The sequence below is a fragment of the Gossypium arboreum genome, chromosome 10 (assembly GCF_025698485.1).
Source record: "Gossypium arboreum isolate Shixiya-1 chromosome 10, ASM2569848v2, whole genome shotgun sequence".
Lineage (NCBI taxonomy): Eukaryota > Viridiplantae > Streptophyta > Magnoliopsida > Malvales > Malvaceae > Gossypium > Gossypium arboreum.
This window is the reverse complement of record NC_069079.1, coordinates 128,662,223-128,733,009: the sequence shown is the minus strand read 5'-3', so window position 1 is coordinate 128,733,009 and position 70,787 is coordinate 128,662,223. Positions and strand designations below refer to the sequence as shown.

The window sequence follows — 70,787 nt, the reverse complement described above, 5'->3', positions numbered from 1 at the left end:
TTTTGCTAAAGATTACATATTGTTAGCTTTGTTGGAGTTGAATGCTTGTTGTAGGCTTGATATTGTGATCTTGTAGTTGAACATTTGGTGACAGTGGAGTTTTTTATCAGACTCTAAAGTCTCGTGATTTTTACCCTTGATTCAGAGGGGTTTTCCACGTAAAAATATCGGTGTCTCTGTTTATTTATTTTTTTTGTGGTTGTATTGGTTGATTTGTGGTTGATTAAGGTTGTTAGAGAACATATTTTGTGCTATTGTGCTTGCCATAATTTTTTACAGGAGTTATAGGGAGAGAAAGAACACCGGTTGTACTTTGCTTTGTTTCGATTGTTCAATTTCTACCCAACAAACTAGTATCAGAGCTCGGTTATTGTGTCAGATAATTATGGAAATCAATACAAGCAAGATGATTATGTTGAATGGCACAAATTATTAATTTTGGCGGAATAAAATGAAGGACTTGTTGTTTGTGAAGGCTTTGCATCTTCCAGTCTTTGCTACTCAAAAACCCGATTCGAAAAGTGATAAAGAATGGGAATTTGAGCATCAACAAGTGTGTGGCTTTATTCAGCAATTTGTTGAAGAAAATGTTTACAACCACATTGATTAGGAGACACATGCTCAAACATTGTGGGAGAAGCTTGAAAGCTTGTATGCTTCGAGGTCGGGCAATAACAAGTTGTTTTTGCTGAAGAAAATGATGGCGTTGAAATAAAAAGAAGAAACGTCTATAGCTGACAATGTTAGTGAATTTCAGAGTGTGATGAATCAGTTGCTTGGTATGGATGTCAAATTTGATGACGAGATTTTAGGACTTTGGTTACTTGCTACTCTACCAGACTCTTGGGAGACCTTTCGGGTCTCGCTCATTAATTCTACCCCATAGGGTATTATTACTTTGGATTTGGCTAAGAGTGGTGTGTTGAATGAAGAGGTTAGAAGAAGATCTCAAGTCCTACATCACAGTCCGAGGTGTTGGTTATCGAAAACAGGGAGAGGAACAGAGACAAAGATAAAAAGGGTAGAGATAAAAGCTGAAGCAAGTCAAGATCAAGATACAAGAATTTTGAGTGTCATCGTTGTGGTAAGAAAGGCCATATCAAAAAATATTACTTCAAGTGGAAGAAAGAGAACAAAGGTGGTGGTGATAAACACGATCGGAATGATGATGAAAAATTCGAGCGTGTTGCTACTGTTACTCGTGAAGATCTGTTGGTTATTTGTGATGAGAATTTGGTCAACCTAGCATGCGACAAGACTAGTTGGGTGATTGATACTGGTGCATCACTTCATGTCACGTCGAGAAAGGATTTCTTCACATCTTATACTCATGGTGATTTTGGGGTATTGAAGATGGGTAATGACAGTTTGGTTTCGGTTATTGGTATGGGAGATGTTAGCTTGGTGAGTAACAATGGAACAAAGTTAACTCTCAGGGATGTCAGACATGCACCGGATATCTATTTGAATTTGATTTCTGCAGGAAAGCTTGATAATGAGGGATTCTGTAACACCTTCAGTGAGGGACAGTGGAAGCTGACTAAAGGCTCCTTGGTTGTGACTCGAGGAAAGAATAGCTCAAATTTATACTTGATGCAAGCTTTGACTTCTCGAGGGACGGTGAATGTGATAGTGAATGACAGCTCAGCTGAATTGTGGCATAAACAACTCAGTCACATGAAAGAGAAGGGGCTTAACTGTTTAGCAAGGAAGAATCAACTTTCGGGGTTTGAAGAATGCTACACTGAAGAATTGTGCTTATTTTCTAGTAGGAAAGCAAAGAAGAGTTTCATTTAGAAGCCGTCCTCCTCATAGAAGATCAGAGTTGCTAGAGTTGGTCCATTCAGATGTTTGTGGTCCGATAAAAGTAAGGTCACACGGTGGTGCACTTTATTTTGTGATTTTCATTGATGACTGTTCAAGAAAGCTGTGAGTTTACACTTTGAAGTCTAAAAATCAAGTCTTTGAGGTGTTTAAACAGTTTCAAGCATCATTTGAAAGAGTAAAAGGGAAGAAGTTAAAGTGCATTCGTACTGATAATGGTGACGAATAACAGGGTCGTTTAATGAGTATTGTCTACGACGGGGAATCAGATATCAGAGAACACCACCAAAGACTCCATAATTAAATGGGTTAGTTGAAAGAATGAACCGAACATTGATTGAGAGAGTCAGATGTTTGTTGTCAGATGCAAAGTTGCCAAGATCATTTTGAGCTGGAGCTTTGAATACAGTGACACATGTGATAAATCTGTCTCCTAGTGTTCCTTTGTGAGGTGACGTGCCAGATAGAGTTTGGTTTAGTAAAGACGTGTCATATGATCATCTACGTGTGTTCGGTTGTAAAGCATTTTTTCATGTTCCAAAGGATGAAAGATCCAAGTTGGATGCCAAGACTCGACAATGCATTTTTATTAGTTATAGTCTAAATGGTGAGTTTGGTTATAGACTCTATGATCCAGTTCAGAAGAAACTCGTGAGAAGTAGAGATGTTGTCTTCATTGAGGATCAGACCATTGATGACATTGATAAAACGGAGAAAGTGGATTCACAAGATAGTGGTGACTTGATTGAAGTGAATCCGGTTCCTCTAGACGCTTCATCAGATCCTATCCAGGATAATGTGCATGGTGATATTAGTGATAACCATCAGGATATAGGTGACATTGATACTCCCATGGATGATGTTGTGAATGATCAACAACAAGCACCTATAGCTCCACCAGCAGCTCCACTTTGAAGGTCTTCCAAAGATCGACGATCTTCTGTCAAGTATTCTTATGATGAATATGTTCTTTTGACTGACGGGGGAGAAGCTGAATGTTTTGAAGAGGCTATGGAGAGTGAATACAAAGATCAGTGGGTTGAAGCGATGAAAGATGTTCATCCTTGCATGAGAACCATACCTTTGAGTTGGTGAAAATGCCTAAGGACAAAAGAGCTTTGAAGAATCTGTGGGTTTACAGGTTAAAGAAAGAAGAGAAGTCTTCATCTCCACGATACAAGGCTAGATTGGTCGTCAATGGTTATACTCAGAAAAAAGGGGGTTGATTTTGAAGAAATATTTTCTCCAGTTGTGAGGATGTCCTCTATCAGAACTATATTCAATTTGGTAGCTTGTTATGACTTAGAGGTTGAACAAATGGATGTGAAAACTACTTTTCTTCATGGTGACTTAGAAGAAGAGCTTTACATGGAGTAGCCAGATGGGTTTGTTGCACAAGGGAAAGAGGACTATGTGTGCAGATTGAAGAAAAGCTTGTATGGTTTGAAGCAAGCTCCAAGGCAATAGTACAAGAAGTTTGAGTCTGTTATGGGGAAGCAAGGCTACAAGAAGACTACATCTGATCATTGTGTGTTTGTTAAGAGATTCTCTGGTGATAATTTTATAATTATTTTGCTCCATGTTGATGATATGCTTATTGTTGGTCAAAATGCTTCTAGAATTGAGAAGTTGAAGCAAGAGTTGAGTAAATCTTTTGCAATGAAGGATTTGGGGCTAGCAAAGCAAGTTCTTAGCATAAGATTGACACGTGATAGAAAGGCCAAGAAATTATGGATATTACAAGAGAGGTACATTGAGAAAGTACTTCAAAGGTTTAGCATGGACAAAGCTAAAGCGGTGAATACTTGTAATACTTGTAACAGCCCGATTTTGGGCCTAGTCAGAACAGTAGTTTTGGGACCACTATTTTGAGGCTAGAGAAAATTATTTTAGTATTATTTTGTATTATAATATAATTTTATAAGTGCGTGTAAATTTTGGTAGGTTAATTTTAGCGATTTCTAGTCCAATTTTGAAAAAGGACTAAATCGCATAAAAGGTAAAAGTTGTGTGTTAATGCCTAAATGTGTTAATAGACTAGAGAACTAAAATTGGAGGCATTTAAAGGGCAATTAGACCCTTTTTAAGTGTGTGGCCGGCCAAGGGGAGACCAATTGGTCAAAAGGCCAAAATTTGTGGCTTTTATGTGTTTTAATTGATTAATTAGTAATAAAATAAAGAAAAGAAAATATCATCTTTTCTTCATCTTCTCTCCACAGAAAAATGGCAGCAAAGAAAGGGTTTAGAAGCTGGAAACTTTCAGCAAAGAAACTCCCTTTATAGTAAGTGATTTTAATGTCTTTGCTTGATGATTTTTACATTTTTAGAACCCCTAAAGCATGAGCTTTCATAAGAGGGGATTATTTTGCAAAATGATGAAGAGTCTAGGGTTTTACCATGAGAGTAAATTTGTTGTTTTCTGTGTTTTTATGGAAGATTATGAGTCCTAGTTGTCTAATAAACAACTTTTGTGAAAGAAATTGCATGAAAATACCTTAAAAAGGGCTAAATTGCTAAGTTGTAAAATGAGTTGTAAATGTGTAAAATAGTTGAAATTATGAGTTGCTGTAGTTATGAAAATGGTTCATCTAGACTCAAGGAGTAAAAAAATGTGATAAAAATTAATTTACGAGCATTGGGGAAAAAGTGCAAATATGCAAAAGCTTAATAAGTCTATTTTCACATGAAAGAAATAGAGGAAGAAAAAGAATTCTATATTGTGTGATATTTAAATTCTCGTGAAACAGGGTCTGAATGAATTCGAGATCCCCTGTTCTGATTTTATAAATTCACCGTAAATTGTACAAAAATTATTAAGAGTCATACGTTACATGCATGGATTCCTTATTGAGTCTATCTTTAAGGGAAACAAACGGCATGATCATTGGAATTATGTACAGGGAGAAATTCTGTTCAGTAGTGCATAGGGGTCGAGTAGTCATACCTCAAACAGGGAAACTTTAACTAATAAACTGTACTAAATGGCTTGATCAAAATTCTAGAAAAAATTAGTAATTAGACATATGAGTCTAGTTTCAAGAGAAATAGACGAGAACATTATTCGAGTCCTGTACTATGAGATAATTGAACTTTAGTGCAGAAGGTTTGAAACTGTCAGACAGTGAATCAGGAGCAAACTTGAGGAATAAACTGTACTAATTGTCTAAGTCAAAAATTCTGGAAATTTTATGGAATAAAGATAAATGAGTCTAGTTTCAGGGAAAATTAATGGAACTTAATTTGGAGTTTCGTAGCTCCAGATATAAATAATTTAGTGACTGCTGCTCAGGAAGACAGCTTGTAGTGAACTTGAGAATATGTTGTAAACATTGATAAAACAAGTTAATGAGTTGCTTATTGTTTTCATATGAACTTACTAAGCGAAAGCTTACCCTCTTCTTTCCCATGTTTTCTAGAGTTTCCAGGTTAGCTCGGGTTGGAGGCCGTCAGAAATATTATCACACTGTCGGGTTAACGTTATCGGCGTAAGTAAACTCAAGTGATTCTAGTCTATGGCATGTATAGGGTTTTAATGTGAGTATGTAATATTATGATTTAGCCAAAGGCATTGTCTTGTTATTAAGGTAGTATTGTAATATTATGATTTAGCCAAAGGCATTGGCTTGTTATTAAGGTAGTATTAGTCATGTAAATTGGCCTATGTCGGCTAATATCGTTATGGGCCCATATGATTATTCTTATGCATGTATGTTATTATCTCTTGTGATGTGGCTTACAACATGTATGCCTAGAGATTGAATTGAGATTCATTGATGAGCTAATAACTAATGTAGGATTAAGTGATTGGTAAATAGTTAATAATGCTTCATGAATGGTTTGTGGATATGATTATGCATGCTTTGTGATGGACATAAGGTTTGATGACATGTTGATAGCTATAGCATTAATATGGTAAAGATGAAAGAAAAACTTATTGTAATGGTTGCATGTGAAATTACCGTGGTCATGTCATGTTAGGAAGGTTTAAGTGCCTAATTTTGTCATGTTGTATGCTATTGTATAAGTATGCGTGCATGTGTTGTGAGTGTGACAAAATGGCTTGGAAAATAGCCTTGTATTTGTCCAGGTTTTTGGACATGGGTTCGGGACACGGGCGTGTCCTTAGCACCTGGGCGTGTGCTCTATACCTATACGGGCGTGTGGAGCCTTGATGCAAGAGATTTCCTAAGTTTTTCATGAGTTCTCGGTTGAGTCCCGAACCACCCCAAATGCATGTATTGGGCCTCGTAAGCTCGCATAAGGGACAGATTACATGTGAAAAGAAAAGTTTTTAATTATTTGAGATTTCGTGGCCTTGTTTAGTATGGAAGTGTTAGTAAAAGTTAGGTAGCACCTCGAACCGCGTCCCGACGTCGGATGCGGGTGAGGGGTGTTACAATACTCCCTTTACTATGCATTTTAGATTGAGTGTTAAGTATAGTCCTTCCACAGAAAAGGAGAAGGAAGAGATGTAAAAAATTCTTTACTCTTCAACCGTGGGTAGTTTGATGTATGCAGTGGTTTGCACGAGACCAGCCTTGGCTTATGCCGTTGGCACAGTTAGTCATTTTCTTTTTAATCCAGATAGAGAGTATTAGAATGCAATGAGGTGGATTATGAAATATCTTCGTGGCACTTCCAGCATGAAACTTTGTTTCGGCAATGAGAAACCTGTTATTGTTGGGTATACAGATTCAGACATGGCTGGAGACATTGACTCGAGGAGATCTACTTCAAGTTACTTGATCACTTATGCAGGGGGAGCTATGGCATGGCAATCGAGATTGCAAAAGTGTGTTGCATTGCCCACCACCGAATCAGAGTTCACTGCAGCAACCAAAGCATGCAAAGAGATGCTTTGGATGAAGAAGTTTGTGCATGAGCTTGGTTTTACTTAGGAGAAGTATGTCCTGTATTGTGATAGCCAGAGAGCTATTCATCTTGGTAAGAGCTCAACTTTTCATGCTACATCTAAGCATATTGATGTGAGGTACCATTTGATACGAGATGTTCTTGAAGCTAAGCTGTTAGAGCTTCAGAAGATACACACTAATGATAATGGTGCTGATATGTTGACGAAGGCCTTACCAAGAGGTAAGTTTGAAGCATGTTGTTTGACCTCCGGCATGGAGGCATTCCCCACATAGTTGGAGGGGGAGATTTGTTGGGTGTGGGTCCCACTATGTGGGGAACCCTTACACCGGTCAACCCAACTTTAAAGGGGTTGTTTATTTCTTTTGTTTGGTTACAAAAAGGAAAGCTTCTACCACATATTTATTACCCTTTTTGGATTTGACAAAAAGCCATTCTTTTTAGCTTTTACGTGTGGATGTGGGCAGCCATTTATTTAGAGCCAAAAATCAAATTTTAAAAAATAGAGAGATTGAAGCTTGTCAAAAAAAAAGAAGAGGAGAAATCAGTTTTTTAAGTTTGGTGCAGCAGTGATCAACTCTTCGATCGAAGGCCCATCCGTGGTTCGATTGAGCTGATTTTTGGACAGCAGCTAGGTGATAAGGTGTTCTTGACTTTGTATGGTCGAATTTTTCATCCGAGCCTTGTAGCATTGGAAATACCCGTTTTTCAGCAGCTGCATTGTGGTGATGTTCTCCCATTCTTCTCTCTTTTGCTAAAGATTACATATTGTTAGCCTTGTTGGAGTTGAATGCTCGTTGTAGGCTTGATATTGTGATCTTGTAGTTGAACATTTGATGATAGTGGAGTTTTTGATCAGACTTTAAAGTCTCGTGATTTTTACCCTTGATTCAGAGGGGTTTTCCACGTAAAAATACCGGTGTCTCTATTTATTTATTTTTGTTGTGGTTGTATTGGTTGATTTGTGGTTGATTAAGGTTGTTAGAGAATATATTTTGTGCTATTGTGCTTGCCATAATTTTTGACAAGAGTTATAGGGAGAGAAAGAACACCGATTGTGCCTTGCTTTGTTTCGATTGTTTGATTTCTACCCAACAGAAAGAACATATATCATTGGTGAAGAATGATGACGCCGTACATTTTCTTGTAATCAACATTTCTGGCAGAAAGATATATCATTAGTGAAGAATTACAAATTGAAGAAAAATATTAACAACGTGATTAATAGTCATATGTTATTCATTTTTGAATTTGTTGTCTTGATTTTATTTTATTTTTGAGAGAATGATTTCTTTTGATAATTCATTTTTCACCAAACAAACACCGTGAAACAATGGAAATGTTTTACTGAAAATATTTAACATCCAAACAAACGTATCCTTAAATTCTTTTTATTTTCAATCTCAGTTATACGATTACAATTGCATCCTAATACAATTGATTATCATGAAACATTGAAATTGAAGCATCAAACACAACAAATAAATAAAACATTTAATACTTTTTTTTTGTTTCCAATAAAATTAATTCATTCGAGTAAGGAAGCATAAGCCACGATTGGGCTCCTCACTTGATGCACTCCGTCGTCCCAAATCAAAGAACCGGAGACCATAGAGTTCCCGAGTTGTGCTTTGATGGTCACAGTAAAAGATTGCTTTTGGCCAAGAGATTCGAAAGAAAGCACACTAGGTTGAACTTGAATTATGAGTCCTGGTGGAGCATTAACGACCCCCTTGTAAGTCGACAGTGGCGAGCCAACGTTCGTCGCTGTCCGATGAAAGACTCGTGTGACCGAATCTCCGGGAGTTGTGGATAGTGCGAAAGAAGGGTAGTTTAGATCCCACACAGCTTCATTCATTACTTCTGAACATTTGGTGTTACTTTCGGTTATGAGCTTGATTTGTTTAGGACTATATCCTTGTCCACACAAGAATTTAACAAAATCAATCTCCCCAGCATCGAATATCAATCCGGGTCGGGTTGCTAGTGCAGGGTTTATATGGCCTGCACCGTATGCAAACTCAGCTTCGATGTTGTTCTCGGAACTCATCGGAAAAGCTGTTGTCATTAAAGCAGATTTAATGGCGGCAGGGGACCATGTTGGATGAAATGATTTAACATAAGCGGCTGCACCGGTCGCATGGGGACATGACATGGATGTGCCTGAAATAATGTTGTAGGAAACAACTCTTGTATCGTCTTCGGTTTCTGTCAATGGGACAGCTTCAGACCATGCTGCTAAAATGTTGACCCCAGGTGCTGTAAGATCAGGCTGCATCCGAAAACTGAGACAGTAAGAACAGAGGTACGAGCTTTAAGTCTTTACATATTTTGATCTTTAATTTTTCTTTTACATTCACCTTGAGGATGTCTGCTGTGACAGGGTTCGGCCCTCTTGATGAAAATGAAACAACGAATGGAGCGAACTGATTATCTTCGGCATTTGTCTTGAATATTGTTGCAGTTGGGTTTCTATTTGAAACATGACAATTATAAAACAATGATTAATGTACTAAATCAAGTTGAACAAAGCATAATCATGTTTGGTAATGAAAAGTATAAATACTCTGTTGTGTTCACGTAATCGAAAACAATTCTTCCGTCATCCAAGTTCAAGTTCGAAAGAGGTAAACCGTAAGCGAAAGCATAATCTTTGTGCCTGCCACTCTGGAACACGGCACCGATGGCACCGGCTTGGACCGGACCATCGGCATTGCTCTCGTAATCGCAGAAAACTATTTTTCCTTTCACTAAGTTTTCATCCAATGTACCCGGACCGCAATACCTGGAATTTTCATTGCATTAGGATTAATTTTATAGCATAAAATTTGACATTATCGTTGAAAAGATATACCTCGAGTCCTCGGATGTATAACCTTGCGACGTGTTAGGAGCAGCTGCACCGGTGATGAAAGGGTACATTTTTCCCTTCAGATCGAATGTGTTTATAGAGGTTCCCTAAAAATTAATGTCGCACATAAGTATCAGGTATGTCTAGATCTATCCAAGGGTAGAAATACTCGTCCAAGCCGGAATAATTAACATAAACAAGCTTTCTTACCTCATAGATCAGACCATTGCCGAGCTTGACCTTAGTGACAAACTTTCTATCAATGGTACTAGCAGCCACCGATAAAGACCAAGGCGAAAAGTTTGTAATTGACGACGGACTGGGACCACTATTACCGGCAGAATTCGATGTCAAGATACCATTTTTCATCGAATGGAAAGCTCCAATAGCAATCGTATCATCAAAATAATCTGACCAGGAAATACTCCCGACCGAAAGCGAGATTATGTCGACGCCATCAGCTATTGCATCGTCAAACGCTGCAAGAATGTCTTCGTCATAGCAACCATCGTACCAACAAATCTTGTAAACCGCAATGCGTGCCGATGGCACCCCACCACGAGCCGTCCCTTTGGCTAATCCGTATAAGCTCGCCTTGCTAACTAATCCACCAGCAGCCGTCGATGAAGTATGAGTCCCGTGACCTTCGGAGTCTCTCGGCGATCTGTAATCGTACGGACTGTAATCTCCTTTACCTCGGTAATATCTAGCTCCAATTATTTTGCTGAAAAAAAGAATTGCGGCATTGTTAAAAGACTTAATATTTTAAAGGTTTAATGAATATTTCCATTTGATTATGTTTTTACTTGTTGCAAGTGAAATTGGTTGAGCTTTGACATGTTCCTCTCCATTTTCTCGGAATCGGACCGAATCCAGCATCATTAAAGCTTTGAGATTCAGGCCAAATCCCGGTGTCAAGCATTCCGACTATGATATCGCTTTCGATAACCGATCTTTTCACTTTTCTGTTGAATCCCATAAAGTCCCAAGACCTTGATGTATGAAGTTGCTTTCTTCGGCTAAGAAAAACTGATACCACCCCATCTTTTCCTGGAAAATAAGATTAAACCCAAAGTTACTAACAAAACGGAAAAGACATTGCATTTTCTTGGTTTGAAAATTTTTCTCGAGAAAACCTCTCAGTTTAGCTGCTTCATCTTTGGTCAATTTTGCAGCGAAGCCATTGAAGCTCCTGTGGTAGCTGTAGAGCAAAACATCTGATCCAACAGTATTGCTGCATTCATTCATAAGTAGAATCAGAAAATCTCGGTAAAAATGGTCAAATTATGGTCTTGATCCCTTTACTATGCTCAAATTAGGGTTATAGTTCTCATATTTTAACTCAACATAATTTAATTTTAATTGTATAATATTCTTAGTTAATCCAAATAAATAACACGATTATTTGTTCCGATTATAATTCTTACCTGGATTTATCTTTAAAACACCCCTTCTAGGGACAGAGACAAGTGGGTAAACGGTGGCCTTGGCTGGTTAGCCCTCCAAAAACAGTAAATATGCTTTTTAGCCTTTTTTTTATTTTATGAAATTATAAGTTAATATAATGGCAAAATTGTACTTTAATTCTATTAAAATTTATGATTTATCTCTGGACTCCCTGAATTAATTTTATTTCTTCGCCCTACCACTTCTATCATAAACACTCTTTCAGCATGATGAGTTGGAAGGGCTGACATTCACATCAACATTTGAACCAGAACAATTAAGAAAGTTACTTATTCGAACTAACTAGTAATATTTTAAAAGCATATGGATCCCAAATTGAGTATGATTAAAGGACTAAAACCACAACTTGACCCAATCAAATCCAAAAGAACATGCAATTAGTAAGTACCCGGGAAGAACTTCATGAAGCATACTGGTGTGAAGGCTTGTAGTTGAAACCTTGCCCTTTGGCAGGCTCCCCATGTAAACAATGTAAACCTGCCTGTTATCAGAGGAACCATGGCTGCACGACATAAACATAGAAAGAGTGAAAATGACAAGTGAAAGCCATGCCAAAGGGGAAGTTCGGGCTGCCATTGTTGAGTTTTGTGGAGCTTGGTTTTGCAGTAGATAATGCCATGGAAAGGGGAATTTATATAGGGTTTTTGAATGAAGTACTGGGAACAAGCTCCAATGGATTCGTTAATTTTTGAATTATTTAAGCATTGTTAAGCTCGCCAATGGAAGAAAATTTTGTCCATTGCCGGCTTTTACCAATTACTATGATCTTCATTCTTCAGTCAAAACGAGTATTTTCTGTTAAATATTATATATTTCATGCCTGAAACATATATTATGATGTTCAGAAACTATTCGAGGAAAGAGAAAGGGAAAATTGACAATTAATGGCTTTTGATTGCTGAAATACGGTATACGAATTTTGGTATGTTATCTGTTTGGTTCTTAGGAAAATTGAGAAAGGGAAAATTCCAAATCATGATAGTTATTTACTAAGCTTGGTGATAGCTTGTTTGACCGTCCAAAAACATTTAAATTTTTATTGAAATAATATAATTTTTGGCTATCATTTTAGTTTTAAATTTGAAAATTATTTACATCGCATCATCATTTGAAAGTTAAAAATATTATATAATTTTTTAGTGATAACGTGATACAATTTAATAATGTCAAGTTCAGTGTTTTAATAATTGAATCAGTGATTGAATTAGTCAAACCACCGATTTTCGATTTAATTGATTCAATCGATTGGACTGCTAGACCAACAATAATTAAATAAATAATTAAAAATCTAAAAAAATTTAAAAATTTAAAAATTTAAAAATTTAAAAATTTAAAAATAAACAATTTATTTAAACCAAGTCAACTTGTTCAACTATTGATTTTTGTCTCAATTTTCAGTTTTTATCAATTTCAAGTAGTTTTCAATTCAATCGGTTCAATCCCTTTGTTCGGGCCGTTAAATTGATCAAGTCTTGATCCAATTAATCCAATCTTGTTCTAGTAACACTGATCACATTATCAAATCTTGACGGAATCTAAATTTAGGTATCAAAGTGTCCAAAAAATATAAATACCATAATCAACCTAGTTATCTTTTATTTAAAATGTATTAACTTTAAAATGACAAATTGGTGCCTGAAAGACTGTATGAATATCTATAATTAGTAGTAGTAACAAAAACCATAGTCTACAATTTTTTTAAAAAGTTCTTTTTCATGTATTTGATATTTCTATGAAAGATAATATTTATATATAGATGCTTAAATTAGTCTTTATATTTTTCAAAAGTAGATTTAGTTCATTTAGTTTAATTTGATCAATTTTAGATCTTGTATTTTTAAACTGATTAATTTTAATCCTTGAACTTTCAAAATTTAAAATTTTAGTTTTAACTCGAGCAATAGTATTTAAATTTGTTTGGTTAAATGTAATTATTAGTCATGTACTACGCCTATAGTTATATATTTTGTCCATATTCTCCAATTGGATCATTTTAAAACCCTATACTTTTCAAATTTTGAAATTTTAATCTTGACGCAAATGGTAGCCATTAATCTAGTAATTGGATATTTAGTGTGTAATATGTAGGAATAATAAGTTGACATGACATTACATATATAATAATATATTTGCCGCATTAGATTTTGGAAATAACGAAGCTTGACTTAATGAATTTAATAGTTCTTATTTGGTGATAACTAAAATTTTAAAATTTGAAAAATATAGTGACTAAAATGACTAAATTAAAGTAAATAGACTAAATCTACAAATTACATAAAGTATAGGGACTAATAGTAAAATTTAACTTTTATATATATATTTTTTTAAAAAATGAAACAATATAGATTAATTTTATCAATTTTGCTTAATTAAACTTTTGTTCAATAAACAATTAAAATATTACAAGATTATGTCACACCATAACGTAGGTGAAAAAATTTTATGTAACAGATAAATTTATTCAAAAATTTGAATTGAAAATAAATAAAGCTATAGTTGGAATGGTTAAGTTAAGCTACGATGTTTTGAGTTCAAATATCATAAACTATATATTTTTTAGATTTTACATAATTTAAATTACAAAATCATTATATTTGCTATTTAATAAAATGACTGGTTTTTTATAATTACTCAATTGAGTTGAGACCTGGTCAATCGGTGACATCAACTCTGTCAATCCTTTAAATAAAATATAGATAATGATAGTGTTTGTTTTCCAAATCCAATAACAATTTTACTTTCATACAAAAATTGTATGACTCATTTTCTATTTTTTCTCGAAATTTCATTATATGTGATCTTAGAACAATAACAAATGTGTTATTGGAAATTTTGGAACGTTACATACGGTCCTTAAACTCCTCATCTTGTACTAGGCTTAGGAATACTTCAGCTTTTAGAGAATCAACATCAAAGCTCAGCTTCATTTTATTACAGGTCTCACATGAATACAATTTATCATCATGTAAGATAAAAGACAAAAACATTAAAAGACAACAAATAAAATAAAATAAAAAACATCATTAAAACTTTTTTATATTCCCTTCAAATGATTTCACTCCACTAAGGAAGCATAAGCAACAATGGGGCTCCTCACTTGATGCACTCCATCATCCCAAATCAATGAACCAGATATCATTGAATTTCCAATTTCAGCTCCCACTGTCACAATAAACGTTAGCTTTTGGCCAAGAGATTTGAAAGAAAGTACACTTGGTTGAACCTGAATTATGAGACCCGGTGGGGCATTAACGACCACCTTGTATGTTGACACTGGCGACCCAACGTTCGTCACCGTCCGATGAAAGACTCGAGTGATTGAATTTCCGGTACTTGTGGATAATGTGAAAGAAGGATAATTTAGATCCCACACCGCTCCGTTTGTTTCTTCGGAACAAGTGAAGTTGCTTTCGGTTATGAGCTTGAGTTGTTTAGGGGTATATCCTTGTCCACACAAAAATTTAACATAATCGATCTCGCCGGCATCGTATACCAATCCTGGTTGGGCTGCTTGTGCAGGGTTTATATGACCTGCACCGTATGCGAATTCGGCTTCGAGGTTGTTCTTGGAACTCATTGGAAAAGCTGTTGTCATTAGGGCAGATTTAATGGCAGCAGGGGACCATGTTGGATGAAATGATTTAACATAAGCGGCTGCACCAGTTGCATGGGGACATGACATGGATGTGCCTGAAATAATGTTGTAAGGAACAATTCTTGTATCATCCTTAGTTTCTGTCAATGGGACAGCTTCAGACCATGCTGCTAAAATGTCAACCCCAGGTGCTGTAACATCAGGCTGCATCCAATAATGTTTTTAAGTCCTAAAACAAAAAAATCTAAAAAACCGGACCAAACTAAACGAATTCACCAGAATTCATTTAATTTACCTTAAGGATGTCTGGTGTAGCAGGGTTAGGACCTCGTGATGAAAATGATACAACGAACGGAGCGAATTGATCATCTTCAACATTAGTCTTGAATATTGTTGCGGTGGGGTTTCTATTTCAAACACAGCAACCATAAAACAATGATTAAAGCACTAAATCAAGTTGAATGAAACATAATTATGTTCGGTAATGAAGTTAGTATCTATACTCTGTTGTGTTCACGTAATTTAAAACATTCCTTCCATCATCCAAGTTCAAGTTCGAAAGAGGTAAACTATAAGGAAAAACATAATCTTTGTATACGCCGCTTTGAAACACTGCACCGATGGCACCGGCTTCGGCCGGACCTGTACCGTCGCTATCATAGTCGCAGAAAACAATTTTGCCTTTCACTAAGGTTTCGTTCAATGTTCCTGGACCGCAAAACCTGGCATTTCCATGGCATTAGGATTATGATTCAGAGTTGAATTTTATAGAATAAATTTTGAGATTATTGCTGAATAAATCACCATGAAATACAAAGATATACCTTGAATCCTCGGATGTATAACCTTGAGACGTGTTCGGAGCAGCTGCACCGGCGATAAACGGGTACATTTTTCCCTTTAGATCAAATGTGTTTATGGAGGTTCCCTAGAAAAATAACACATAACCATAGGTCCAATCATTAACACATCTAAATATGCGCTAAACAAGAAAATTTTAAGGAACTTTCTTACCTCATAGATCTTCCCATTTCCAAGCTTGACCTTAGTGATAAACTTTCTATCAATGGTACTAGCAGCTACTGATAAAGACCAAGGCGAAAAGTTTGTAATTGATGACAGAATAGGACCGCTATTACCTGCAGAATTCGATGTCAAGACACCATTTTTCATCGAATGGAAAGCTCCGATAGCAATCGTATCATCAAAATACTCCGATGAGAAGAAACTCCCAACAGAAAGGGAGATTATGTCGACGCCATCGGCTATCGCATCGTCAAACGCTGCGAGAATGTCTTCATCATAACAACCATCGGACCAACAAATTTTGTAAACTGCTATGCGAGCCGATGGCACCCCACCACGAGCTGTCCCTTTGGCTATCCCGTATAAGCTTGCCTTGCTAACTAAGCCACCGGCAGCTGTTGATGAAGTATGTGTCCCGTGACCTTCGGAGTCTCTCGGGGATTTGTAATCGTATGGACTGATATCTCCATTAGCTCGATAATACTTGGCTCCAATTATTTTCCTGAAAGAGAATTGCAATTATTCAACCAGTTGGACCTACCGATTGAATCTGAATTTTTAATACTTGGTTTTGACTTTACCTATTGCAAGTGAAATTGGCTGAGCTTTGGCAGGTGCCTTTCCATTTTTTGGGAATCGGACCGAGTCCGGTGTAGTTAAAGCTTTGAGATTCTGGCCAAATCCCAGTATCAAGCATTCCGACGATAATGTCGCTTTCGATAATTGATCTTTTCACCTTTTTGTTGAATCCCATAAAGTCCCATGACCTTGTTGTGTGAAGCTGCTTCTTTTGGCTACGGAAAACTGATACCACCCCATCTTTTTCTGTAAAAAGAAATTAAACCCACAGTTACTAACATAATGGAGGAGACAATGGAGTTTTAAAATTATAATTTTGGCCAAGGAATTTTCTAGAGAAACCTCTCAGTTTAGCTGCTTCATCTTTGGTCAATTTGGCAGCAAATCCATTGAAGCTCCTGTGGTAGCTGTAGAGCAAAACTTCGGATCCAACTGTACTGCTGCATTCGTTCATAAGCAGAGTTAGAAAATCTCGATAAAAATTATTAAACAATGGTTTTTATCCCACTACTATGCTATAATTACAGTTTTAATTCTTGTACTTAAGGCATAATTTAATTTTTCTACTTTTATAATATTATTAATTAATCCAAATAAGTAACATTATTAATAGTAATTGTGATTAGAATTCTTAAGTGAATTTATATTTAAAACACTGCTGCCAGGGGCATAGACAAGTGGGCAGAAAGTGGCCTTTCCCCTCTCTAAAAAAATGAAAAATTTGCTTTTTAGCTCTTTAAATTTTATGAAATTATAAATTAGTATAATTGTAAAATTGCACTTTTGACTCTCTTAAAATTTATGATTCATCTTTTCCCCAAAGTAATTTATGAATTGGAAGGCATGCTTTTAAAAAAAACCAATTGCACATCATCATTTAAACCAGAATAATTAATGAAGCTTTCTGTATTAACTATCTAACGATATTATAAAGGTAAAAAGTAGAGAGATTAAATTACGCAAAATAAAGGTATATGGACTAAATCCCAAATTCAAGTATGATTGAAGAACAAAACCATAATTAGACCTAAAAAATCCAAAAAAAGCATGCAATTAATAAGAAGATGAAGAACCTGGGAAGAACTTCATGAAGCATACTGGTGTGAAGGCTTGTAGTTGAAACCTTGCCCTTTGGCAGGTTCCCCATGTAAACAATGTAAACCTGTCTTTTATCAGAGGAACCATGGCTGCACCATATAAACATGGAAAGTGTGAATATGATAAGCGAAAGCCTTGCCAAAGGGGAGGTTTGGGCTGCCATTGTTGAGTTTTTGGAGCTTGATTTTGCAGTAGATAATGCCATGGAAAGGGGACTTTATATAAGTTTTTTGAGCGTGGTGTTGGTATAAACTCCATTGGATTCGTTAATTTTTGAAGCATTTAAGCATTGTTAAGCTCGCAAATGGAACAAGATTATCCATTGCCGGCTTTTACTAATTACTATGATCTTCATTCTGCAATGAAAAATTTATTAAATAGTTCGTTTACTGTAATTGCAGAGATCTTTTTCCAATTTTTATATAATGTTCAGAAACTTGAGAAATTTGTTATGCTCTACGTTTGGTTCTTGGGAAAATTGAGAAAGGGAATATTCCAAATAATGATATTCAATTACTAGCTGGCTGAAAGCTTCCTTCGGCAAAAAGTCCAAAACAATTTTGTTCTTTGCTTTGGGAATTCAGCTTGGCTGATGTTTTGTATTCAGAAATTTTTTGACCTTAAAATAACTAATTGGTGCCGGAAAGAAACAATGTATGAAAATATGTTAGGGTCGTAAAACCTGAACAGTTGAAGGGTGTCGAATACAAAAAAAAAGAAGTATTTTTATATCTAAACAGTAAATAATTATTAATATAGAGATTAAGGTTCATCTCATAGAAATTGAAAGATTTAAAATTCTTGTTCGGTTCAATCAGGTTACACTTCTATGCCATTGTCATGCCCACAACGTGTGACAGTCTTTAAAAAATAAAAAGAGGTTTAAAATATGATAAAAGTAAAATTGTAACACTCCCTACTAATATTCGTTGTCGAAATAAGGATCGAGGCATTACCGGAGTTTACGAATTAAATTTTTTTTAAATTTTTTTAACTCAATATAACCCCTTTATAGATATCTAACCTTCCCTCCAATTTTAAACCGAGACCAATCCACATCAACCAATCCAATTCAACATATTTTCAAGATAGATTCATGCGTATTTATAAGATAATCTCATCACATACCAAAACCAAGATTTGTTAGCCATACCAGTGGCTAACCTTACATTCATTTCACATTTACATTTACTTTATTAATTTATACATGCCATTGATTTCCAAAATAAAGTTTCTTTATATATCGAAATCTTGAGGTTGATAGTGTAATGTGTCTCCGACCGAATCCGACTTCCGAGTTCTTAACACTACAAAACAGGGGAAAAGGAAACAGGGTAGTACTTTGTGCTTAGTAAGCTCATCTAACAAGAATTATACTTACCTAATATTTTCAATACAATGCAACAAACATTCATATATCTATCAATGCATTATTACCCTAACATGCACAAACACAACATTCAAGTTAGTCCAATAATTTCCATGTATCAATAATATATACCATGATTGATGAGCTCATCGATACCATGATTTCCATTCCCTTGTTACTTTTCTATATTTATCCCATTAAATTTCTCGGAATTTCGATGGATTTTTAGAGGTACACTTTTAGTGTACAAATCCAGGTCCGTCAATTCATATTCATGTACGCGCATTTCCATTTCAGAGAGCACACTCCCGCTAACCTCATTCTTACAGCGGGATTACCAGTCCAGGCTAAATCCCCTATAATATAAACTCATAAAGTATTGTTGCGATTACCAGTCTAGGATAAATCCCCTGCAAGGACAATTACTCTAATGAGCTTGGATCTGAATTACCAGTTCAGACTAAATTCAGACCCTAATTCGGATTACCCGTCCGAGCTAGATCCTTTTTACCGTAAATTCCTTTTCAGAGATCCATCGAATTTTCCTTTCATTCAACCGGGATTTCTTCCCCTTTTTATCAAATATATCAATGTTTCATCAATTTTCATACAATGAACATTCAAATCATATTCACATCAATAACATATATTTCAAGCATTTAAGAATATAATTCAAGTTACACGAGCTTATCTCGATACTTGTTGATATACAAAAATCTACTAATCTCAAACTTTTTTCTTTCCTCAATCTAGCTTCGTATTTGAATTTTCTCTATCTAAATAAATAAATTTAATTATCAATTTAATACATTTAATGTTCATATGCAACATTCTCTATAATTCCACTATTATTTATAGTTCATTCAAAGTTGTCTACTTAAGTTATAGTCACTAAATTATTTTTATTTTGAGCTACAGAACTCCAAAGTAGGATACGCTAATTTTCCCTGAAACTAGGCTCACATATTTTCTTACTATAAAAGTTTCATAATTTTTGGTTTAGCCACTAAGTACAGTTTATTCTTTAAGTTCACCCTTATTCTGCTGTCTGACAGTTTTGACCCTTCTTCACTGAAAAATTAATTATCTCTTCATACAGGATTCGGATGATGTTCCCATTTGTTTTTCTTGAAAATAGACTCATTCAGGATTCTAAAATATAAATTTAAGCCCCTTTATTTTTCTTTAATTTTTTATGATTTTTCAAAGTCAGAACAGGGGAACCCTAATTCATTTTGACCTTGTCTCACAAAATTTATTATATCTCATGATTTACAATTCCATTACTTACATTGTTTCTTCTATGAGAAACTAGACTCAATAAGCTTTAATTCTATAATTTGTTTATCTTCTAATTCAATTTCCACAATTTATGGTGATTTTTAAAAGTTAGTTTAATGCTGCTGTCCAAAACTGTTTTAGTGCAAACTATTTATTACCATTTTACCCCTAAGCTTTTAATAAATAATAATTTCATCCCTACTCAATTAGCCTCTCAATTGAGCTGATTTTTCTCAATTAACACTTTATTCTATGAATTTAAACTACTTTTAAACCTTTTGGAATCAGAATTTCAGCACTAGGCTTTAATTCCAAACATTTTCACAATTAGGTCCTAAAAATCAATTTCTATTGAAATTACCTAATAAAATCATCTCATAAACAAATTAAAGCTTCAATTTCATGCTATTTCATCAAAAACTTATAGAACTCAACCATGGTGACTTTCAATTTCATCCATGAAATCAAAAACTAATGAATTTAATAGTAGGACCTAATTGTAAAGGTCTTGGAAACATAAAAATTACAAGAAATAGGCAAGGATTAACTCACTTGGTGCAAAAATTATGGAATTCCAGCTTAAAGAACCCCTCATATGGCGTTTTGGCTGATGAGAATGAAGAAAAATGAAGAGAAATCTAGATATTTCCTATTTAGTCATATCTTTATTTAGTTAATTATGCAATATTCTAATTTTGCCCTTAAATCATCAATTTTCCTGCTGAGTTCATGCCCTTGCCGTCCAGCCCAAATAAATTTTGGGTCTAATTGCCTTTTGAATCCTTTCTCATTAGACACTTAAGCTATTTAATCATTCTAACAACTTTTACAACTTTTCCAATTTAGTCCTTTTCATTTAATTGACTACCTAAACAGTAAAATTTCCTAACGTTTATAAAAATATTTATAAAAAATTCATTGAATACCACATCACTAATATTTCATAAATATTAATAAAAATATTTGCAACTCAGTTTTATGAGATCGAGATCTTGATACCTTGTTTTTACCCAATTTCTTTAATAATTTCTTTTCTAACTAACCACTAAATTAGTAAAATTTTTCTATAGATATTTTCATACGATTTTCCTATGATATTAATATTCATGCAATAATTTTTTAAAATAATTTCTCTTTAAATCGAATTTTTGGTTATGAAACCACTGTTCTGATAATTTTGAATTTAGGCCATTACGACTCTCCCCCCTTTAAGGATTTTCGTTGATGCATCGTTGAGAGCACCAAAAATATCCTATTTCCTGTAAAATAACGAAAGAGAAATAGCAAAGGGGAAGTAGGGTCGAATCCTCAGGGACCGGATTATACGAATGCTTGTTTCTCGAAATCCTAGGCAGAATCGTGCCCAAGAAAACCTGCGTTCCTGGAAAAAATAAAAAAAACAGAATTTAAGAATTGATTTTGGAAGCAAAAAATAAAATAAAAACAGAATTTAAAATTTACTGAAATTATGATTACGAAAATAATAAAAATAATAAAGAGAGTTTTAAGAGAAAAGAAATTCTTATGGGAAAGTTCCAGCCTCCAGTTGTCTCATTTCGCCTTGGGCTCAATCTTTGGCTTTTGGATGATCCTTCTCGACTCGAGTAAGCCAGTTATAGCGGAAGAGGATGCCTACGACCACCAGCTCCAAAGATTAGACTTACAATTTTTAGGGAACCTGGCTCTAGCCAGTAATCTATGCTAGATCAACGCTTCTCAATGGCGAATCCCACGCCATTTTGTATCTTTGGCTCGCCAACCTCTGACGCAGTAAGTTAACGAACCGACTATGCAATCCTTCCAAAACATACAAAGTGGCCACCTTTGCATATGCTGAAAAGCTTACTTCTTAAGGGCCATGGACGGAAGCGTCAGCCCGGAGTGCGGAGAAACAATGAATACTTGGTGAGAAGGCTAAGTACGGATTCTAGGCCTCAAGAACCCTTTTTGGGGAAATATTGACAACTTTTGGCTAGAAGGGTTTCAGTGGCTCATGATAATGGTGGAAAAGAAAATAAATATAAAAATGGAAAAGGGAATTTTATTGAAAGAAAATATGAAGAAACAAAAGCCTAGACTTTCAGGGGGAGAGTGTTTACAGAAAAAGATGCTCCCACACCCCCTATTTATAGTGCTAGGGAGATAGTCTAATTGAACTTAAATTCTAAAAAGATAAATACATTTAATTAAAGATAAACAAAGATAATTAAAATAAAATCCTAAATTTGAATAATCCTAATAATTATCTGAATATTAATTATCCTAATAAAATAAAATAAAATAGAGTCTTCCAAAATAAAATCTCTTCTATTTGCTTTTAAGTCCTTGTGCCTTCCATGTTCGCACTTTTGGCACCATATTTGTCCCACGTTGCATATTGGCCCATTTTTTAAATTGACGCTTTTTCCCTTGAATTTACTTTTCGCCTCCAATTTAGTCCCTAAAAGATAAAAAGACATAAATAGCTCAAATTAGTAGGCTCAAGCTCAAATAAACACATGATTAATATATAAAAATACGTCATTTTAGAGTATTATCATTCGTCCTCAAAAATCTTACCGGTAAAGAGGTTTGAGTATTGTTTACTCATTGCCTCCTCCGGTTCCCATGTCACTTCCTCAATCCTGTGTTTTTTCCACAATACTTTTACCAAATTTATCTTTTTATTTCTAAGCTCTTTTGTTTCCCGTTTCAATATCTTGATCGATTTTTCACTGTAAGTCATATCCGGTTGAATCTCCACTTTTGTCGGAGAAGTAACATTTGAAGGATCTGATCGATATCGTTGTAGCATAGATACATGAAAAACATTATGAATTCTATCAAGTTCTGGTGGTAATGCCAATCGATAAGCGACTGGTCCAATTCTTTCTATGATTTCATATGGTCCGATAAATCTTGGACTCAATTTACCTTTTCGACTGAATCGGAGAACTTTCTTCCAAGGAGACACTTTCAAGAATACCTTGTCACCGATCTAAAATTCAATCTCTTTTCGTTTAAAATCGGTATATAATTTTTGACGATTGGAAGTTGCTTTTAAACTATCCCAAATAACCTTTACTTTTTATTCTATTTCCCAGATCAAATCAACCCGATGTATCTTCTTTTCACTGAGCTCTGTCCAATATAACGGTGTTCTACATTTTCTACCATACAAAGCTTCATACGGAGCCATTTTAGTACTAGATTGATAATTGTTATTGTAAGCAAATTCAATCAAAGGTAGATACCTTTCCCAGTTACCTTCAAACTCTAGTATACAACATCGGAGCATATCTTCCAATACTTGAATTACACGCTCAGATTGGTCATCTGTCTGAGGATGAAATGCAGTGCTGAAATACAACTGAGTACCCAAGGCTTCTTGCAATTTGTCCCAAAAACGGGAAGTAAATCTAGGATCTCTATTCGATATAATGGAGACAGGCACTCCATGTAACTTGACAATCTCAGATATGTACAATTCAGCCAGTTTATCTAAAGAATAATCCATACGTACTAGAATGAAGTGCGCTAAAATTGTCAATCGGTCAACAATCACCCAAATAGCATCTTTTTTCCTCGGAGACAACGGTAACCCCGATACAAAATCCATAGTGATTCTTTCTCATTTCTATTCCGGTATAGTGATTGGCTGAAGTAGCTCGAAGGTACCTGATGTTTAGCTTTAACCTGCTGACATACCAAAAACTTTGATACAAACTCAGAGATATCACGTTTCATACCCGACCACCAGTATATTTTTTTCAAATCATTATACATTTTATTACTCCCCGGATGTATAGACATAGTACTGCTATGAGCCTCGTGTAGAATCTTCTGTATGAGCTCTATATCCTTCAGTACACAAACTCTGCCTCTGAATAATAAACAACCATCAGAACCAATCTGAAACTCTAAATCAATACCTGATTCACACTGTGCCCGTTTAACCTGTAACTTATCATCATTTTTCTGAGCTTCACATATTTGCTGTAGAAATGTCGATTTAGCTCTCAATTCAGCTATGATTGGACCATCATCAGTCAGTGACAACTGGGTATTCATAGCTCGTAAAGCAAACAAAGATTTTTAGCTCAAAGCATCAGCTAGAACATTAGCCTTACCCGGATGGTAATCAATAATCAAATCATAGTCCTTTATCAGTTCAAGCCACCTGCGCTGTCTTAAATTCAAATCTTTCTGCGTCATCAAATATTTCAAGATTTTATAATTAGTATAAATATGACATTTCTCACCGTACAAGTAATGTCGCCATATCTTCAGCGCAAATACAATAGCAGCTAATTCAAGATCATGTACTGAGTAATTTCTTTCATGTGGTTTAAGTTGTCTTAAAGCATAGGCTATTACTTTATCTTCTTGCATCAAGACGCAACCTAAACCATTTAATGAGGCATCACTGTAAATAACAAATTCCTTACCCAGTTCAGGTTGCACTAATACATGTGCTTTCGTTAGTAGATCTTTCAATTGATTGAAACTCTGCTGACATTCATCAGTCCACTCGAACTTTACATCTTTCCTTTTTTGACATACTTCTGTGCTGCCATCACTAAAATCACATCAGATAACCCCTCTGTCTGATCAAATTTAACCTAGAGTAACTCACCATTCTGACATTTTAGTACAATATATTTCTGCCTACAATTTAGTACTGCATCATGCTGGGTTAGCCAATCCATGCCCAATATCACATCAAATTCATCAAATGGAAGTAACATCAAATCAGCCAAGAAACAATAACCTCTTACTATCAGTGGACAATTTTTACAAATTTTATCCACCAAAACAGATTGGCCCAGGGGGTTCGAGATTTTAACCACAAATTCAATAGGTTCAATAGATAAATCTTTAACACATGCAAGTTTTATTCATATATATATATATATGAATGCAGAGAACCGAGATCAATTAATGTAGTAATATCAGTGTCAAGTAAAGAAAATGTTTCAGTAATAACATTGGCTGCTGAGGCTTCTTCTCTAGCACGAATGACATATGTCCTAAAGGTGTTCGTGCCTCAAGCCTGCCTGCAGTATCTTTTGTAGCTCTTCTGCTACCACTGACATTACCTGATGGTCGAGGTGGTCTACCCTTTGAAATTGGATTAATCGGCTTCGATGTCTATTCAGCTTTTTTTTCACCTCTTTCTGGACAATCTCTGAGGAAATGATCAAATGAATCACATCGGTAACAAGCCCCATTTTTCAGCTGACATTCTCCAAAATGAGCTTTATTATAGTATTGGCATCTCGGTTTAGGGGTACCAACACTGCCAACACTGCCCACTGATGGATTGGAAGATCTTGAATTAGTGCGTTAAGAACCTCGTTCTCTACCAAATACTCAGTGGCTGAGGTAGAACGATCCTGGTACTTCTTCAATTTCTTTGGAGCAGAAAACTGAGATTTTCCCATCGGTCTTTTACTAAAAATTCGAGCTTCCCTCTCAGCCTGTTTCTTCTCTTTGCTCAATTCTTCTACTTTATAAGCTCTCTCTGCCAATGTAACAAACTCTCGAGTTTTAAGAATTTCGATCAGTAGCTTAATGTAACGCCCCAATTTTTGGGAATTCTGTGAATGTTGGAAAAATTTCATGCTTTAATTTTGTCATTTGTGAGTGAAATTATGAAATAGGACCTATGTGAAAATGTTTGAAAATGCTATAGGCTAAATTGAAGTGGCCAAATAAATAGGAGTGCAAAATAGGAGGATTTGCATGATAAACCTCCCATTTTACATGAAGTGGCCAGCCATCATGTTGTTGTAGACAAAATGTGCACTTGATATCCATAATTTATGGTACAAATTGATACAAATTGATAATGGGTTAGGTAAATGTTCCATGATAATGGGTTAGGTAAACGTTTCATGATATTGGGTTAGGTAAATGTTTCATGATAATGGGTTAGGTAAATGTTCCATGATTGGAATTTCATGTCTTCTGTATTAAAGAATTAAATGGATGAAATATGAAATTTTATTAAAAGAAAAAGGGGTGAAAAGAACAAAGTTTTGTCCATTTTTGTTCATCATAGCCTAAAGTTAGAGAAGAGAAAGGAGAGGAGAAAGCTCTTGAATGTTCGGTCACTTGGGGAAGAAAATTGAAGGTAAGTTCATGGTAGTTTGCTTCTATCTTGATGTTCATGAGTTCTTCTTGATTCTACCTTAACTCTTGAAGCATATTTTGGTTTTTGGTTATGTTGTGAGCATTTGGTCATGAATTAAAATGAAGAAATGGTTGTTGTTTCATGTTCTTTTGATGAAAAATGGAAGATATGTGAAGTTGAGCCAAACAAATGAGCATGCATGTGCTTAGATGCTAAGGGGAAAAATCGGCTAATATGTTGTGCTTTAAAATGATGAAATGGAGATTATACTTAAGTAAAATCATAGATATGTGATGATTGATTGGTGATATACATGTTTAAATAACATGCATGCAAGTTATGTGTGAAAGAGTGATTTGGTAATAAATCTGCTTGGGACAGCAGCAGTAACGTGAATTTGGAAAATCACCATAAATTGTGAGAGATGAGTTAGAAGGTGAATAAATTATGTAATTAAAGCTTAATGATTCTAGTTTCAAATGAAATAAACGAGAACATATTTCAAATTCTGTACAATGACAAATTTGATTCGTAATGAAGAGTGGTCAGATTAGTCAAACAGTGAAACGTGGGAAACTTTAAGAAAAATCTGGTATTGATTGGCCAAACCAAAAATTCTGAAAATTTTATGGATAGAAGATATATGAGTTTATTTTCAGGGAAAATTAACGGAACTTGATTTGGAGTTTCGTAGATCCAGTTATAAATGATTTAGTGACTGTTGCTTAGGAAGACAGCTTGCAGTGAAATTATGATTAGGTGGTAAACATTGACAAAAATTTGTTAATGAGTTGCTTATTGATTTCTTATAAGCTTACTATGATCTGTAGGTGTGGTTGGCCGAATATTATAAGGGGTTAATATGTAGTTCGCATTTGAATAGTTAAATTAACGTGTTAGTAATCCAATTGTAGGCAGTTCGTGTGTGGATCACGTCAGCATATCGTCGCAAACAGGTGTGTAACTAACACCCTCTTTCTTAGTCTTGATCGGCAAAAGTCGAAAAGCAGAAATGCCGAAAATCGGTATTTTGTAGATTTGCGAGTGTGCGAATGCTCGTGAGGTAAATCGATTAATGTTTTTGGTAAGCTGTAAAATTTGGACTGCAAAGTGCATGATTTCTGTGCCCTCGATATTTTTGGGCTTAATGGGCTAAAATTGGAATGATGGGCCAACGGGCCCAATTCGGTAAGAACCCTCAGTACGTGGTTCTGTTAGTACGTGAGAAGTAAGAATATGCATGAAAACCCTACAATAGATAAATTACTGAAATACCTTTAAAAGTGGAAAATTTACAGTTTTACCCCTAGTAGATAAATTACCGAAATACCCTTAGGGTTAAATTGACCTAAATGCATGTTTGACTGTTGTTATTTACTGCATGCCATGTTGTTATTATCTGATGCATGGGATTGGGATATTGACAGAGGAAGTACTGAAAGTGGCTTGTCCACGTCTTTGGAGGCTTTGCCACAATTCTATCGTTAAGCGAAGCAAAGAAGGCTACAACTATGGAGTGTTGGGCTAGGTGGGTTGAGCTATTCCCCACATGGAGTGTAAGGCTGGTACAGGTGGAGTGTAGTGGTTGGTGGGTTGAGTAGTCTCCCCAAATGGGCTTGCATATGTTATTGATGTTGCATGTATTTTGAAATGGGCCTATGGGTCATACTGTTATATGAATAAGGGGCTAAGACCTAGTTTATTGTAATATGAAAAGGGCTCTGGTCCAGTATCATTGTTACCTGAATGGGCTTAGGCCCAATAGGCTTGAGCTGACTTGGGCTTTGAATGGGTTTTCCTTACACACTGAGTTTCCCCAAACTCACCCCTTTTATTTTCATCCACGCAGGAAATCCCCAACCATAGTGGGCTTGGAGCTGTGAGGGAATTCGGAGTGGCCACCCATTTTGAAAGTTTGGTTTTTTTTTGGTGAACTGGACATCCTATTATTTACGTTTGAAGTTTTCGGTTTTTAGATGTAATAAGGCCGCTTAATTATTTTTGATGGTTTTAATATGTATTATTAAGATATGGATTACTTATTTTAACTGTTGTAATTGGATAGCTTTAGGGCACGTTTTCAAAAATAACAATTGATTTCAAAATAACACGACAACAAGCAAAGCTTCCGCAATGAAAGTATTTTCCAAAATTAATCACTTTTCCTAAAAATGACATAATCAAATCGGTTTCCTAGAAATATCCATGACGTTAAGGTGTGGCAATGGCGGTATGCATGTCTAGGATTGGATCCGAAGGGAGCTTGGTACTTAAGCAGTCCGATGGACTCACCACCTCTTTTCCAGTTTCCTACCCAGTGCACAACTTCCATTCACTTTAACCTATAATGAAATTATCTTTTAAAACACTAAGTAGGTTTTTCTGGATCAACAATATAAAATGTTTTGAACGCTTCGATGTGGCATGTCGGATCCGGCCATAACGTTGGGTCGGGTTTGAGGTGCTACACTTAATATCTTCATTCAACCCTTCTTCGAATCGTTTGCACATTTCAGCTTCTGAATGTACCCATTCTTGACCATATTTACTCAACCAAACAAATTCTCTTTCATACTCAGATACTGATCTATTGCCCTGTTTCAACTCAAGAAATTCTTTTCTTTTCTGATCAGGGAACCTCTGGATGATATATTTCTTTTTAAATTCATTTTGAAAGAACTCCTATATAATTTCTTCTTTTGGAACAACTGAAGCTTTAGTATTCCACCAATGATAAGCTGTATTTTTTAGCAGTGAGACGGCACATTTCAGACATTCTTCTGGTGTGTAAGATAATTCCTCTAAAACCCGAGTAGTATTTTCTAGCCAGAATTCAACCCGGTTTGGGGTCATCATCAACTGCAGCTTTAAATTCTTTTGCCCTATATTTTTGGATTTTATCAACTGGAGCTTTTCCTTTTCTAATAGATTCAGTACCTGTACCTTGTAGTATCTCAGGAACTAGTGGAGGAGCCGGAGGGGGAGCTTGAACTTGTTGCACTACAGGGTTAGTTATTTTGTATTGACTAAACCATTCATTCATCATTTGAAAGAAGGCTATTTTTGCCTCCTCCCCTCGACCCTCTATCTTGGGCCTTCTACTGCTAGTTTCTTCTCTTTGTACTGAAGCCGGAGCATGACTCCTAGCTTTCTCAGATTGAGCTCGGTCGGATAACATTACTATAAGACAAACACATTTTAAATGGTTAGGACATATCACACTATCAATAATAATTTAAATGGCATGTATAGCTAATCCCGTATTTACTACATCGGTCCTAGAACCGGCTAAACCATAGCTCTGATACAAACAAATGTAACACCCTCTACCCGTATTCGTTGCTGGAATAGGGTATGAGGCATTACCAGAGTTTACGAATTAATTTTATTTTAATTTTTTAAAATTTTTTTAACTCAATATAACCCCTTTATAGATATCTAACCTTCCCTACAATTGTAAACAGAGACCAATCCACATCAACCACTCCAATTCAACATATTTTCAAGATAGATTCATGCATATTTATAAGATAACCTCATCACATACCAAAACTAAGATTTGTTAGCCATACCAATTTCTAATCTTACATTCATTTCACATTAACATTTACTTTATTAACTTATACATGCCATTGATTACCAAAATAAAGTTTCTTTATATACCGAAATCTTGAGGTTGATAGTGTGATGTGTCTCCGACCAAATCCGACCTCCGAGCTTTAACACTAAAAAACAGGGGAAAAGAAAACAGGGTAAGCACTTTGTGCTTAGTAAGCCCATGTAACGAGAATTATACTTACCTAATATTTTCAATACAATGCAATAGACATTCATATATCTATTCAATGCATTATTACCCTAATATGCACAAACTCAACATTCAAGTTAGTCCAATAATTTCCATGTATCAATAATATATACCATGATTGATGAGCTCATCGATACTATCATTTCCATTCCCTTATTATTTTTCTATATTTATCCCGTTCAATTTCTCGAAATTTTGATGGATTTTCAAAGGTACACTTTTAGTGTACAAATCCGGGTCCGTCAATTCATATTCATGTGTGCACATTTCCATTTCAAAGAGCACACTCCCGCGAATCTCATTCTTACAGCGGGATTACCAGTCCAGGCTAAATCCCCTATAATATAAACTCATAGAGTATTGTCGGGATTACCAGTCCAGGCTAAATTCCCTGCAAGGATAATTACTCTAATGAGCTTAGATCTGAATTACCAGTCCAGGCTAAATTCAGACCCTAATTCGGATTACTCGTCCGGGCTAAATCCATTTTCCACATATTCTTCGGGAGGGCTATATTAAAATAGGATCACTGTCCGAGCTAGATCATTTTTACTGTCAATTCCTTTTCAGAGATCCATCGAATTTCTCTTTCATTCAACTGGGATTTCTTCCCCTTTTTATCAAATATATCAATGTTTTATCAATTTTCATACAATGAACATTCAAATCATATTCACATCAATAACATATATTTCAAGCATTTAAGAATATAATTCAAGTTACACGAACTTACCTCGATACTTGTTGATATACAAAAATCTACTAATCTTGAACTTTTTCCTTTCCTCGATCTAGCTTCATATTTGAATTTTTTGTATCTAAATAAATAAATTTAACTATCAATTTAATACATTTCATATTCATATGCAACATTCTCTATAATTCCACTAGGATTTATAGTTCATTCAAAGTTGTCTACTTGAGTTATAGTTACTAAATTATTTTTATCTTGAGCTACAGAACTCCAAATTAGGATACGCTAATTTTCCCTGAAACTAGACTCACATATCTTCTTATTATAAAAGTTTCAGAATTTTTGGTTTAGCCAATAAGTACAGTTTATTCTTTAAATTCACCCATGTTCTGCTGTCTAACAGTTCTGACCCTTCTTCACTAAAAATTAATTATCTGTTCATACAAGATTCAGATGATGTTTGTTTTTCTTGAAAATAGACTCATTTAAGATTCTAAAAATATAAATTTAAGCCCCTTTATTTTTCTTCAATTTTTATGACTTTTCAAAGTCAGAACATGGGAACCCGAATTCATTCTGACCTTGTCTCACAAAATTTATTATATCTCATGATTCACAATTCCATTGCTTACACCGTTTCTTCTATGAGAAAATAGACTCACTAAGATTTAATTTCATATTTTATTCATCTTCTAATTCAATTTCCAAAATTTATAGTGATTTTTAAAAGTTAGTCTAACGCTACTGTTCAAAACTGTTTTAGTGCAAAATGTTTATTACCATTTTTCCCCTAAGCTTTTAATAAATAATAATTTCGTCCCTACTCAATTAGCCTCTCAATTGAGCTAATTTTTCTCAATTAACACTTTATTCTATGACTTTAAACTACTTTTTAACCTTTGGGAATCAGAATTCCAGCACTAGGCTTTAATTCCAAACATTTTCACAATTAGGTCTTAAAAATCAATTTCTATTGAAATTACCTAATAAAATCATCTCATAAACAAATTAAAGCTTCAATTTCAAGCTATTTCATCATAAAATTACAGAACACAACCATGGTGACTTTCAATTTAATCTATGAAATCAAAAACTAATGAATTTAATAGTAGGACCTAGTTGTAAAAGTCTTAGAAACACAAAAATTACAAGAAATAGGCAAGGATTAACTCACTTGGTGCAAAAATTATGGAATACCAGCTTAAAGAACCCCTCATATGGCGTTTTGGCTGATGAGAATGAAGAAAAATGAAGAGAAAACTAAATATTTCCTATTTAGTCCTATCTTTATTTAGTTAATTATGCAATATTCCAATTTTTCCCTTAAATCATCAATTTTCCTGCTGATTTCATGCCCTTGCCATCCAGCCCAAATAAATTTTGGGTCTAATTGCCTTTTGAATCCTTTCTCATTAGACACTTAAGCTATTTAATCATTCTAGCAACTTTTACACCTTTTCCAATTTAGTCTTTGCATTTAATTGACTACCCAAACAGTAAAATTTCCTAACGAAATTTTAATATCACATCACTAACATTTCATAAATATTTATAAAAATATTTTCGACTCGGTTTTATGAGATCGAGATCTCGATACCTTGTTTTTACCCAATTTCTTCAATAATTTTTTTCTAACTAACCACTAAATCGGTAAAATTTTTCTATCGATATTTTCATACGATTTTCCTATTATATTAATATTCACGCAATAATTTTTAAAATAATTTCTCTTTAAATCGTATTTGTGGTTACGAAACCACTATTCCTATAATTTTGAATTTAGGCCATTACAAAAATAATAGAGATAATTGAAATTTAAATAACGGTAAAAATAAGCAGAAATGAAGTTCAATTAAATAAGTTAATGTGATGAAATCCTAACTTCAGGCTCGATTTTGTTCCTGTTTCGAACCAGACTTTAATAACAAGTCTTTTCCTTCAACCAATAAGTCAGTTATAGTGATCGAGGATGTCTCAGACCACTAACCATTCTATGTGTAAGTTAATTACAGAAACAGCCAACAATTAACTCTTACCAACAAACAACCATGAGATACATGTCTATGATTTAACTCTCTGGTAGCCTTGTGAAATAGAAGGGCCTAACTCAAACCAATGACCTCAATCGCGCTAGTCGTTTAAATCTAATTGCTATTTCCTTTAACAAAATCCAACCAACTACTTAATTGGACACACCAATGTGTTCTTCGGTAGACCAAATACGACAAACAATTGATGTGGTACCTCCAACTATGCGCCTATCATCACCAAATCAACAAGTTTTTCTTGACTTGATACCAATATGACTTTATAAGATGACAGCGTCTATCTTCTTAACCAAAGAAATAACAAATATCGGTATGAAAGGTTTTAAGTATGGGTTCGAATTTCATGGCTCTCTACCAGATTGTTTATTAGCCTAAAGCTAGATGGGAAATTCAGTAACTTGTGAAAATAAATATATTTAATGGATATGTATATATAAAATATGTATTTAAAAATAAAATATGTATTAAAGAGTTATCTAAAAATATCAATAGATAAAATACTGAAAAATTAAAATATTATCCTAATAAAAAATTAAAAGTATTATTTTTACAAATAAATCCAAAAATAAAAGTTATCAAAGTATATCTTTGTCCATCAACTTGTTCTTCAACCCAAAACTTTTACAATAGCCCAATTTCTTACTCTTTTTGACTTTCCGAGTTTGCTTTTACATCTGATCAAAAATCAAATATTTAATCCAAAACTAGTAGCATCTCATTTAAGAATTTATCAAAATTAAGCACAATAAATATGTCAATTGGGTACATTATCAACCGTCCAATGAATTTTTAACCAATATGTATTGATTGGAGTGAATTTTTTTCTTTTGAAAAATGGATGCAGGGTTGGGTGAGTTTTTCTTTGAACAATCGATTTGAAGCGATTATAGTAATTATTTGTCTCACTCCATCTCATCTCACTATATGAAATTGCTATTTTACCATTGAATATATATAGCTATTACAAGAGAAAATTGTAAGCATGTCTTATCAGAAACCCAATAAGTTTTATGTTTAAATATTTTTTTAAAGAATTATGTTTAGATATTTACTTAACTTCAAAAAGACTGAAAATATCATATATAACTAGTAAAACTTAAATTAAAGTGGGGCTAGTGTCACGGGGCTAGACCTTTAGTCTCGCAATCCGTGCGGCCTTAGGCGATTCGCTAGTCCAAACTCGCCCAAGTCAGCCTTTACTCGAATGAGGATTCTTTAAGAACTCCTCCAAGGCACTAACTCGTACAGCGGAAGACTTACTTATGCCAAAAGAAGCTTATAAGAACAACAGAAAGGGACGCACACAAAGTGTTTGAGTAAATGCTCTCTATTCTCTTATTCACAAAGAATAATGAAACAATGAATGGAGTGAGTACAAATGAGGGGGAGGCTCTCTATTTATACTTGAGCTCCCCCAAAACCGACGGTCAAGATACAATTACATCGACGGACGAGATTAAAGGTTACCTACCACCAAATCTCTAAGAATATAATATCATATCTTCTAAGATTACATATCTTAGATAAGATATGTAATCTTATAAAATAATATCTTATAAGATTCCATATCATATCTAAGATCTCTAAGACTATAATATCATATCTTTTAAGATCATGTTTCTATATTTGTAGATGGACCTTCAATCTCTTCAAGCAACGGGCCAGTCCGATCGGGCCAACCAGACTTTAATTCGGCAAGCTTCTCCAATAGTTCCTTGAATCGGGCCAGCTCACGTGGGCCAAATGATCCCCATCTAAGTAATAGACCTCCATCGGATGCATTTGGTTCGATGGTCACGGGCTTTGAACTCTGGCCCGTGACATTCTCCCCCACCCATTCTCGCAACGTCCTCGTTGCGACTCCTGAATGGCACTGACTTGATTCGCCTTGGATCCCACTCGTTGTCTTAGCTCTTCCCTTCCTTTGGGACTTTTGCCTCGGCTTCCGTCGCTTCTTAACTCGAGCCGTCTTACTCGTTTGTACATCTCGACGACAAGGAGTTATGTCACTCCCTTGCCCACATTCTAACTTCCCTCGGACAGAATCCTCATGATTCACGACACTTGGCTTTACTTTGCCCAAAGTCTCTCGGCCTCCTTGCTCAAGAACTTCGAAAGGGCCCCTACGTTCTCGCCAAGTACACAAGTTAGAATGCAAAACACTATCAGAGTGTTTCGAATGTACCTTTGCATTTACTCGGGTCAACTGTCCCACATGCATCACTTCTTTTTCCTTGAAGTCCGATGCACCACCCACCTCTCCCATAGGTGGAAGCCTTGTCAATGACTAGGCCAACTCCGACGCTTCACTCGATACGAGCCTCATTGGTCCAAGCTTCACTGTTTTCATCGCAACTTTTTCCTCTAAGTTCGATGACAAACTCACCTCTCCCTTGGGTGGAAGCCCCTCCGACGACTCACTATGCTCGGACGTTGCCTTTCCTTTGACTACGGCTTGCTTTGGACAGTTCCGCAACTCATGCGGACCACGGCACAAGAAGCACTTTACTCGCTTCTTTTTGCTCCTCTTAGCCCTCTTGGCTTCGGCTTTACCCTTGCTCGAACCAAGCTTCTTGGGCTCCTTGTCTGCTCCATCGTTTTCTTCGATGACAGACTTCCTCGGACACTTCCGCAACCTATGCGGACCATGACATAAGAAGCACTCGACTGGCTTCTTCTCGCTTTCGGCCTCCTTGGCTTCAACACCCCTTGCGCTCGAACCAAGTCCCAAGGCCTTACCCACCGGCTTCTTCCTAAGCGCGGATTTTATCGGACATTTCTTTAGTATGTGTGGACCGTCGCAGAGAAAGCATTTTAGCTTGTCCCTTCTCTTCTTGGGTTTTTTCTTCCCAACTCGTGGTTTCCCATTACCACAATTGTCACCGTTGCCATTGCCATACTCATCCGTATCTTCCTTGTGATTCTCTTCACATATGCCCCTTTCCTCGGACTTGGAAGATCCAAGCTTGTCTTTCTCTAGACCAAGCTTAACCACGGATACCACTACCTTCATGGCTTCCGACAACTTTTGGACACCTCTTTGTTCCACCTCCTGTCTGACCCACGGCTTCAATCCCTCTTGAAAAGCAAGCATTGCTTCTCTCTCGGTCATATCCGAACTTTGGAGAATGAGTTCCTTGAACTCACAAACATACTCCCCCACTGTGCCCCGTTGCGTTATTCCTTGCAACTTTGCCCGAGCTTCTTCCTCGGCAAACTCTGGGTAAAACTGTCCCTTCAACTCGCATTGGAACTTCTCCCATGTTCCAATCTCACATTGCCTTTCATCTGTGGTCCTACCTCGCCACCATAAAAGCGCAATATCAATAAGAAATAATGAAGCAGTTTGTACCTTATCCGCATCATCCACGATGCCTTTGGCACGGAAGTAGTTTTCCATCCTCCACAAGAAATTGTCCACATCACATGCAGATCTTGTCCCCGCAAACTCTTCTGGTTCCGGGACACACTCGCTACTGAGTGCTGCACTCGACACTCCTTCTTCCACCGCTGCTCGACACAAGGCCAGCTCTCCCTCGAGCTCCTCTATTCTTGTGCTTAAAGTCAGCGTCGCGGCCATTGTTTCCTCCTTCAAAGCTTTCACCATGGCTTCGAGAGCATTGTTCTTCTCTGTCAGCTTCTTCCTTTGGGAATCTAGCAACTCTTGCACGTTATCCCTTTGGGAAGTTAGACACGTGGTCACAAATTCTCTGAGCTGATCCTTCATGTCTTCAATGCTTTCCCCATGAGCATTGTTAGACTCTTTAACATCTTCCATGGACTCCTCAAGTTTACCCACGCGTACCTCTACTGCCGACAGCATCTCCCTCAAAGACTTTCTCGCCCGTATTTGTTCGAACTCTTCTTTCGACATCCCAACAGTGCCTTCGAACCAACAGCTCGAATACTTCTTGGTTCGAACTCTAGCTCTGGTACCACTTGTCACGGGGCTAGACCTTTAGTCTCGCAATCCGTGCGGCCTTAGGCGATTCGCTAGTCCAAACTCGCCCAAGTCAGCCTTTACTCGAATGAGGATTCTTTAAGAACTCCTCCAAGGCACTAACTCGTACAGCGGAAGACTTACTTATGCCAAAAGAAGCTTATAAGAACAACAGAAAGGGACGCACACAAAGTGTTTGAGTAAATGCTCTCTATTCTCTTATTCACAAAGAATAATGAAACAATGAATGGAGTGAGTACAAATGAGGGGGAGGCTCTCTATTTATACTTGAGCTCCCCCAAAACCGACGGTCAAGATACAATTACATCGACGGACGAGATTAAAGGTTACCTACCACCAAATCTCTAAGAATATAATATCATATCTTCTAAGATTACATATCTTAGATAAGATATGTAATCTTATAAAATAATATCTTATAAGATTCCATATCATATCTAAGATCTCTAAGACTATAATATCATATCTTTTAAGATCATGTTTCTATATTTGTAGATGGACCTTCAATCTCTTCAAGCAACGGGCCAGTCCGATCGGGCCAACCAGACTTTAATTCGGCAAGCTTCTCCAATAGTTCCTTGAATCGGGCCAGCTCACGTGGGCCAAATGATCCCCATCTAAGTAATAGACCTCCATCGGATGCATTTGGTTCGATGGTCACGGGCTTTGAACTCTGGCCCGTGACACTAGGTGGGGCGAGGCACAGTGGGGGAATGGATATATCTAACATCCATGATGTGATAATGATTTTCAAGATTATACATTTATATCAAAGAAAGGGGTGGTAAAGCAGAGTGTGCCAATTGTGAATGGATGGTGAATTTGGTGACATCGGCCCTCACCCCACTCCATTGCCATCCCTAATCAACTAGGGGAAAAAAAACTTATCAATCCAATTATTAAGTTACATAACAAGAAAACAATTAACAATTCAAACTTTTTTTATATAATCAAGGTACCTTCAAATCCATTTTACAATCCGTGACTAATTCTTTCGAGATTCATGACTACCTCTCCTAAATTATCATTTTCAAAATTTGAATTTGAGTTCTCTCTCTAAAAGTGCAATGTGATTTAGCATTACACCCGATACATACTTAGCTAATCAAATATTTCTACAAAATACCATACCCTTCTCAAGACTAGGAAACATTTAGTCCCTATTTTTATTATTTTAATCGAGGGATAAAATAACATTTAGGCTTTCTTGGTATAGTAGAAAGAAATTTGATAGGATAAAAAATTGAAAGAGTAGAAAATTAGAAAGAAGGAAAACATAAATTTTCTTTTCTTTGGTGTAGTTGGTAGAAATGATGGAAAAATTGAAAGCAAAGTAACATCCATTCATTACTTGATAGAGTTAAAAAAGTACCTATTAAGTCCCTCTGTTACATGGATTGCATCAAAGCAATCCATATGCTATTAAATGCATCATTCTGATTCATGTACTATGGAAAAAGAATTAAATGAGGTTAAATTGTAACGGAGTTAACATTTAATGTTAAAAAATGACATGAAAATCAGTTTTTTTTTCATTTGTATTTGCACTTCTAATTCAAACAAAAGATTTCATTTCCAACACAATAAAAAACTTTTAAAAATTAACCTTATTAATGATAAATGACATTTTTAAATAGTAAATACTAAGTCTGTTGAAATTATGATTTATTTTATTCTTTTTATTAGTAGAAGGATTAAATTGATCCAATAAAATAGATAGATTAATTTGATCCTATCCTTATTATAGAAGGGTTTACTAAGTACATTCACCATTAAAAATAATTAACTCTGTACTTTTTTTCCTATGATCAATTTTCTTCCTTACCAAACATACTTAAAATTTATTTTATCACAATAATATACATAATATTTCTCATATAATCCTATTTAAAATATCTGCAGATCAAATTTTGGATCCAAATTAAGCTTTTTGAGAATCAACATCAAAGATCAGATTCGTTTTATTATAGGTCTCATATGAATACAACTTATTATCATGTAAGTTAGAAAACTAAAAACATCAAAGACAACAAATTAAAAACAAAACATTATTAAACTTTATTTTTTTTGTTTCTTTTGGAATTTAATTCATTCCACTAAAGAAGCACAAGCAACAATAGGACTCCATCACTTAATGCACTCCATCATCCCAAATCAATGAACTAGAGATCATTGAATTTCCAATTTCAGCTCCCACTGTCACAACCAATGTTAGCTTTTGGCCAAGAGATTTGAAAGAAAGTACACTTGGTTGAACCTGAATTATGAGAACCGTTGGAGCATTAATGACCGCCTTGTAAGTTGACACTGGCGAGCCAACGTTCGTCACAGTCCGATGAAAGACTCGAGTGATTAAATTTCTGGGACTTGTAGATAATGTAAAAGAAGGATAGTTTAGATCCCACACCGTTCCGTTTGTTTCTTCTGAACAAGTGAAGTTACTTTCAGTTATGAGCTTGAGTTATTTAGGGGTATATCCTTGTCCACACAAAAATTTAACAAAATTGATCTCGCCGGCATCGTATACCAATCCTGGTTGGGCTGCTTGTACAGGGTTTATATGACCTGCACCGTATGCGAATTCAGCATCGAGGTTGTTCTCGAACTCATCGGAAAAGTTGTTGTCATTAGGGCTGATTTAATGGCAGCAGGGACCATGTTGGATGAAATGATTTAACATAAGCGATCGCACAGTTGCATGGGGACATGACATGGATGTGCTGAAATAGTGTTGTAAGTAACAATTCTTGTATCATCTTGATGTCTCATCAATGGGATGACTTGACCATCTTTGCTAAAATGTCAACCCCAGGTGCTGTAACATCAGGCTGCATCAATGTTGGTGTTTGACACACTTTATCCGGATGAAATATTAACTTCAGTCTGGATCTTAAACAACAGCGTAATATATCCGGATGAAGAATGAAGAAAACTTGAGAATCAGGTTTGGAGTTTTTAAGCAAAAACAGAAATAAAATTGAAAGCAAAGGAAATGGAGAGGATATTGAATGAAAAAGATGATAATTTTTTATTAATTTTACATTGGTAAACTGCCATTACATATATCAAACATGAGATGATCATTACAAGTCAAAATGCTACCTAAACATTTACCTAACACCACTTAAAACATTGAAAAGTGCTAAACTAGCTTGTATAAGTTACTTTGCTGAACTTTCAGTCAATCAACATAAAAAATACATCAAAAGATTTACCAACTAAGTTCTAAAAGAACTAAGTTACAGACTATGAACTTCAGGTAACCAAAATGAGTTGAAATCGGACAGCATCAGTAAGCTTCTGCTTCTGTCTATTGGTCTCAAGCTGCATGGCCACCTTTTCTGGTTCAAGAAGCATACTTCACCCGGTAATAATACAACAGTTTGATCTTTTTTCTTTGCAGCTGCATGCATGGCTTGGGCTACTTCTTGACACTTTGGCTTCTTCACATGCTGGATGCAGGCCAACTTCAACACTCCTCATTGGCTTGCATGCTGCAAACTCTTGTTCTTTAAGTATTCTCTGATGATTTGATTCACTAAATCATTTTTCTCATCTCCTTTTGCTTTCAAATCTCTTTGAATGTCCTCGACCATTTGCTTCAACTCTGATTTTTTATTCTCCATCTTATTCAATTTTTCAGATGACTTTTGTTTCTTTCTCTCAAACTGTAATTCCAGTTTTGCCTTTTGGATATGAAGAGATTCCAACTGCTGCTGCAATGTGTTTGCCTGATCCATTAACCTCTGTACTTGATTTGATACTTCATCACCTTCAAATGCCAAATTTTCTTTCAACAGAGCCTTCTCAGCTTGCAACGTCTCATTCTCTGATAGCAGATTATTTTTCTGAGCAGTCAAGTTCTTCACACCAGACAATGATTCACTGTTGTCATTCTCAAGTTTTTTTGTGAGAGTAAAAATTCCTTTTTCTTCCCTTTTCTAACATTATTTTGAGTTATGAAATACGAGATTGGAGTCCTGTATTTTATTCTTCCAGTTTTTCTGCTTCATTTGCTTTGTTCTCTAACTGCTCTGCCATATCTCTGTTAGTTGCTTGCAATGATTTCAGCTCAAGTTCCAAGCTAGTTACATGTGACTTTAATTATTTTATCTGACCAGATGATTGATTCCCATGCATATCATGCACCTCTTTGAGTGTCAAAAGTTTCCTTTCTTTCTTAACTGAATTAGTGAAATTTTCAACCAAATCTTCTTTGGTTAGCTGAGCCATTGACTTGTAATTGGCATGGCTAAGCCTCTTGTGACACAGCTTGGATTCATCTGCAGCAGCTGTGTAGGCACTATCTGGACTCTTATTCCAGTCCAAAATAAAACTTTTTTCTGTTATAACTACTGTCATGAGCTTGGATCTACTTGGATCACTAATCAGGCATTCTTTGCCTTTGAATACAATTGAATAGCCCTTCTCAAGCAGTTGAGCAATGCTAAGTAAATTTCTATCAATTTCAGGCACTAACAAGACATTTGTAACAAGTTTGGTACCTGTAGGAGTGTTTATCAGTACATCTCCTTTGCCTTCAGCTTTGATGAAGTGTCCATTTCCAACCTTCACATTTGTTTTGAAGCTTCTGTCAATTGACTTAAAAATGCCAGCATCAGGGGTCATGTGGTTTGTGCAACCACTATCTATCAACCATCTATCTGTGGCTTTTCCTTTAACAGCTAAGCAAGAAACTGCAAAAACTTGTTCTTCTTGGTCATTGTTTTCTTCTACTACTTGAGCTTCAGCTCTTAGCTGCTGGGGTTGGTTGTGTCTTGGTCTGCCCTTGTTTTTGTAAACCCTTTCTACATGACCCATCTTCTTGCAGAATCTGTACTACACATCTAGCCTGAACCAACATACTTTACCCGGATGGCTTACCCTTTTGCAGTGTGGGCAGGGTGGATATCTTCCTGCACCATCTGCTTTTAGGCTCGTTTGACCAGGTATTCTTGTCTTTGTAGGTAGAGGTGCTCAAGGCAGACTTGGCTTTGGCTTGAAAGGCACCTTCTTGGTGCTCCTCCGATCTGCTGGCCCTCCTTTGCTCTTGTGCATACAGAGCATTGATCAGCTCTGTTAAAGAGATGTTGGTTAGGTCCCTTGAGTCTTCAAAAGATGAGATTTTTGCCTCATACCTTTCAGGCAAGGTTGAAATCACCTTCTCCACTATCCTTGCTTCATTAAACTGCTCACCAAGGAGCCTTATGCTGTTTACTACAGCCATAATTCTGTCTGAATACTGCTTGACAATTTCTTCCTCCTTCATTTTCAAGTTCTTTAAGTCCCTTCTTAAGTTTAAAAGCTGTTGTTGCCTTGTTCTTTCAGTACCTTGAAACTCCTCCTTCAGTCTATCCCAGGCCTGTTTGGTGTCTCACAAGCCATAATCCTTGTGAAGATCACATCTGACACAGAGTTTTGAATGCATGACATGGCTTTGTACCTCTTGGTCCTTTCATTAGCATGCTGCCTCATTTGAGCCACTGTTAGGTTGGCTTTGGGTGGTGCTGGTTCAACATCTGAGTTGCCTACCTCCCATAGGTCGAATGTCTGTAGGTAGGTCTTCATTTTAACCACCCATATGTGATAGCCTTCTCCATTGAAGACTGGTGGTGCAGCTGGTGAGAAGTCTGATGTAGCCATTGTTTTGAAGGTTGAAATATGACAGGTCCACTAAGAAATGAGCTCTAGATACCAATTGTTGGTGTTTGACACACTTTATCCGGATGAAATATTAACTTCAGCCTGGATCTTAAACAACAGCGTAATATATCCGGATGAAGAATGAAGAAAACTTGAGAATCAACTCTGGAGTTTTTAAGCAAAAATAGAAACAAAATTGAAAAGCAAAGGAAATGGAGAGGATATTGAATGAAAAAGATGATAATTTTTCATTAATTTTACATTGGCAAACTGCCATTACATATATCAAACATGAGATGATCATTAAAAGTCAAAATGCTACCTAAACATTTACCTAACACCACTTAAAACATTGAAAATTGCTAAACTAGCTTGCACAAGTTGCTTTGCTGAACTTTCAGTCAATCAATATAAAAAATACATCAAAAGATTTACCAACTAAGTTCTACAAGAACTAAGTTACAAACTATGAACTTAAGGTAACCAAAATGAGTTGAAATCGGACATGATCGAGAAGCTTTCGCTTACGTCTATTGGTCTCAAGTCGCATGGCCACCTTTTACGGTTCAAGAAGCATACTTCACCCGTAATAATACAACAGTTTGATCTTTTTCTTTGCAATTTGCATGCATGGCTCGGGCTGCTTCTTGACACTTTGGCTTCTTCACATGCTGCATGCAGGCCAACTTCAACAATCAAGTAAACTAGACGAGTACTAAGAAGAGAATTTGACCATAAAATGTTAACAACTCAGAACCCATCCAAACCAAACCCAACAACTACGTAAGCCAAAAATGACTTGAACCCAACATTGACACCAGGAATTTTATGATAGGGGCTGAAATAAAATTAAAAATTTTTGGAGGGTGAAAGCTAAAAAGTTTGTATTAAAATTGTAAATAATTAATTTTTAAATGGGTCAAGAGTGAAATTTCCTATTTAGCCAAAGCCAGGAATGTTTAAATTGAAATTTTAAATATTGTAAGGGATTAGAAGTGCAATTGCACCGTTTAACTAAGAGGGACATCAAGGCCCTTACCTACCCTTGGCTTCGTCCTTGCCTAAACCCAGAATAAACCAAACATGGGATGAGTCGAACCTAAAATTACTTGAACAACTAACCTTAAATGACTCCAAACAGAATAATTTAAACCTGAAAATAAATTAAAATTTTTAAAATCCAAATTCACCTAATCTAAAACCAACCTAAACCGGTTGATTAACAGGTCTAGCAATAAGGTCCAAAAGTGTCACATATTTTGGCCCATTTTGTCAGAATGAAATTCAAAACTTAAAATTAATATAAAAAAGAAATGAGAATTGAATCAAGCGGAACTATCATGGACGGTTCGAAAAATCTAAATAACTCGATCTGACCAAAAGAATTCACCAGAATTCATTTAATTTACCTTGAGGATGTCAGGTGTAGCAGGGTTAGGCCCTCTTGATGAAAATGTAACAACAAACGGAGCGAATTGATCATCTTCAACAAGAGTCTTGAATATGGTTACGGTTGGGTTCCTATTTCAAACATGGCAACCATAAAAAACAATAAATAATGCAATAAACAGAGTTTCACAAAACAAAAATAATGTTCGGTAATGATGTTAGAATCAATACTCTGTCAAGTTCACGTAGTTGAGAACATTCCTTCCATCATTCAAGTTCAAATTCGAAAGTGGTAAACCGTAAGTAAATGCATAATCTTTGTATCTTCCACTTCGAACCACTACCCCAACCGCACCAGCTTCGACCGGACCTTCGATGTAGGTTGTATAGTCGCAGAATACGATTTTACCTTTCACTAATGTTTCGTCCAATGTTCCTGGACCGCAAAACCTGGCATTTCCATGACATTAAGATTAAGAGTTGAATTTTATTGGATAAATTTTGAGATTATAGTTGAATAAATCACCATTAAATACAAAGATATATATACCTTGAATCGTCGGATGTATAACCTTGTGAGGTGTTTGGAGCAGCTGCACCAGCTATGAATGGGTACTTTTTTCCCTTTAGATCGAATGTATTTATGGAGGTTCCCTACAAAATTATTAATGTACATAAATTAGTCCTCAATATATTATTCTGACTAGAGCGATAGTGTCGAGTGGTATATATTTAAATCTAGAGAAAGAATGGTATGAAACTGTGATTTTACGTCATCATTATCCCTTTCCAATGGAAGAATGACAAATTAGATTTATTTTTCAAGAGAAAATATCCAATTTGTCATTCTCCGATTGGAAAGAGATTAAGATGACATGGAATCACAATTTCATACAATCCCTTCTCTTAAATCTATAAAGGTTAAAGTATACGCCCACCCAAACCCATAGGTTGGTCCAATATTTGAGATGATTTGGATAATAACATTAGGCAAAAAAAAATAAAGTTTATTAAATTTGAAGCCCAAACCCTATTTAATTTAATATTTATATAAGAATTAGTAATCATTTACACTTATTTCATATTTTTATATCATAAGTCCAATACAAACACTTTTTAATGACCAATTTAAATAGTATAAATTAACGTAGCCAAATCAACTTAACATTGATTAAATTATCTAATTAATCAATTCGACCCGATTTAATCAACCGACTCGATTATAAAATTTAGTAACTCACATTATCAAATAAACTAACCATACCATCATTTAACCAATTCAGCTAAGTCGATTTAGCCGACTTAGTTGTGGCTTTGCTTAATATTTATTAAATTCAGTGTTGGTAGGTACTATGAAAATTAAGATTTCCTAATCTATTAATTTACGAGGATAGCTATATGAATTAAACAAATGATTTGACTTGTCCTCAAATGCGCGTTTTAATCCACTTAGGATTCGTTGATATTTAACTTGGGTTTATGTATTATTTATGCAGTGTTGCATCCAATGTTTTGCTCCATAGCTACCGTTGGAGTTTCAATGGATTTGCAGCTAAATTAACCAAAGATGAGGCAAATAAACTTAAAGGTAATGAAGAATTCTAAAAAATATTATAAACACAAATAAATAACAAAAAATACATACACATCAACAAAAAATTCTACATTCAATTACAACATTAACATTATCATTCCTAATTTGTAATTGAAGTCTAAAGTAAACAATATATCTAATCTGGAAACAACTTATAATGGTGGTGGCAACCCAGCGTGAGGATCTTGATTGAGCTGATCAAGATCAAAATCACTTGAAAAGTGCTGCTGCATGTTAATCTGGAAAAGTGCTGGTTCAGAAACACCACAATCTGGCATATTGAACCCTCCAAGTGTAGGATGTTCAAACGTATAATCACCATATTGGTTGAAAGATGGCGTTGAATAAACTTGTTCTGGAAACCAAGAACTAGTTCCTTGTGGCATTTGTACATTAATGGGTTCGTAAAGAGGTGCAAATGCAATCCCATTTTGAAGCATTTGGGAACTAGTATTTAAGGGTTCATAAAGAGGTGCAATCCCATTTTGAAGCATTTGGGAACTAGTATTTATGGGTTCGTAAAGATGTGCAAATGCAATCCCATTTTCAACCATTTGAGTTCCATTGTATTGTAGAATTGCACTTGTATCAGCTTCATCTTCACCATCCACTTGATGACCTTCTTGTTGAACCATTTGGGCTCCATCGTAAGGTGCAATTGCACTGGTATCAGCTTCCGCTTGAGCTTCCTCTCGATGACCTTCTTGTAAGGTTTCATGTTTTGGCTTTTTTTCCCTAGGGTTGTTATATACTCTACACAACACCCAATCATCAAGCTGAAAAAATAAAAGAAAAATAAGTGTCGAATTTGAATAGGAATACACGATAAGAAAATATTTGAAGGATCGTACCCGCATGTCTTCATTACCGAGTCTTTTTCTAATCGGAGCATCGGTTAATACGTATTCATGCATGAGCCAATTGGTTTTAACACCTTTTGGTGGTTTCCCTTGGTAAAAGACTAAACTCTTCTTCAATCCAATCTTCTTTCCTTTATGATGGATCAACTTATCAGCTCCGGTTGCTTTCCAATACCCGTTACCGGCATTCCTCGCCGGCCTCGAACCATTTGCGTATTTTCGATCTCTTGGCGTGAAGAAATAATATTCGTTTCCAACCCCATTTGAGAGTGCATTGTTGCTCATTGCTATTGATAAAAAAACCAAGACAAAACAACACCACCAAAATCATGGAAAAGCTTAAAGAAAACAAAAGAAAAAGCCAAGAAAAGAAAAACTGGGTACCTGTAAGAGTTTGGGGATCATAGTTGTAGAGAAAAACCTCTTTGATTCTGTTGGGTGGCAAAGGCAAACCAAAGATTTTGGGTCTCAAGTAAAAATTAATAATCTCGTCATCCTTCGGTTTGAATCTATAACCAGGAGGAATTGATCTAAGGCAAGCTTCGTCTTTTTCTTCCTTCAACATTAATGGATCCATGAAAACTTGATTATCTGACATTGAAGAATGTGCTTACAACTCCAAAAAACAAGTAAATTTTTTTATCTGAAATATTTTCTTGTCTAGTCTTTATGTAGAGGTAGGGTTAAGTTTAACCGACTTATTAATTTTTAATATTTAATTTAAAAATAATTATTTAATAAAATAATATTAGATAAATTAGATTTGAGAGATATTTCGAAGTCTTAATCTTTTCATATTTTTAATTAATTATTGATAAAAAAGTTATTAGATAATATGGAATTTAAATTAGGATAATTGTTAAAGGATAAAAAAGGGATTGATGATTTTTTTAATTTAATAAAATTTCCGTAGTTATCTTTAAAATATTTAAAGCAATTCTCATAAATATAATTTTAATTAAATAAAAATAAATAAATATTATGGTGTAATTTGCTCTGAATATTATGTAAAGACTTAAAGCTTGTACCTCTGTTCTTAGTATCTCAGTTTTCGGATGCAGCCTGATCTTACAGCACCTGGGGTCGACATTTTAGCAGCATGGTCTGAAGCTGTCCCATTGACAGAAACCGAAGACGATACAAGAGTTGTTTCCTACAACATTATTTCAGGTACATCCATGTCATGTCCCCATGCGATCGGTGCGGCCGCTTATGTTAAATCATTTCATCCAACATGGTCCCCTGCCGCCATTAAATCTGCTTTAATGACAACAGCTTTTCCGATGAGTTCCGAGAACAACATCGAAGCTGAGTTCGCATACGGTGCAGACCATATAAACCCTGCACTAGCAGCCCGACCCGGATTGATATACGATGCTGGGGAGATTGATTATGTTAAATTCTTGTGTGGACAAGGATATAGTCCTAAACAAATCAAGCTCATAACCGAAAGTAACACCAAATGTTCTGAAGTAATGAATGAAGCTGTGTGGGATCTAAACTACCCTTCTTTCGCACTATCCACAACTCCCGGAGATTCGGTCACACGAGTCTTTCATCGGACAGTGATGAACGTTGGCTCACCAGTGTCGACTTACAAGGCGGTCATTAATGCTCACCAGGACTCATAATTCAAGTTCAACCACGTGTGCTTTCTTTCGAATCTCTTGGCCAAAAGCAATCTTTTACTGTGACCATCGGAGCACAACTCAGGAACTCTATGGTTTCCGGTTCGTTGATTTGGGACAACGGAATGCATTAAGTGAGGAGCCCTATCGTGGCTTATGCTTCCTTACTCGAATGAATTAATTTTATAGGAAACAAAAAAAAGTATAACATGTTTTATTTATTTGTTGTGTTTGATGTTTCAATTTCAATGTTTCATGATAATCAATTGTATTAGGATGCAATTGTATTCATATAACTGAGATTGAAAATAAAAAGAATTTACGATCCGTTTGTTTGCATGTAAAATATTTTCTGTAAAATATTTTCATTGTTTTATGATGTTTGTTTGGTGAAAAATGAATTATCAAAGGAAATCATTCTCCAAAAAAGAAAAGGTAAAATCAAAACTTTTTTTAAAGAAAATGTCTTATAAAATAACAAATTTGGATTTGAGGCCAATTTGCTTGGTGAGCTCTTTGTACAAGATTGTGTCAAAGGTGTTCTCTCCAAGGATAAGAGAGGTAGTCGGAGAGGTGATGAGCGACACACAATGTGCATTCATTAGAGGAAGACAAATATTTGATGAGATTTTAATAGCAAACGAAATAATTTACTCGATCAAGAAGAAAGATGGAAGAGGGGGCAATCTAATTTTTAAATTAGATTTTTCTAAAGCTTATGACTGCATTTGGTGGGATTTTCTGGAGTTGGTGTTATTCAAGATGGATTCGACGAAAAATGGAGAGGTTGGGTGATGGAATGCATATCTACGGTGTGAGAAGCAATAATCCTTAATGGGTCAACTACAAATGAATTCAGATTCCGTAAAGGTCTTCGACAAGGAGATCCGCTATCTCCATTCTTATTTATTTTAGTGACGAAAGTTCTTCATTTAGCTTTGGACAAAGCTATGGAGATGGGGCTAATTGAAGGCTTTCAAAATGTTATTCCTGATTTGATTTTCACTCATCTACAATTCGCGAATGTCACTATTCTATTCTTGAGAATGGATGAAAAAAAGCTGAGCAATGTGAAGTATATTCTACGGTGTTTTGAGATCTTTTCGGGTCTTAGTATCAATTTCAAAAAATCTTGCTTAGTGGGATTCAATGTGAAAGAAGAAACATTATTTCGGATGGCAACAATTTGTAAATGCAAGATTGGATCTCTGCCTTTCAATTACTTGGGGATTCCTTTAGGAGCGAACCCGAAGAAGGTAGCCACTTGAGACCCTATTGTAGAAAAATTCAGAAAGAAATTATCGGGGTGAAAGTGTCGTACACTTTCATGGGCTACGAAAGTAGTGTTAATCAACATGTTTTGTCTTCTTTACCGATTTACTTCATGTCATTATTCCAAGCTCCGATGATAGTAATAAAAAAGATTGACAAGATAAGGAGGAATTTCATTTGGGGGAATACAAAAAGGACAAAGAAGATGGCTAAGATAAATTGCAATATAGTATGTAAGCCAAAGGAGAAGGAAGGAGCGAGTGTGGTAAATTTAGGAATAAAAAGTAGAGCTTTATTGGCTAAATGGAGCTGAAGATTTGCGATAAAAAAAGAAGCGTTGTGGTGTAAGGTCATCCTAGCTAAGTATGGGCCGAAAGTGCAACGGTGGCATTTTAGGATGACTCATGCAAAAGATATGTCGACTGTGTGGAGAGGTATTGTTGAGAATTCTAAAGATGTCAATGGGTGGGGATGGATTCTTTCTGCTAGCAGCTTGGGAATGGTAGGACAACGATGTTTTGGATAGACATATGGTGTGTAATCTCCACTAAAACAGGAATTTCCAAGCCTATTTCGCCTTGCAAGATAAAAGGAAGGAACAATAGCTGACTTTATGAGTAATTATGGGTTTAGTAGAAAAGAACGGAACGACCTCTTTACAAGATCGTTAATGGGAAGAGAGTGTTGGAAAAATTGCATTTTATGGGAACTTTGAGGCATATTCTCAATAGGTAAAGGTAGAGATTTGACTCATAATTTTATGGTTTCATATTCTACTCCATGAGACCTTTACAACGGTATATCATATGCTCAAAATGGTTGAATGATGAATGGGAAATTGATGTTCAAAGTAAGCTACTTGGAAATATTGTTGAGGAAAAAGTACAAGCTTAGATCTTACATTGGTTAAATATCAAGTGTGAGATGTGTTTATATATGTGAACTCTCTTGAAGGATAATTGAATGACTAAGCTTTTAACCCTGCTTCGCGCGCAAGAGGGGTGCAGGTCCAAACCTGATGGAGTTGAGGAGCACCCGCATGACGTGGGCGATTCGAAATGTTTGAACTGGTTGGGCCCAAATGGCCCTACAGATATTTTAGCCCAATAAGAATTTAGTTTCCTCCGTATACAAAATCTGCTTATATATGGAAACATATCTTATTGATTTTGTGGATATTTTTTCCAAAATTCCAACACTCTCCATGCCTATAAAAGGCCATGATTTCTAAAGGGTTTTGACACATTCATACTTTCTAATAATTTCTCTTGCCAAACTTTGTTGTTCTCAAAACTCTTCCTTTTCCTCTTTCGTGTTTTTCAGATATTCCGGTGATAAAAAAAGGCATTGTTCGTTCGTTGATCGTGGTAGAGGTGCTATTACTTTGATCATTGCTGTTGTTGTATCTTGGGAGACATTCGACCAATGTTACTCCAAATACCATAGGAGTGGCCGAATCTGTCTTAAAGAAATTGTGTTTCACAGGCCTCAATGTTTCTAAAATCCCTATTTCTATTTATTTTGACTTTTTATTATGGTTTATTTGATTTTTGTATTTGATACATTAACTATAAATCATTCTGTTCATATTTTATTTCATATGTGCTTATTTATAATTAATTTGTTTTGTTTGCTAACATGTTTTGTCCAATAGAGAGGAGGTGATGCTTAACAAATTAGTGGAGAGGGTGAGTAGCACAGTGTTAGTTTCGGATGTGGAGGATAAGTTTGTACTTTACAAGCACTTCTGGTCCGCCCACCAAAAATTTTATACAGGCCATAATCCAACACTTGGAGTACGGTTCCAGCAACAGATTCCAAATTTTGGTGATTTTGTAACAAATGATGCTGCTCCAATGACTTCAATGTTTCCTCTTGGTAATCAGTTTTCCAATTCCTCTTGGTAATCAGTTTTAGTCCGTGGCCAATGCTGGTTTTAACTTGCCACAGTCCCCGTTGCAATTTTAGCCACAGTGGTCGGTGCCGCCGCCACCACTGCAACAGTTTTCTGGTGTCAACCCTGATTTTGATTTCTCTGTTGATGAGTACCTTTTGGATTTTGAGTTTGGCATGCCACCACCACCCGAGTTTTGTTGAATATTTGGTAATCGAACTGATATTTCATTCGGTTTTTATTTTTCATTTTATTTTTTAAAGATTTTTAGGGTTTTTTTAGCAATGTTAGATTTAAGTTTGATTATTTTTATAGGATGTTTGATTATTTGTAGGGTTAGGGTTTGGAATCAAAATCATTGGTGTTGAATTTAGGGTTAATCAACTTAAATTGAGATATTTTGATTTCGACTTAAATTGGGTTTTGAATTGAAAAAGGTAAAATTTTTACTATAAATTAAAACTGTAAAAATTCACTAATTCGATTATTAATCAAAGTATTCGGATCAACTCAAATAAAAAAATAAGTTTTTCAAGAATAGGATTTTATTAAAGAAACTTCCAATTCAGGGGCGAAAATAGAATTTTTTTTAGGGGTTAAAATTAAATTGTAAATTTTACGATAGCAGAAATGCAATTTCATCATTTTAATAGTTTATATCTTTATAATTTTTAAAGGACTAAATCAATTTTTTTATATTTTTAAGAAGAGCCTAAGTGCAATTTTACCATATAAAGTTAACCCAAGTTCACTAAGTGTTTAAAAACTTAAGGCTTAACCGAGACTTACAATTACAAGAGAAGAGAACACTTTTATTAATACAAAATATAATTACAATATCACACACACTTTTCTCTTTTTTATCATCACATGAATGAAAGCTCTTACCCCTATTTATAGAGTTTAGTGACCGTTGGATTGTTGACACATATTGACATCCTTACCATTAATTTCACAAATATCTAAATGACTAGAATGTTCATGTATGAAATCTAGTCTTCTAGAGAATATCCTATTTCTTTATTTTATATATATTCTAGAATCTTCTAAAAAATATATTTTAAAGGATAAATTTGGTTTTTATGTAGAAGTTGCATTCGTTTTCAACATGTATGTATGTATATGTATGCATGTTTCTTTTATTTGGGATGCAACTACAACGGAAAGGTCTTCCTAAAGAAATTTCAATTATGTAATCTTGCCATATCTCATATTGGTACAAACAAAAAGCTGCAAGAATTAAGCAGATAAGGCTTGTTAGTCAAAAACAATCTTTATTTATTTATTTAACAATAAAGTTTGTTTTCATTTACTGTTTATTTATTAATTTTTTTTAAAAGTGTAAAAAAGGCAATGCATGGACAAGGGAAAAACAATTCTCCAAGTGCTAGACGATGTAGGCGAAAGTAGCATGTTGTATTAATGAAGGCTTTGTCGTAATTTTTTACTTGTTTTGATTAATTTGTAGTAATACAGTATTACTGACTATACAATGCTGTAAATATTTATACTCATGACTATAGTATTAATTAGTCTCATATACATTTGCATTTGGCTTTTGGTAAGTGCTTTTAACGTGGCCTATTGAGCACTATTGGAGTCATAAGTTAATCATTAGATTTTAACATGGCGTTAAAAATAATAAACTAACAAAATATTTGAAAAGCACTTACCAAAAGCCAAATGCAAATGTATACGACACTAATTGGCCGCCACTGTTTTAAGCTCCACCCGATTCACTAAACTATGCACCAGACCATGGTGCAAATTTGTCAATAGCATTTAAAACATCTTTAAATGTTTGAGCAGTTTGAGTCAAGAAAAATGGATCTTGGACATAACGAACCACATCTGGGTTATTACCTGCATTAATCATCAATAAAATTAAACAAATCATGGAACAACAATAAATAATAAAAAAATATTTTAATTGATATATAAATAGGTATTGGGTCCGAGATTATAAATATGATGTGTAACTCCATCAATAACGCCATGTCCTGAAGCATCCAAAAAAGTATCGAACCATTTCTTGTCATAGAAACCTCCCGGGCCTAAAACCTTAGGTTGAGTTTTAGGATTTGGATACATCTCTTTCATATTGTTTAGCTTCAATCCTAACACTAACTCCTACTCCACACAATTCATTTCCTAAAAAAAGAAAAGAAAATTGCATTTGATAAGAGTGAATCAAATATAAACTAATTTGAAAACATAAAAAAATTGATATTAATCAAATACCTAGTTCATACGAGTCAATTTTATATCCTTTGGAAATTGTATAACTCATGAGTTCTTGAGCATTATGTGAATACCAATCACCAACCCAAAGAGTCTTTTCAGCTTCAGACTCTTTTCTTCATATAAGAGCATTTAATCCAAATATAACTTTAGCTCTGCAACATAAAAATAACATGAATAGCTCATATCATAATTATTATTTTAAAATAACATATGTCATAAATTTATACCGAGTTTGATTGAAAAACTCATTGAGTTCATCCCATCTCTTCATGTCAAGACATCTAATGGAGAAACCAAATAAGAAGCCCTTGACTTGTTTTTGGAATGGTTGACAATTCTCAATATTATTTCAAATGTTGTACACCACTTGATCTTGATGAAATGCTGAAACCATAACTTATTCACCAACATTAATTAGCATATTAGAAGCTGCTCATATCAATAAATAAATAAAAAACTATTAAACAAAACATTCATTAGAATAACTCTAATACTCACCTTTGACAGCCTTTTCAAGAATCTTGTTCTTCAAATCCTACAAATGGAATATATAAATAAATAAATAGTCTTTAATTAATAAACATCTAAGTAAATAAATAGTCTTTAATCAATATATACTAAAAACATAAAATAAAATTACCAAATTAAAAATTCCAGCTTGACCCTACGGACATAGATCGTAATCACATTTGTTTGTAGGCCACCAATCAAGGGTAACACAAATAAAATCTTCATCGGTTTGAGCAATGGAAGTTGCTCCTTCAACCACAACTTCAACTTTTTCAGCTTTTGATACCAAAAGGCATGACAGAAGCACAGAAAAAAATGTTACACTTTTGAAATTTGTCCTTGGAAAAAAAATAAACAAAACTTGAATAAATTGATATGATAAAATATGAATGAATTCATTGACTATTTATAGATCAATAATACACTTGGAACTAAACTCAAATAGGTTAGAATTAAGATTAAATTGAAACAATTAAAAGATTTATTTGTATATAACTCTCGAAAGAAATAAATAATATCAGTAATTTGATTAAGATGAAAGTATTTTGATTATTTTAATCAAAATTATCGTAAGTTTTTAGTTGGGTTTGTATTTTATTTTAATTAAAATTGTTAAAATATGACAGATTTTTAGTTGGGTTTTTCTTTTATCATAGAGTTTTAGTAGGACTTTATAGATAAGAAAAAGTTAAAATTTATTAGGGAAAGTACCGGAGAGATTAGGGGCGATTGATAAGTCAAATAAGAATAAAAGAATAAAAAACGTTAACCATGAGATTTGAATCCACGTCCGCATGTTAAAATTCATGCCCCTCTGTTGGCTGAGCCAAACCAACTATGATTTGCCTTGATTTAAAAAACATGCGTAATTTATTTAATGGATTCTTTTCCACTCTTGCTTATTTTTTAACAAGAAAGATCTCCATCCATAAATCCCTGTACTTTGGAAGAAGCTTGTACAGTTTAGGAAGGAGTTTTAATTTATCGATGAAAAAAAAGAATCTATGTCAATCGATATGCCCTTAGACACAACTATACATAATATAGAAAGCACACTTGGATAGGGTGGACAATCAGGTAGAGCAGCGGGGGCTGTTGCAAAACTGATTGCAAAGGAGAGAAAATCGGCCACATTAAAATTACCTTATGAGGATGTCCATTTGACATCCAGAAATTGCTCAGTAACAATTGGACTTGTTTAGTGTTGAGTTGGGGCCAAGACAACAAAAGTTCTTCTTGTGAATAGGCCTGTGCTTCCTTTGTTGAAGTAAGGACTAATGGTCTGATTCGAGATTACTTAAGAATCGACTTAGTGAAACCTCATATTTTTTATATCAAAAAAAGAAATGATCCATGGGGTTAATGATTGATTTCTGATAATAGCTGAGATCGTACTAATAAAAATCTGTTCGGTTCTAATGCAAGGATTTAACAATCATTTAGCCAAAATCTCGAAACTATTCATACGCTCTTGGAAAGAAATAAGGAATCCCAATCTTTGATAATTTTGTCATCATCTTATTGTTTTCACATAGGCCCTTTCAACGATGTAAAATACCACGATGTTATAAAACAATCGATTACAAAATATCCTCTAATTTTAATTAAGAGTTTATTGGGTCTTTTAGAATCAACCCCAAAATTGTGAATTTTTATTCATCATTTTACCCCAAAATCACGGGTATGTCCAAGGCCGTGTAAAGACTGGGCTTTCATTATTAATCAACACGGGCTGAACAGAGGCCACACGAGTGTGTGACACGGCCATGTGGCCCAACACGGGCCTAATACGACCGTGTCCCCTTTTTAACCAAAAACCTTTGTAAAAAAATAGAATGTCGGTAATGATAATAAATCTCAAAGAAAAGAGAAATAAAAATAAAGAACACGCACAGATTTCACGTGGAAACCCTTTCGAGAAAAAACCACGGGCAGAGGAGAAGAAAATTCACTATGTCGAATTCGAATAATTACAAGAGGAATAGACTATGTCTATTTATAGGCTTGTAAAACCATATTCTAATAGGAGTGTAGAAAGATTGAAACACCTTATTCTAATCAATATCAAATAGATGGAGTTTAATAAGGTTTAAAAAACCTTATTCTAAAAATAAAATAAAATAAAAGAAGTGTAATTTTATATGGATTCTTCTTTTATTTTATTTTACCACTGTATTTTATTTCAATAAGGATTCGGGTCACTTAATTCTAACAATCTCCACCTTGATACGAATTCTCAATGAACAAGTTCTTTATCGCGAACTCTCAACGAACAAGTTCTCCACCTCTTCCATAAAACCCCTTAAGGGTTTAACTTCAACAATGAACACCAACCAAGTCTAAGCAATGCTTAAACTTGGTTATAGGAAGTGACTTAGTCATCATGTCTGCAGGATTTTCATGAGTACTAATTTTGCTTACAACAATATCACCATAAGCAATAATATCACGAACAAAATGATACTAAACATCAATGTGTTTTGTTCTCTCATGAAACATTTGATCTTTTGTAAGGAAGATGGAACTCTGACTGTCACAAAATAATGTACTGATTTGAAGGTCTTCATTGAGTTCACTAAAAAGTCCCTTCAACTAAATAGCTTCTTTACAAGCCTCAGTAATCGCCATGTACTCAGCTTCAGTAGTAGACAAAGCGACTGTAGTTTGCAAAGTGGCTTTCCAACTGATTGCACAACCTCTGATTGTAAAGACATAACCTGTGAAAGATCTTATTCTATCAAGGTCTCCAGCAAAATCAGCATCAACATACCCAATGACTCCATCTCTAGTTCTTCCAAACTGTAAGCAAACATTAGCAGTACCTCGTAAGTATATTAAAATCCACTAAACTGCTTTCCAATGTTCTTTACCGGGATTCGCATGTATCTGCTAACTGCACTGACTGCATATGATAAAAACCATAGCATACATAAGAGATCCTACTGCACTAGAGTATGGAACATGTGACATGTACTTAATCTCATCATCTGATTGTAGAGACAAAGCCGATGAAAGTCTGAAATGGGCTGCTAAAGGAGTACTAACAGGCTTAGCACTCTGCATATTGAACCTGCAAAGAATTTTTTCAATGTACCCCTTCTGACTTAGGTACAATTTACTTGCTTTTCTATCTCTGAGAATCTCCATACAAAATATCTTCTTTGCTGGTCCCAAATCTTTCATCTCAAATTCTTTACTTAGTTGGGCTTTGACCTTTCTTATCTCTACTTTATTTTTCCCTACTATCAACATATCATCAACATAAAGGAGAAGATACACAAAAAAACCATCACTGTTTTTCTTAAAGTAAACACAACTGTCAAAACTACTTCTTTTGAAATCATGAGAAGTCATAAAGGAATCAAACCTCTTGTACCATTGTCTTGGTGATTGTTTCAAACCATAAAGGGACTTTTTCAGCAAGCAAACATAGTCTTCTTTTTCTGAGATTGTAAAACCCTCTGGTTGTTGCATGTAAATATCCTCCTCAAGTGCTCCATGCAAAAATACAGTTTTTACATCTAACTGCTCAAGCTCCAAATCATGCATGGCCACAATACCAAGCAAAGCTTGAATCGAACTATGCTTCACAACTGGGGAGAACACATCTGTGAAGTCCACTCCTGGAATTTGACTGTAACCCTTTGCAACAAGTCTTGTTTTATATCTGGGTTCTTCAACTCATGGAGTTCCTTCTTTCTTTTTAAATACCCATTTAAAATGAACAGCCTTTTCATCTTTAAGAAGTTTCACAAGATCCCATGTTCTATTTTTGTGGAGTGATTCCATCTCCTCTTGCATAGCAAACATCCACTTTTCTGAGTCTTCACATCTAACCACCTCAGAATAATTAGATGGCTCTTAGTTTGCATCTACATATTCAGCCGTATTTAAAGCATAAGCAACTAGATCAGCCTCGGTATACTTCTTTGGAAGTTTAATTTCTCTTCTAGTTCTGTTTTTGGCAATAGAGTATTATGGTGAAGAAACAACTCTATTCTCAATTTTTGTATTGGCTTGAGGAGTCGACTCTGTTGTAGATTCTGTATTAATCTAATGCTCCACCTGCTTTTGATTTTCTTTATTGGAAGAATCTTTACGAGATAAGTTAGGTAGCATAGCAGTTTCATCAAAAACAACATCTCTGCTAATCACAACTTTTCTATTTTCAGGACACCATAACTTATACCCTTTCACACCAGCTTTATAACCAAGAAAACACATTTAATAGATCTCGGTTCCAATTTTCCATTATCAATATGAGCATACGCAGGACACCCAAAGATCTTCAAATCAAAATAATTAGCAGGATTAACAGACCATACCTCTTGTGGAGTCTTTTTCTCAATGGCAACGGATAGAGATCGGTTGATCAAAAAACATGAAGTAGAGGTTGCTTTGGCCCAAAATGACTTTGGTAAGTTGGCATTTGACAACATACATCAAACCTTCTCCATGATCGTTCTGTTCATTCGTTTTGCAACGCCGTTTTACTGTGGAGTATGAGGAACTGTCAAGTGTCTCACGATCCTTTCTGACTTGCACAGTCTATTAAACTCATCGGAACAGAACTCTAAGCCATTGTCTGTGTGGAGGTATTTTATTTGTTTTCCAATAATAGTTTTCCAAGACTTAAATATAGAAAACACATCACTTTTCTGCTTTAGGAAGAACGCCCAAACTTTTCTAGAAAAATCATCAATAGAAGTTAGCATATAATTAACTCCACCTCTTGAAGGCACTCTAGATGGCCCCCACAGATCATAATGAATATACTCCAACGTTCCCTTCGTGTTATGGATTCCTCTGGTGAATCGAACTCTCTTTTGCTTCCCAAAAACGCAATGCTCATAGAACTTTAGTTTGCAAATTTCTTGCCCATTAAAAAGTCCTTTTTTGCTTAATTCTACCATGCCATTCTCACTCATATGCCCTAAGAGCATATGCCAAAGTTTAGTAATATCATCATCTGATAAGAAAGAGGAAGCGACAGCTGCATCACTAGTAACAATAGAACCCTGCAAAACATATAACTTGGCAGTCTTCTCTGCCCTTTCATCACAACGAGGGAACCTTTGGAAATCTTCAAAACCCCACTTTCAGCTGTGTATTTGTACCCTTTTGAATTAAGAATACTTAACAAAATTAAATTTCTCTTCAATTCTAGAACATGTTGCACGTCACTAAGTTTTCTGACGACTCCATCAAACATCATAACTTTAATTGTTCCAACACCTGCGATTTTACACGAAGCATTATTTCCCATCAAAATAACACCTTCAGACACTATTTCGTAAGTTGTAAACCAATCCTGATTGGGACTCATGTGGAAGGTACAGCCCGATTTAAGAATCCACTCCTCGCTCACTTTAGAATTATTGACAGAAGCGAGTAGAAGTTCACCATTGTTGTAGTCTTCTACAACATCAGCTTCACCGAAATTTTCTGGTTGTTTTCTCTTTTGATTCGTAGCTTCCCTTTTGATCTTGTTCTGCAGCTTATAGCACTCAGATTTAATGTACCCTTTCTTCTTGCAGAAGTTACAATTTTTACCTCTGTTTAAAGCCTTCAATCTACCTTTAAATTTACCATGAGGATTTCGTTCCTGTGTCCTTCCACGATCATCATCAACATTCCGATCTTATCTCCCACGAACAATGAGACCCTCTCCTTGAGAGTCAGATTTAACCACAAGATGCTTCATCTTATCATACGAAGTTAAAGAATCATAAACCTCATCAATTTTGAGAGACTCGCGACTATATAAAATCGTGTCTCTAAAGGTTGAATAAGACAGGGGCAACGAACAAAGTAGAATCAACCCTAAATCTTCCTTATCATACTGAACCTCCATGGCCTCCAAGTTTGAGAGAATTTCTTTAAACACTGTTAAGTGTTTGTGCACAGACACACCTTCCTCCAAAAAATGAGCATAAAAACATTGCTTCATATGCAACTTGTTGGTTAGAGTTTTCGACATACATATTTGTTCCAGCCTCTTCCATAATGCAACGGCGGTCTTCTACTTCATCACATCCTGCAAAATTTCGTTGGACAAATGCAGATGTAACTGTGTTAATGCCTTTCGATCCTTACACTTCTTCTCTTCTTCTATCAATGTCAATGGCATCTTATCTACCCCTAGCAGGGTATCCTCCAGATCCATTTGCGCAAGAACTGCTTGCATCTTAATCTGCCACAACGCAAATCTGGTGTTGCATCCAACAGCAAAATTTCATACTTCAAAGACGCCATTATCGTAATGGAGATGAACAACCCAGAAGCTCTGATACCAATTTGTAAAAAAAAATAGAATGTCGATAATGACAATAAATCTCAAAGAAAAGACAAATAAAAATAAAGAACACACACAGATTTTACGTGAAAACCCTTTCGAAAAAAAACCACGGGCAAAGGAGAAGAAAATTCACTATGTCGAATTCGAATAATTACAAGAGGAATAGATTATGTCAATTTATAGGCTTGTAAAACCATATTCTAATAGGAGTGTAGAAAGACTGAAACACCTTATTCTAATCAATATCAAATAGATGGAGTTTAATAAGGTTTAAAAAACCTTATTCTAAAAATAAAATAAAAGAAGTGTAATTCTATATGAATTCTTCTTTTATTTTATTTTGCCACTGTATTTTATTTCAATAAAGATTTGGGTCACTTAATTCTAACAACCCTAAATTTATTTTTCATTTTGTCTTCTTCCGTAGACTTTTTCACCCTAGCCGCCGCAACTCCCTTCTCGTCTACCTTCCGGCCACCACGACGAAACTGCCTCTTCTCTCTATAACACCCTAACCCGTATCCATTACCAGAATAAGGTTACGAGGTATTATCGGACTTATACACTAGCATTTGTATAAAACCGATTCAAAAATTTGCATTCCAAATTAAAACTTTTCAAATTTCACCATAAAGCTCCTAGTATGGGCCTAGGGGGCCCAATACAAACTTTAGAAGTGATTCGGAGCTAAACAGGTAACTTTGGAAATTTTTTCTTGAAGTTAGGAGCACATGCCCATGTGCTATCCTGATTTCACATTTAAGGATGCATGGGACATACGGTCATTTTACATGCCCGTGGGCTTACCGTATGTCACACACGGCTTAGACACACGCCTATCTGTCATGCCCATGTGGATGAAATAAGGCTATTTTCCAAGCCATATTTCTCACGCAACTTGTTATCCAATTACACTAACACCTTTGTGTATAGATATCCCATTTCAAGACAATTGATTCATGCCAAAACAAGTCTTTTTCATGTCATATAATCACCTTTATCCAATGTACCCGTTGGTACCTCAGATGACAGTTTATACCCGTGTCTATTTATATTCCTTGTTCACATTTATGCATATTTTGCTAAGAATACGATTTAACTCATTCATTCACAAATCATTTCAACATGTATTTCATGATATATAGACTTTTATACATAACACCAAGGTATGTCTGTAACTAGCCATTCTAATGGCTAGTCCCTTTTAAGTACTACATGTTATTCATTATCCCTTTAACTTATTCATGCCATGATAACCACAATTGTTATACCTTTATGCCAAATTGAAATGATGGATAGTGTGAGTGATCCCCGCAGAGCTTCTAATCCAACGAGCTTCCAATTTACTATAAAACAGGGAAAATAAGACGGGGTAAGCATATAATGCTTAGTAAGTCCGTATAACTTGGTCATTAACTTACCAATTACTCTTACTCAAATTAAACATACAAGGCATAATTATACCATTTGGTCTCAAGCCCTATCACACATTCTCATCACCCATGTTAGTCATATAATTCATGTAAACCATAAGAAACACATATACGAGCTCATCCATATTCAGATTCTCATACACATATACCTTTCCACATCATGTATCCATATAACATGTATGTCATTTAGTTTCATGTATTTCAGATACATTTCATGTTATTACATCTCAATTTCAAGTATATTTCTTATTAGAACTTTATTCAATGATCAATTGAAACACTGATAACCACTCAGGTGATACACTCAAAGTATATCAATATATTTCACAGATGAATGTATTCATCAAACCATTCCATATTTGGACATAAACACTTCGTACTTTCACATTTCATTCCAAGTAACATCATTTCATATTTTTCCCAATGAATGCATGTAACAATCTCTTTTTTTTTCATGTCACGGTTTTACCCGTTGAACTATTGAAAATGTCGATTGATATTTCCTTTTCCAGTAGTACACTCAGGTGTACATTTCCTTTTTTAGGTGGTATACACGAAGTATACCTTTCCCTTTTCAAATGGTATACACAAAGTATACCTTTTTAGATGGTATACACAAAGTATACCTTTCCTTTTCACGCGGTATACGCAAAGTACACCGTTACTTTTCACGTGGTATGCACAAAGTACACCAGTCCATTTCAGGTGGTATACACAAAGTATACCGATTCATTTTAGGTGGTATACACAAAGTACCTCAATTCATTTCAGGCGGTATACACAAAGTACACCAATTCATTTTAGGCAGTATACACAAAGTACACCGATTCATTTCAGACGGTATACACAAAGTACACCGATTCATTTTCAAGTTTGATAGCCGAAGCTATCCCTTTTCACGTTTGATAGCCGAAGCTATCCCTTTTCATGTGGTACACACAAAGTGTACGTTTCCTTTTCATAATGAGATCAAAAGATTTCCCTTTCGGGACAACTTTTCTACAACACATACAGGATCTCATTTCATATCAGTAACCATATTTATCCATCGACTTTCATTTATTCAAACGATATTTAACATTCATCAAGAAATTGTTGGATGTGTGTCCGTTCTCATATTTATGCATTTATGTAACTCGCATTTCACATTTAACTAAAGCACGATAATAACATTTTAACCATTTACCACTTTACGAGTATTACCATTTATATCGAATATTATCATTTATCAGGCTTTACCAGACATGTAACCATCTCAAGTATAAATTCATACAATCACAAACACATTCCAACTCAAGCATAAAAACATGCATAGCTAAGTCATACGAACTTATCTCGATAGATGTTCGTATACATAAAGTCTATTTATCCGGCATTCTCCTTTCCTTGTTCTAACTTAACATTCGATTATTCTGAATCTATATGAGTAAATTTAACATCAATTTGGTTCAATTTGCACTTTAGGTAAATTAACCATTTTGCCCCTAACTTTTTAATAAATGACGATTTCGTCCCTAGGCTCGGAAAATGAAATTCATGCAATTCACTCCTTATTCAAAGCCTAATCAAAATTTCAAGGTAACTTTTCCAGCACATATATTTCAAAAAATTTAGGATTTTTCCAAGAATTTCACTACTTTTCAATTTAGTCCCTACACATGTTTTCATTAAAAATCACCTTGTAAAAGCAATTTCCCTATCAATAAACTTTCATTTTCTATCACAAAATATCAATTTACAGCATGTTCATCCACGGGTAATTTTCTAAACTTTGATTTCCTTTCAATTTAATCCCCCAAATAGAGAAATCAAGTTTTCCCGATCACAAAAATACGAAAATCATTAAAAACAGGACATAAAACTTACCTAATTTGGCCATGAAAGCTTTCCTTCTCTTTCTTAGGGTTTCCATGGAATATTTTGGGGAAGAAGATGATAATATGATATCTTTTTCATTTAATCTAATTAATATCATTTAACTTTTCCACTTTCCAATTTAGTCCTTTACCTTTTTTCTATTTTTCTATGGATGATTCACTAGAAATATCTACATAATTTTTATCAATGGCCTAATTGCTATATAAGGACTTCTCAATTTGAATTCCATAGCTATTTGATCATTTTAGCTACTAGAATTCAACTTTGACGTTTTATTCACTTTAGTCCTTTTTGTCATTAGACACATAATCGATGAAATTTTTCTCTAAAAATTTTCATGCAATATTTCCATCATTATATCTATCATTTCATGAAATTTAAATAATTTCATTTTTCGGGCTTGAATTTGTGGTCCCGGAACCACTATTCCGATTTTATCGAAAATGAGCTATTACACTCTCCCTCGTCCTTCCCACTACCCAGCCATCTCTCTCTCACCCTTCCTACACTCGCACGCCCCAGCCTCAGCCCCAGACTCTCCTCTCCTCTCCCTCACAACAACTGCCTTCTTCCCGTCCCTTTCCCCCCTCGAACCCTCGTCGGCCCTTGCACAAACCCCTCGTCTCCATCACCTCTCCCCTCCCCTTCAAGCCGCAACCCAGATTCACACGCATACACGCACACTGCTCTTTTCCCTCTAACACCCAGTCACGCGGTAGCACCACCTCAACCCACCAGTCCTGTTTCTCTCCTTTCTTCCCCGACAAACCACCCTCACTCCACCGATCGCTTGTCGACCGCCATACATGAGACCCCTCCGACCACCGTACAATCACCGTCGATTTCCCCTTTTGCCCTTCCCTTTTCTTTATTTAATTATTTCTTATTTATTATTAATATATTATTTTATTTCTTTATTGTTTATTATTATTATTCTTATTATTATTAGTTATTTGAATTGTCTTTTCTGACTATATCTATTGCCTACTATTCTTTTACTCTTTCATTCACTTTTTATTATTCATGCTATTGTTTAGCTTATTTTTATAGTTATTATTATGATACATTTCTAGTCTCTTATTTACTCTTTGCAATGCTTTTCGATCATTATGATAGTTACTTTTCTTAGTTTATTATATTGAATTATATTGCTCATTTATTCTCTTAATATTATTATTTTTCTTATTATTAGGATGGTTTATTTATTTGTTTATTTCGCTTTTATTATTCTTACTTTTAGAACGCTTTTTTTTTTAGGAAAAATTTACTATTTAGGACTACTTGGATTTTATTTGGTGATGCTTTATTTCTTATTGAACTCTTTTACTTTTTCAAGCATACTATGATGAACACTCGTGGCAAGTCTAAGATTGCTGTCCAAGCTTCAAAAAAGCAGAAGACCCATGGTGGGACCTCTTCCTCGAGCGCTTTCGTCGAGACGTACCACCTTTATCTCCTATTCTCGGTAGGCTCCCAAGAGGATTTATATCAGCTCATCGAGTACGACCAATTGGCCTAGGCTGCTGTATTGATTGGGTCGTATTGGAGCAGATCCGACTAGCTGATGACGTGCGCGCCTTTATCACCGCAGCTTCGTAGGACAGATTCTTCACTATTATCGAGCCCACCTACATGGAGCTTACCTTGGAGTTCAGTGCGACATTTATGCTACAGCAGGTCATGACGTCTCATAACGAACCAGGCATTATCAGTTTTCGACTTGGTGCTTTGGTGCGCCATATGAGCGTCCCCGAGTTTGGTGCTTCTCTGCGACTCTACACTGAGGAGTTTATGAGCGTCGAGAACTTTCTTTGACTTTATTGGCACATCCATCACTCGACATCACATTGTTGGACCGATCTTACAGCTAGCCAGACACTTTATGACGCGAGTCGCTCGAAGGCAACTTCTCTCTCTCTGGCTTTACGGTACCTTCACGCATTTTTAGCTCACAGTTTGACAGGTCAGAGAGAGAGAGCACTGGAGTTGTTAGCACTCATGACACTTATTTTCTATGGAGCATGGCCCATGGGCATATATTTGATTTGCCATACTTCATCGCTCTAGCCTTCCGCCATTAGACTGATAGCCACAGGAAGGGCTCCATCTGTTTAGGCCCTTATGTGACTCACCTCGCTCGACACTTCGGTCTCCTCGACACACTAGAGCAGTCCTCTACACTTACACTAGTAGGCTGTATGTCCCCTCAGGGAATCTCGAGCATAATACCAATAAGGATGATCGAGCGGCATCGTGGAGTGGATCCCCCTCAGTATCGATTTTTTTATTCTGACGCTCATTATAAACTCGAGGACTTCACTGATGATGCTCCCCTCCCTTACGATGACCTATCATAGCCTCCTCCTTTGAGTCACTGCCCTATTCCTTCTGTTACTACTTTAGCAGACCTCACTGAGCAATTTACTAGCTTCTGCCAGTACTGCGTTCAGAGGTTTGATAGTCTTGACGCGACATTGCAGCAGATATGTCAGCATTTCCATATTTCCCCTCCAGCGCCGATGACTCACGACACCGACGTGTCTGATGATGAGGACTATTGAGTCCATTTATTTTATTTTTATTTTTATTTTTAGTTTTAGTTTTAGTTTTATTTTTATTTTTCTGTTTATTTTTATTTTCTTAAACTACTTTCGCTTTTATATTTTGAACTATCTTTTTATTTATTATGGTTAGTAACCCTTTAATCTTTTTCAGCATTTGTGTTTGTTTTCTATCTGTTGCTCAGAATCATGCACTACATCTAATTCAGCTTTTCACTATTCTGGTGATTTCATCCAATATTCAAGGCAGTTTCAATTCTCTCCCTCTCTTATGATATTATGTTTCTACTATGATTATTTTTGGTTGTACATTGAGGACAATGTACATCTTAAGTGTGGGGAGGTTATTTATATGATTATGAGAAACTCCCTTAATTATGCCTTGTGTTTAATTAATTTTCTCATATTACTATTAGAATGAATTTTTATCAATTTGTGATTTTTATTGATGTGTTTTACATTAAATTCATAGATATTTGTGCATTGGTTGTTTAAAATTTAAGACATGAGAGAATCAAGCATAGATATTTTGAGCCTTTAGAGCATACACTTTTCTTGCTCATTTTATCGGTTATGAGTGTGTCAATATTGATTTGTTATTCTAGAACTCACTTCGATTATGCATGTCAAGACTACGCCTTTGAGTTGATATACTGAAATGATAAAGGCATTTAGGTTTTAACCTACTTATTTCATAAAAAAGCCTACCTACATAAGTAACCCTTAGTGAACCCTGTTGAGCCTAACACGACCGTTTCTTTATTTACCGATTAATATTAACCCATAACTCATTTTTTGTGATTCGTTGAGAATTTTTCCCGTTTTATTGACTCTTTTTTTGTCGAGATTTGATTTGGTTAGTTACCTAACTATGCTCTTTTGTTTAATTTGCTAAATTATTATTGTAAAAAAATTAAAAAAAAGAGAAAAAAATACGTATTTATTTATTAGTATTTAGTTTTATGTTAATTGAGCTTTAAATCCATATGTTGAGAAGAAGCTCGTTTCATTCTTGAATAGTTTTCGATTGATGTAATTATTTTTAATTCAGCAATTGTTTTTTTTTCTAGTTTGGGAATTTATCAATTCAATCTCGATTTTAACCAACTTTTTCAGGCTTTCTCCACACCTTTAACCTAAACCCCATTACAACCGCTTAAAGACCTTTTGATTTTGTATCATCTCATTTTATAGTGGTGGAGATTTGATTTTCATGTAAGCCTATGGTAATGACTTTTCATGTTTGACTATTGAGTGCTTATTTTTGAACCTTAAACACTTCGAGTGATTTGAGTGAATCTTTAGTGAGGATGTCAATTCTTGTCGATTTTGAATTAAAGGCAATTACTTAGATAAAGGGAAATACCTGTGTTTTCATGCTTTAAAAATGTTCGACTTGGATTGTTTGAATTTTTAGTGCTCTTTTAGTTGAATTATCAATGTATGATTATTTGTGAATTATGACAAAACCTTATCGATGAGAATTGTGAGTTGAGAAAGATTAATTTTAATTGTAAGTTAAGGATTTTGCTTAACGATAAGCAAATGCTTAAGTGTGGCGATATTTGATAAGCCATAAAAGTAACATGTTTTTAATCTCATTCTTGATGCGTTTTTGGATGATTTATTATGTAAATTAGTGAATTTGATGCTCCTAATCCTTTAAATTCATGTTTCTATACTTAAGTGAGCATGGGGAAGTGAAATCTAATAGGGGAATTTATAGATCGAGTTAATGCGACAATACAGGTTTTAATTAGAAAGAGATTTCAATTAATCAACCTAGAGTCAATTGTTCTTACTCTCAAAAGAGTTATTAACATAATTTAGGGATGTGAATAAATAGTTTAAATCAGATTCAGAATAATAGGTGAAGTCTAGGTGGATTCTTTCCTAGGTATTGTCTATCTCATTGGTTTTATTCGATTATTTTCTTAATTCAATCTCTGTTGCATTTTAAAGTAATTAGTTTAGTTAATTTTAGATTAAAAATAATTCCTTTAATTTATCGGCTATAAAATAAAAAGATAATAATTACTAGTACTTTTAGCCCTCGTGGATACGATATTCCCAACACACCATAGCTATACTACTATTCGATAGGTACGCTTACCTTTGTCATAATTTTAGTTAGTTTAGTGATCATCAATGGATACAAAAACAAAAAGTCCTAAATTTCAGTGATTACTGACTACACTTTGATGTAAAATCAAATATATCCCATGTCAAACAGTTGAATACATTCTTCCAAATTTTTAGCAAAATAAATAAAATCAAAGCATATTGGCATTATCTCAAATTCTTATTTGATGAGGATCCAATAATTTAAGAAACAAAGAGAAAAACAAAGCATTAATACAAAATACATTGAGAAATTATCGGTGGAAAGCTATAAATATTGCATATTTATTCTCTTTTCTCAAAGCATAGTACTTTTAGGCAAAATGTGGAGACCTGCTAATACCTAATAGAATGTACACAAAAGATAAATCCAACACTTTGACTAACCCAAGCCTCTCAACTTCATCCATACGACTCCTTAAATACCTGCATGTTGAAAACAGGGTAATCTGTTTTACTTCTTCATATCATCTAAACATAACACTTATCTCCAAAAGTAGTGGAAATATGCCTTAAGTTATAGAATGATTCAATATTTTGCTAAGATAAGAAGTTATCTTACCTTTCGACTAAGCAATTTATTTAAGTTCAAACCTCATGACGTAATCGAGTTGGATGAAACTTGTCTCTAATGGAACAAGGTTTGATAACAACATCACTCATGTCAATCCGCTCATTAGGTGATTCAGCAGAACAAGTGAGTCCTATTTCGAATAGTCAATTCAAGCACCGAATATGTCTATCATTTCTTGAGTTTTTTACATCAGGAGTTCCTCATGTGACTCTTTCTTCAACAAGAATAGGATCTGCAACCTTGATTATTCGTTCTGGCAGTGTTGCCTTAACAAAGTTGCGAAGACTTAAACCTTCTCTAAACCTTTCATCAGTCGGCCTTTTTTCTGTAGACATCTCAAGCAGTAGGATGCCATAGCTATACACATCACCTTTTGTTGACAACTCGCTTCCCATGCCATATTCTACAATTAGTTCATCAAAATTACATATAGAAATAATTGCAGAGAGAATGAAAAATTGATATTAAACTATGTGATTTGCTTTTAAATTATGGAAGAAAATACTAAAGTGAACATACCTGGAGGAGCATAACCAATAGTTCCTCTTAATCCAAGGGACCTTGATTTATTAGCAGAATAGTCTGTCAGTAGTAAGGATTTTTGCTAAGCCGAAGTCACCTATATGACCAACAATTTCCTCATCAAGTAGAATATTGCTTGGCTTGAGGTCACAATGAATGATTGGTTCTTCACAATGACGGTGCAGATATTCAAGTGCATAAGCAACATCTACGGCAACACTTACTCTTTGGAAGAAGTTTAGGTTTCTCACCATCTCTGGTTAATTCATGCCAATAAGTAGAAGCAACCAGTCTTCCAAGCTTCCATTTTCTATGAACTCATAAACCAAGGCTTTAAAATCATTACCTTGGTAATCAACTCCTGAAATAACTGTTAGTACCTTGACAAGATTTCGATGTCAAATGTTCTTCAAGGCCTTGCATTCAGCCAAGAAACTCCTAGAAGCCCTACGATTCAGAAAATTAAGCAGCTTTACTGCAATAACTGCTCTACTAGCCAAGAACGCCTTTGTATACAGATCCAAAACTTCATGAACCAACCAAATTCTGCGTGGAGAATCCACCCGTAGCCTTTACGATGCTTTGGTATGATAGTTGTAAAACCGAATTTTCTATCCTAGTTGTTGTTGCATGTTTCTCTTTTTTCTTTCTAAACCACAAGATGAGGAGACAAGTAAAAGCCAGAGTCACTCCTAAAGTCACAACAATAATTGTAACTTTTAATATAAGAGAATTGTTTGATGATGTTTTCAAGTTACATCTTAACATGTATAATTCAGGGATGCCTCCACGGAGCTTACTGTTTCCCTCAACAAATGTTGCATTGCCATTTTTAAAGATTCCTCCACTTGGTATCACTCCTTTAAAATTATTGAAAGAGAGATTTAAGTACCTTAAAGCCCCAAATATGAGAAGAAATTCTAAAATCTCACCTGAAAGATTATTGTTGGATACGTCTAATGCCTCAAGTCCTCTCAATGAACTCAAAGATGAAGGAATGGGTCCTTCAAAAAGATTTCCATCCAAATACAATTTCTCTAGACTTACATAGCTACCAAGGGTTTTGGAAGCAAACTGGATAACCTATTTTGAGAAACATAGAGTTGACCTAGATTTTTTAAATTGTTGAGGATTAATTCAAAGTAGTGGGTTGTTTAGTTGACCAAGTATCTCGGTAGAATCTTTGTTAGGTTCAGATTTTCAGTTTAATTGAATAAGTTGTTAGCTATTTTTGTGTTAAGGTAGTTTCTTTGTAAGCCTATAAATATAGGTAATTATGTTTTGTTTTATCAATTCAGTGTTCATCAATAATAGAATAACTTTGATGCATATTGTAATTGTTTCTTTCACGTTTCTTTCTTCAAAAAATTTGGTAACAGAGCAAGGTTCGATCTTTTAGGCAATTGAGTAAAAGTTAGGTTTAGGTCCATTGGGTATTTGAGAGAAACACCTTTTTGGGTCTTTGGGAAACACGAGAGAAGAGAGTATGTGTTCGTGGAATGGCATTAGTGGTTTTTCTTCATCTCAACTACTCATACCCATTTTCAATGGTGAGAAATATGAGTGATGGAGTATCAAGGTGAAGACATTGCTCAGATCACAAGAGCTATGGAACTTGGTTGAGTACGGGTTCACTGACATACTTGAACCTGATGAAGAAGAAGAAAAGAGAATGAAAGAAACAAATAAAAACAATGCTAAGGCATTCTTCATTATCTAGTAAGCAGTTCATGACTCTATTTTCTCACGAACTACTGCAGTAACCACATCGAATGAAG

At 35.2% G+C, this 70,787-nt stretch overlaps 3 protein-coding genes, 2 long non-coding RNA genes and 3 pseudogenes across 5 annotated transcripts; 2 read left to right on the top strand and 6 right to left on the bottom strand.

Moving 5' to 3' along the window:
• Positions 1 to 5,275: 5,275 nt before the first annotated feature.
• On the top strand, positions 5,276 to 5,646 carry LOC128281495 (uncharacterized). Its single transcript, XR_008271716.1, has 2 exons — positions 5,276 to 5,408; positions 5,459 to 5,646. It is a non-coding gene; the product is annotated as an uncharacterized LOC128281495 (long non-coding RNA).
• Positions 5,647 to 8,061: 2,415 nt separating this feature from the next.
• On the bottom strand, positions 8,062 to 11,542 carry LOC108451605 (cucumisin-like). The gene is made up of 8 exons (XM_017749278.2): positions 11,403 to 11,542; positions 10,684 to 10,781; positions 10,354 to 10,597; positions 9,758 to 10,271; positions 9,551 to 9,654; positions 9,263 to 9,481; positions 9,057 to 9,168; positions 8,062 to 8,968 (listed from the first exon to the last, which is right to left on the bottom strand). Exons 1-8 carry the CDS (start codon positions 11,531 to 11,533, stop codon positions 8,225 to 8,227), a joined length of 2,166 nt encoding a protein of 721 aa, XP_017604767.2. The 5' UTR covers positions 11,534 to 11,542; the 3' UTR covers positions 8,062 to 8,224.
• A 2,527-nt stretch (positions 11,543 to 14,069) lies between these two features.
• On the bottom strand, positions 14,070 to 17,370 carry LOC108451607 (cucumisin-like). The gene is made up of 8 exons (XM_017749280.2): positions 17,288 to 17,370; positions 16,557 to 16,654; positions 16,217 to 16,460; positions 15,624 to 16,137; positions 15,434 to 15,537; positions 15,113 to 15,331; positions 14,905 to 15,016; positions 14,070 to 14,813 (listed from the first exon to the last, which is right to left on the bottom strand). Exons 1-8 carry the CDS (start codon positions 17,359 to 17,361, stop codon positions 14,070 to 14,072), a joined length of 2,109 nt encoding a protein of 702 aa, XP_017604769.1. The 5' UTR covers positions 17,362 to 17,370.
• Positions 17,371 to 33,938: 16,568 nt separating this feature from the next.
• Positions 33,939 to 37,258, bottom strand: LOC128281496 (uncharacterized). The gene is made up of 2 exons (XR_008271717.1): positions 36,567 to 37,258; positions 33,939 to 34,452 (listed from the first exon to the last, which is right to left on the bottom strand). It is a non-coding gene; the product is annotated as an uncharacterized LOC128281496 (long non-coding RNA).
• Positions 37,259 to 38,719: 1,461 nt separating this feature from the next.
• On the bottom strand, positions 38,720 to 44,890 carry LOC108451608 (cucumisin-like; annotated as a pseudogene).
• Positions 44,891 to 45,366: 476 nt separating this feature from the next.
• LOC108452873 (NAC transcription factor 29-like) lies at positions 45,367 to 46,672 on the bottom strand (annotated as a pseudogene).
• A 457-nt stretch (positions 46,673 to 47,129) lies between these two features.
• Positions 47,130 to 47,705, top strand: LOC108451609 (cucumisin-like). Its single transcript, XM_017749281.1, has one exon. It carries the CDS (start codon positions 47,130 to 47,132, stop codon positions 47,703 to 47,705), a length of 576 nt encoding a protein of 191 aa, XP_017604770.1.
• A 20,982-nt stretch (positions 47,706 to 68,687) lies between these two features.
• On the bottom strand, positions 68,688 to 69,839 carry LOC108451610 (probable LRR receptor-like serine/threonine-protein kinase At3g47570; annotated as a pseudogene).
• Between the last annotated feature and the right edge of the window lie 948 nt (positions 69,840 to 70,787).

Bases quoted from the DNA above. Each gene is read 5' to 3' on its own strand.
- LOC108451607 (XM_017749280.2), bottom strand. From the start codon at position 17,361: ATGGGGAACCTGCCAAAGGGCAAGGTTTCAACTACAAGCCTTCACACC. The intron at 16,655-17,287 runs GTTCTTCATCTT...GAACGAATGCAG, and splicing joins CTTCATGAAGTTCTTCCCAG to CAGTACAGTTGGATCCGAAG. The intron at 15,538-15,623 runs GTAAGAAAGTTC...TTATTTTTCTAG, and splicing joins GAAATGGGAAGATCTATGAG to GGAACCTCCATAAACACATT.
- LOC108451605 (XM_017749278.2), bottom strand. From the start codon at position 11,533: ATGTTTATGTCGTGCAGCCATGGTTCCTCTGATAACAGGCAGGTTTAC. The intron at 10,782-11,402 runs GTACTTACTAAT...GAATGAATGCAG, and splicing joins CTTCATGAAGTTCTTCCCGG to CAATACTGTTGGATCAGATG. The intron at 10,272-10,353 runs GTAAAAACATAA...TCTTTTTTTCAG, and splicing joins ACCAATTTCACTTGCAACAA to CAAAATAATTGGAGCTAGAT.
- LOC108451609 (XM_017749281.1), top strand. From the start codon at position 47,130: ATGCAGCCTGATCTTACAGCACCTGGGGTCGACATTTTAGCAGCATGG.